Below are 72,089 nucleotides of genomic sequence, written 5' to 3' on the forward strand. Positions count from 1 at the left end.
GCTAAGCTGAATGAGCTAAAGGACTGGAGAATCCTCATTGGGCACTGCTCAGTGAGTGAACTAGGAAATGCCTAATATTTCTCTTCTTTTCTTGAAGTAGAGCTGTGAATGGGGGAATATCTCCTCTAGGAATGCCTATCACAGCCCAAAACTCACATATATTGAAGGATGAAATTCACACTACTTGTAAATATGTGAGCATGCATGTACATGTGCTAAAGAACAGATGAGGGAAAGGCAGGAAGGCCAAGGTGAAAACTACTTTGAAGTGGTCTAGGGTTAGTTGTACCACATGAAACAAACTGGTGGTGCTTCTCTGTAAGAGCATGCTTGAAACAAGAAATTCCACAAAATAAAGTTAAGAAAAGTATGAATTCATAATCAAAATTACTGATGACATTAGAAAACAAATCACCATAAACTTGTTTCAGAAAAAACAGCAAACAATAAACTATAGAATCAGATCCACCAAAAAAAAAAAGTACATTTAATATATTTAAAGAAACAAGAAAGAGGGAATAATGGAACTATCCCAAATGACCAGGAAAGTCTGAGAAAGAACCAGACAACACTTCTGGAAATAAAATATATATACATATAATAAATTAAAAGTTTGATCGATAGGTTCAATAGGTTAGTGACAGTGGGAAGACAGAATTAGTGAACTAACAATTTAAAGAAATTATACAGAATGCCACACATAGAGACAAAGAGATAGAAAATACATGAGGTATGATGGTATGGAGAACAGACTGAGGCAGTAAAACATAAGTCTAATTTGATTCCCTGAAGGAGAAGATAGAATGGGGGAAGTACAATATTCAAAAACATAAATGTTGAGAATTTTTAGATTTCATGAAAGACATTAATTCTCAGGTTCAAGAAGGCCAAATATGAAGAGGATACTAAAAAGATATCCATAAGATAAAGACCCTAAGCATAACTGAAAGAAAAGACAGATATGCTACAAAGGAGTAGCTAATCTGATCACACTGACAACTTTCTTCAGAAGCAACAATGACAGCAAGAAGACATTGGAATAATATTAAATATTAAGAAAAAATACCTGTCAATCACCCAGTTAACTTGCAAGGATAATAAAATGGTAAACTTGTACGTAAATCTAAACAAATATTGACTGCACAATTATTTTTGGAGTTAAACGGAGATAAAAGAAATTCTAGCACTGTAGGTTAAGGGGAGAAAAATCAGACTTTGTTCAAAAGTCTCATGGTTAGAAAGAGAGTAAAATTTTCATGCTATGAAAATTAAATTTCTTAGTAAGAACTAAAAGATAAAAAAAATTTTTATCTTCTAAACTAGTAGAGAAAAAGTAAATGAAAAAAAAAACAACAGAACAATACTTAATCAATCTAGGAAGGCAAAATGAAAAGGAACCCATAAGAGCAGTAAGGAAACAGAAAAAGTGGGACAAAAATCACAATAAGATGGTATAAATAAACCCTAATATGTGTATATTAGTAAGTTCAATAAATGAAGATTGATTATACTATTATGGTAAAGGATAACCAGATAGAAAGAAAAAATTTAAAGCTTTTACGAGGCATATCAACAGGAAGGTCCAACAGAAGGATAAAGAAATATATACCATACAAATACTAACCAGTTGGTGTGGGCTATATATATATTTTTAAGCACAGTTTTTAAGCAATGTAAAATGAAATAAAAACATTATGCCAGGATTATAAATATAAGACTCAATTCTAAACTTGAAAGGTAATTCTAAATTTATATGTACCTAATACCAAAGTTCCAAAATATACAAAACGAAAAATGGACAGAATTAAAAGGAAAAATTAAAAAATAAAAAATTTTAACACAGAATCTAATATCTCAAATAGAAGGAAAAACAACAGTAAAATGGAGAAAATATGAACAACACAATTAACAAGTTTGGCCTACTAGATACTCGAAAAAATGGAAAAAATGCAGACTTTCAATTCAAGAAAGCACACATTTACAAAAATTGACCACATTTTAGGTCATAAGAAAAATCTCAACAAATTTCACCATATCAACTTTATATGGACCTATTCTCTCACCACTATCCAATTAAAGCAGAAATCAATAAGAACAGAATTTACAAATCTACATGCTAGGTAATAAAATTACAGCCACACATATGCAAGTCAAAAAAGAATATAAAAAATAGGAAACACTTAGAACTTAAAAGTATTTCTACAGCACTTAAACATTACTTATCACAAATAATCTTGTATTACACAGAACCCATATTCTCTCTGTTCAACAGCATTAATAGCAAAAATGTAGCAAATTATATAATGACTATGTAAAAAGTTAATTCATAAATATAAAATACATATGAAAAGTGATTTGGAAACTGAGAGATATAACTGACAGTGTTCACTACTAAAATATTAAAAAGAAGGCAAACCAGTTATCTCTTTTAGAAATTGAAGCTAAAGAAAGTATCTTAGATGTTTAATGGTAAAAAGCCCATTTATTCATTTGGTTTAAGAAGGCCCTTAGGTCCTTATATAATACATATAAACTCATAAGGTAAAGTATTTATTATTCATGTGAGATGAACAAGTACGATCAGAAATCCCTGCTGCACAAGTTGAGTAACAGCAATTAAGAGAGTACATTCTTGCTCACACAGTCCTGATTTCTTGATAACAGCATCTGTTCAATGGTGCGTTGGCAATTAATAGCATTCCAAATCTGCCTCTGGTACAAAGGGAATTTTCACTTAAAGTTCCCCTCACTTTTCATGTGTGAGATATTTTTGGAAGTATGTTTTTTTTTTTTTCCAACCACTGAAAGAGAATTAAGAAAATTCCAACATGCCTTAGTGTCAGCAAGTGCTCTTTTTTAGTCCAGGTACCAGAGGATGATTGATGAACTTGTCAAGCCTACAGTAGCGGGCAGAGAAAGTTGGCAGAAGTTCAATGTTATTGAAAGAAATCTCAAATACTTATTTCATCTCCTCTTTAACTTTAATCACATTTTCAACATGCAGCCAAGAATGAAGCTTTGACAGTAAGCCATAAATTTATACAAGCAAGCATTGTTACTTTTCTGTATGAGCAACACTGAGATAACATGAGAGAGCTGGGTATTTTCTTTCTGGGCCTTTCTTTATTGAAGGGCAATAAAAAATATCCATACCTCAAATACATTTGCCATAAATTTCTTAAAATACTGCATTTAATTTTGCTTCATTTATGGCAAATAAAAAATCAACTTAAGTTTCTCAATTTGATTATTAAATGCAGATTTTTAAAGATCACAGTGATGACAGAGTTGGTACACCTGTTTATGAGCACAGGCATTAAACACAAAAAAGATTTATATTTAACACGGATCACCTGACATGTGGGCAAATACTCTCAGTATACGCAGTGCCAGAATTTTGATACGGTTCCAGAGAGACTCCTTGGCAGATTTTGCTGATTATCCATTAAACAGTTGGAACATGTATAGACATTATTGGTCTCACAAAGCTCACACAAAAATGAGGTAAATACTACGGGCAAGATTATGCTCCTTGGAAAGGCTAAAAGTCAACTATAGTATATTTTTGGTAAGCCTTTCCTTCTAAGCATGTTTTAAAAGCTGAAAATATTAAGTGTTGAAAGGCAAAAAAACTTGTCTGTCTTGTCATTAGTAAAACACAGGGCATCATGCTGCACTGCGAAATCTGGAACCTGTCTCAGCAGGCAGTTCAGGCACCAGCACGGCCATCTTTGCCACAGAGGGACTACACTTTACTCTCAGCTCTCAAATGGGAACTCTGTTCCAAGGACAGTTAGTTGTTTTTGTTTACCTTACTCATGGGATAACACTGTATACATTTTTCTTATAGCCTAGGATGCTAAAACAGGCAGCTATTTTATCTGCTTTCTAAGCCACAATAATAAACTAATATGTATATTAATCCTGTATAAGAATGAATTAAATTATTTTTCTAAGAAGTCTATACCTGAGATAATCAATAAAAAAGACCAATTCTGATTAACAAAAAGTAAATTTATAGCTCTGGCCGGATAGCTCAGTTGGTTGGAGCGTTGTCCCAAAGCGCAGAAGTTGATGGTTTGATTCCTCAGTCAGGGCACATACAGGAGCAGCTCGATGTTCCTGTCTCTCTCTCTCTCCCTGCCCCTCTCAAAACAAAGTAATCTTACTCTGCTTTTTCTCCTACTCCTGTCCATTCAAATAATCTTATAAGGGCACTTAAATTGGAAAGATGAAGCACTCTTCATCCATGAAACCTTTAATTAAGACTACAGTAGAAGTTTCTTTTTTCTGATATGAGTGATATTGAATATATTGCTAAGCCTGAAGCAAAGGCTAAATGGTTTGGTGGAAATAGCTCTTTGGGGGAAATCAGTGTTATCTCATTAGTTTGTTATTAGTATGGTTCAAGTCCTTAAAAGGTTGAAAATTTTGCCAAGTCCTTTTCCATCTCAGCATACTGTTCTCTAAGCCTCTCCATAGCTTTTCTGTGCTCTTCGTCCACGTCAGCCTGTTTGCTGTCTTGTTCTTTCATGAACTCTTCCCACTGGGTTATATGCTGGTTTTCACTAGCTATTAAATGGTCATTATGAATCTGAGAAAAGAAAATTTGAAAGTCATATGACGTTTTCCAGATAATTATTTTTTCTATGCAGAAGAGACAAACAAAACTTTACCTCTTGATATTTGGTTACTATAGCAATCAGCTTGAAAGTCACAAGAAAACTGCATTATAGTTTTAATGTCCGACAAGAACATGACATATCAGAAATACCTAAGTATATAGTAAGTTATATACTTATTATAACTGAACATGGAGATTCACATTTCTGAAATTCCAAAAATGCCTCTACTGTTAAATGACAAAATCACACACAATTCAAGTAAATTTTCACACCTCTATTTCTCCACAAATTTAACTGCATATAAGTTTTAAATCAAGTTTAAAAAACATATGCCAAAAATGGTTATTATAAGAAATTAAAATGCATGTCTTACATAAAATATTTTTAGATGCATTAAAAAGAATCACATATGATTAATCACTGGAAGAGAACTCAAGAAATATCTTCCGGTTCAGTTTTATTCCTTAAGTAAACAAACACCAAAAGCATCTGTTGTCAAATATCTAAGATCTTCTCTTGAGATGCTCCTTAAAATTTCTATATGAGGGTAAAATTTTTTTTCTTTTGAGAACCAGAGCAGTAAGGACAAAAATATGTAATTAAAAAAGGTATACATTTAGTAAACTTTCAGATATCTTTGAATACGTACAATAAGTTAAATAGAAAAAGAAGAGTATGAAAAGTAACTTTATATCTCTACCTCAAATATTCTATGTACATGTCATTAGATGGTAAATTTTGATACAAGTTCTATTAAAAAAGCAAAATGTGATAGATGCAAACCATAAAAACGTACAAAGCACCTGAAGTCATTACTAATTCCATCCAGCACTCTAATGTAAACATGACCCCTGGTGTACTTCTATACTGGTAATTCAGGTGCTGGAATGTAGCTACTAGGAGAAAACAACAATTGGGTTTTCACGTGGTCTCAAATGTGCTTGCTGCTCTGCTTCTCTCTTATCTGGGACATGATGAGAAGCAGGATGAAGAGCTAGATAAGCCATTGCTCTCTAAAAGTAACTATAAAATGTCTATTCTGTGAGTTGTTTTGTATCTTATCTACTTCTAATAACCCCTCTTATAAGACGACATTATTCTCATCTTACAGATGAAGAAATGAAGGTGTAAGGACACTAAACTTACCTCTCCACGGTGACTCAGCTATAAAGTTGTACATTCAACTTTAAGTCTTTCTAAAACCTGTGCATTTTCTATCACAAAATGCAAATCAGATCTTTGAGAAGCAAGTTTTATGTAGGTTGATAAGTCTTTCAATAGACCAAATGGGGGGAAAAAGTCTATTGCAAGAGCTTTTTCTATCTATCCTATCTGAACAAAGTTCCCTAGCACAGAAGCCGTTCTAGTGAAAAGAGGTTGAGGGTCTTAAGTTTGAGGAGAGAGGGTTAACGAGGCATTTGCAGATCCAATAAATTTGGGAAGAAGGTTAAGCAAAAATAAAAAAAATTACTTTTTAACTTTTTAGACTCACTGATTGTAATTCTCCAAAAGATGAATAAAACATGAGAAGTTCATTAAACTCTTTCCATGGAACTTTTGCAAAAACTATTATATTCTAAGAGAAAAGCCATCAGACTTAAAAGAAAAATACAAATAAACTCTCTCAAAATAGTATTTTGCTTTAGCTGTAAGTTAATGTTTAATAAAGAATATTAACATCCAAGATCAGATGTGTAACAGAATATTCTTCTCTTTTTAAAATTTTTTTTTATTTTTCTGAAGTGAGAAGTGGGGGCAGCAGACAGACTCCCGCATGCTCTCGACTGGGATCCACCTGGCATGCCCACCAGGGGGCGATGATCTGCCCATCTGGGGCATTGCTCTGTTGCAACTGGAGCCCTTCTAGGGCCTGAGGCAGAGGTCATGGAGTCATCCTCAGTGCCCAGGACAACTTTGCTCCATGGAGTCTTGGCTGTGGGAGGGGAAGAGAGAGATAAAGGAGAGGAAGAAGGGTGGAGAAGTAGATGGGTGCTTCTCCTGTGTGCCCTGGCCAGGAATCGAACCCAGGACTTCTACATGCTGGGCTGATGCTCTACCGCTGACCCAACCGGCCAGGGCTGAGTATTCTTCTCTTTTTAATGGACACAGCATAATTGGCTCAGCTGATCCTGTGATTTGGACCACAAGGTAACAGCCCTGGTTCCATCCCCTCACAGAGCACATTATCCAGTACAGCTCAATGGAGAAAAATGAAGATTTGGGAGGCATATAAACCATGCTTCAAATTCTACTTCACTTATTACCAGTTGTATGACCATGAGCAGATTAGTTTCTTTAACTTTAAAATTAGGAAAATAATATTTTATATTTATAAATTATGTTCATGTCAAGTTCCTAGGTCAGTGCCCATGGTTCTTAATAAAAGCTCATTATTATTATTATGAGTAGTAGTATACAAGATTATAAACAAAGAATCTGGAAGGCACATATCCTCTCCAATTTAAGCTGTTTGTTTTTTATATTTAGTAATTTGATTTTAGCAATAGATCCTTGCAATAATTCAAACAGTAGACACAACTCAAATAAAAGTAATAGTTTCCCTTTTCCATCCCCTTTGCTGATTCCACTATTTATTATTTTGCTATAAGATGTTGCCATAATTATATTCCATCAGATTCATATAAGTCTAATACAAAGTGATAGTCCCCCTTCCCACATACACACCAAATCCTTTCCAAGTATTACCTTATTTTCTAGTATTAATAGTTTGATGGATAACCACAGATTTTTTCCTATGTTTACACAAACATGTTTCTTTACCAACATCAAAATGAAGTCATATTACACACGATCTGCCATTTTCTTTTTTCAATAATGTCACAATCAGTACTAGTGGCATACCAACAGTAGGAGAATGGGAGAGCTCTGCCCTGAGCAAGCAATCAGGGGTGCATTGTCTGTACAGAATTTAAATCAATCATGCAAAAAACTGAAAGACTGCTTTTTATTACCACCAGGTACTGGCAATACTGAGTAATGTCCGTGATAACATATTCCTAAACCAGAAATCTTTCTCTGGTTTTAAACAGTTGCTGAGGTTACTGTTGAATTTTAACAATATATGTTACAAATTGTTTAATGTTTACTAAACTTTGTATTCCACACTGGAGTTAATTTAGAGGACCCTCAGTTACACAGCCAGTCCTGGACAAAGGTGAAGTCAGCTACACATGTTCATTTCAACAGTAAATCCCCAGTAGCCCCAAATCATTTCAGCTTTCTTTGTATGCTCAGCCCCTCCAACTTCTGGGTAATTGAATATTCTTGCATTTAAACAATGACAGCAAAGTGACTGCTGAAATAAAATGCAAATTAGTTCAAATCTATCATTCTACATTACCATTTTTTTCATACATAAATTTGTATATGTTTTTCTTTGTATTTAAATTTTTTATACTGTGGGGACATGGGACCCACTAGAATAGTTTTCCAAGAAACAAAGACAGTATTGCAGTTTCTAGAATTTATTATAAAATGTGATTTTTATGAATCTATTCTGGAGTTATTCCTATGTTTAAAATTTTCCCCAACCATGTGCCTGTTGCTTCATCTAAAAGAACTTTTACAAATTTATAATAAAAAGTATTTTTAATTTTTTTTTTTGTATTTTTTCTGAAGTGAGAAACCAGGAGGCAGAGAGACAAGACTCTCGCATGTGCCCGAACAGGATCCACTAGAGAGTGATGCTCTGACCATCTGGGGCGTTGTCCATTGCAACTGGAGCCATCCTCAGCGCCCGGGCCAGCTGCAAAAGCAGGAGAGAGAGACTGAGAGAAAGGAGCCGGGGGAGAGGGTGGAGAAGCAGATGGGTGCTTCTCCTGTGTGCCCTGGCCAGGAATCGAACCTGGGATATCCATATGCCAGGCCAATGCTCTGCCACTGAGCCAACTGGCCAGGGCATAAAAAGTATTGTCAATTAACTATGGGTCAAGATAGATAAAGCTGACTATTTTAAGCTGAATATGCTAAGATCAAATTTGATAAAATCATTAATAAATCTGCATAAGAATCAAAAGCAAACTATAATATTATTATCATTACAACAGACCAATATGTATCTCGGTATGTTTTTTCATTTTTTTATCAAAAACTGTATTAATGATTAAGGTTAATCTCTTAAAATAATTAATCTCTTTTTCCTTTCGGTATATAGTACTTTTTAAATTTTTAAATATTTTACTGGTATGATTATGTACATTGTTTAAAAATACTATCTTCATTATTTTTCTCATTATTATTCTTTAACATCAAGATAATTATTAATATAATCTTGTCTGGGAGAGATTTAAAAATGATCTATTCTAGATGTCAAATATGATAGGTACAATACCTTTATAGACATCTTTCCATGGTCAAACAGTGAGAAAGGGGTAGAATCAAGAGTAAAATCCAGTTTTCTGCTCTTTTTTTGCTATATAATGTTTAAACCAAATATTATGAGTCTCTCGTGACTGGAAATGTTTGTAAAATGGGAAAAACTATTAAATATTCACATTCCAATTTCAAAAGTAATTAAGAGTTTTGTTTTTTTTTTAAAACCACACATATACACAATGTGAACCAATTAGAAATTAATATGTTGGACTAAAAACAATAGTACTACTAACTTTGGTGTAGTTTTTCTTTATTTCTTCTAGCGCTTGGTAGAAGAAGCATGCGGTATTAAAAATCAGGTCACACAAGAACCAGATGACTTTATTTGTGAATACTACCAAACATTTACAGAATTAGCACTAATCCTCTAATCCTTTCAACTTATTCCAAAAAACTTTAAAAGTAACAAAAGTCTTACTGCATTTTATGAGGCAGTTCTGTGCTAATACCAATTGATACAAAAATCCTCAACATAAGACTAGCAAACTGAATTCAACAACATAGTAAAGGATTATACACCATAATGAAGTGGGATTTGTTCCTGGAAAGCACAGATATTGATAGTTCAACATATGAGAATCAACTGACCAAACACATCACATCAACAGAATGAAGGAAAAAACACATACCATATTTTTTGCTCCATAAGATGCACTTTTCCCCCCCAAAAGTGGAGGGGAAAATGCCCAAGCCTTATGGAGTGAACGCTCATTTTTTTTTAGCTGCTGCAGGTTCCTGGACAACTGGAAGAGTATTTGAACATTAAAGTCTCTTCTCATTTGTTAATAACAGTGTTAATGGTTGTTAATACTGCTGTTGAGTTTACATTGTTGAAATATTACTGCAGTATATTTTATTAAATATTTTAACACACTATTTGGTTCAGAATATTTTTTTTCTTATCTTCCTCCTTAAAACCCTAAGTGCATCTTATGGTCAGGTTCGTCTTATGGAGTGAAAAATACGATAATCATCTCGATTGATGCCAGAACACATTTGCCTAAATTCAATACCCTTATGTGATAAAAACAATCCACAAACTAGTAACAGTAGGAAACTATCTCAACACAATAAAGGCAGTATGTGAAAAACTCACAGCTAACATATTTGATATTGAAAACTGAAAGCTTTCCCTCCAATATCAGGAACAAGACAAGGAGTTTGCTCTTACATCTTCTATCCCACATAGTTTTGGAAGCCCACGCCCGAGCTATTAGGCAAGAAAGAGAAAGGCATGCAAAATGGAAAGAAAGAAGTAAAATTATCTGCACTCACAGACAACATGATCTGTATATCTAAAACCTGTAAGATTCCACAAAACACTACTTGAAATAATAAACATACTGAGCAAATTTTCAAGATACAAAATCAACACTCAAAAATTAGTTGCATTTCTATACACTAACAAAGAACAACCATAACAGGAAATTAAGAAAACAATTGTTTACAATAGCATTAAAAAATAATAAAATATTTACAAATAAATTTAATCAAGGAGGTAAAGACATATACTTAAACCTATAAAATGTTGGAAGAAATTAAAGACACAAATCAATGAAAATACAGCTCATTTTCATGGACTGAAAGATTTATTTTTGTTAAGATGTCAATACTATCCAAAGTGATCTACAGATTTGATTAAATCCTTATTAAAATTCCAATGATTTTTTTTTTTTGCAGAAACAGAAGAATCCATCCTAAAATTTTAAGTGACATCAAGCAGTCAGATCAAAAACAATCTTGAAAAAGAAGAACAAAGTTGGATTTGTCATACAAATTAACCATGCGTTCTACATCTGGGGCCTTGCTGACCCTGGAGAGACTGCCCCTCCCAGAGTTAGCCTATTCCTGGAAATGGTAAACAACTCCCCTGTGAGTGCACCCTTTATATGCAAGCCAACCAATCCGAAATCCATACCCTAACTACAGTCTTTATTGGGCTTGTGTATTCTGGGCCACTAATCACCTAGGGTAGGTACCAGACTTACAGTACCTATGCCCCAAAGCTTAGTGAAATCATTCAAATTAGATAATACTAACCCTGGTTACCCTGTCTCACATTAGTTCCTATGGACACCAAAATAAAAGCTCTTACCCATGTTTCCCCTCTTTCACTCTGCCTGACAAACCCTCATGCTTTCCTCATGGTTCTGTGTGCATGGTGTGTCCCCTCCTATTGGGAACTACGGGTAACAAATGATCTTTCTACGGCAATCATCCCCAATCTGTTGGTCTCATCATATCTAATTAATAATAAAACCTACATTAAAAAGAAAAACCACATTTTCTAATTTCCAGTAGATTCTTTATTTTAATTTAACATTTCCTAATTTCAAAAGATACTACAAAACTACTATAATCAAAAGAGTGTGTGATACTTACATAAAGAACAACATATAGACCAATAGAATAGAACAGAGAGAACATTGAGTTCAGAAATATATCCTTAAATACATGGTCAAATGAATTTTGATAAGGTGCCAAGACCATTCAATAGGGAAAGGACAATATTTTCAACAAATAGTTCTGGGAAAACTAGATATCCACATGCAAAAAAACCAGAAACTGAACTCTTACCTTGTATAATATGCAAAAATCATCCCAAAATGGATCAAAGACCTAAATGTAAGACAAAAACTATAAAATTTTTAGGAGTGGACCTGGCTGGTTAGCTCAGTTGGTTAAGAGCGACATCCAGAAACAACAAAGTTGTGGGTTTGATCTTGGGTCAAGGCACAAATGGGAAGCAACCAATGAATGCACAACTAAGAGGAACAACAAAACAAATGAATACTTCCCTTTGTACTCCCTGCTTAAAAAAAAAAAAAAAAAAAAAAAAAAAAAAAAAAAAAAGCCCTGGTTGGACAGTTAGGTTAGCTGTAGAATCATCCCAGAACATGGAGGTGCTGGTTCAATTCCTCAGTCAGGGCACATACAGGAGCAGCTCGACATTCCTGTCTCTCTCTCCCTGCCTTTCTCTCTCTCTCTCTCTAAAATAAAGAGGACCACAGAAATACAAAGGATTCTAAGAAATTATTATGAAGAACTATATGCCAAAAAATTGGACAACCTTAGCAAAATGGATAAATTCCTAGAAACAATCTTCCAAAATTAAGATTGGTAAAATCAGAAAACCTGAGCAGACCATTGACATAAATGAAATTTTGACAGTTATCAAAAAACTCCCAGCAAACAAAAATTCTGGACTGGATGGCTTCACAAGTGAATTTTACCAAGCACTCAAAGAAGAACTAACATCTATCCTTCTCAAGCTATTCTGAAAAATTCAAGAGAAGGAATGACTTCCAAACTCATTTTATGAGGCATGTATTACTCTAATTCCAAAGCCATGTAAAGACACTACAAAGAAAGAGAAGTATAGCCAATATCCCTCATGAACACAGATGCCAAAATTCCCAACAAAATATTTGCAAACTGGATCCAGCAATACATGAAAAAGATCATACACCACGATGAAGTGGGATTTATTCTGGGAAGGCAAGACTGGTACAATATTTGCAAATCAATAAACATGATTCAACATATAAACAAAATGAAGGATAAAAACCACATGATCGTATCAACTGATGCAGAAAAAGTATTTGATAAAATCCAGCACTCTTTTATCATCAAAATTTTCAGCAAACTGGGAATACAGGGAACATTCCTCAACATAATAAAGGTCATGTACGACAAACCCACAGCAACATCATACTCAATGGGCAAAAGTTAAATGCAATCCCCTTAAGATCAGGAACAAGACAGAGGTGTCCCCTCTCACCACTCTTATTCAACATAGTAATGGAAGTCCTAGCCACAGCAAGCAGACAAGAGAAGAAATAAAAGGCATCCAAATTAGAAAAGAAATAAAACTCATTATTTGCTGATGACATGACACTGAATATAGAAAACCCTAATGTCTCTGCCAAAAACTACTAGACCTGATAAGTGAATTTGGCAAAGTGGCAAGATATAAAATATTCAGAAAACAGTGGTATTTTTATATACCAATAGAAATTAAGGAAACAGTCTCATTTAGTATTGCAACAACAACAACAAAGTAGGAATAAGTTTAATCAAGTAGGTAAAAGACTTGTATTCTGAAAAATATGAGTCACTGAAAAAAGAAATCAAGGAACGTATAACACAAATAGAAGCATATACTGTGTTCATGGATAGGAAGAATTAATATCATTTAATTGTCCATACTACCCAAAGCAGTCTATAGATTCAATGCAGTTAAAATACCAATGGCATATTTCACAGATCTAGAACAAATATTCCAAGAAATTTATATGGAACCAAAAAAAACAAAACAAAACAACAAAAAAACCTGAATAGCCTCAGCAATCTTGAAAATGAAGACAAAGTGGGAGGCATCACACTTGCTAAGATCAAGTTATACTGCAAAGCCATTGTACTCAAAACAGCTTGGTACTGTTATAGGAACAGGTATACAGATCAATGGAACAGAACAGAGAACCTAGATATAAATCCACACCTTTATGGTCAATTAATATTTGACAAAAGAGTATACAATAGAGTAAGAACAGTCTCTTTAATAAATGGTGCTGGGAAAATTGGACAGGTACATGCGAAAAAAAGAAACCAGACCACCAACTTACATCATTCACAAAAATAAACTCAAAAATAGATAAAAACTTAAATGTAGTTGTGAATCCTATAAGAAAACATATGCAGTAAACTCAGACATCTCTCAAAGCAATATTTTTGTCAATATGTCTTCTCAGGCAAGGGAAATAAAGGACAAAATAAAGCAATGGGACTATACCAGACTAAAAAGCTTTTGTATAACAAAGCTTTAACAAAATAAAACAACTCATTCTATAGGAGAACATAGTCACTGATATGTCTGATAAGGGGTTAATAACCAAAATTTATAAAGAATTTCTAAAACTCAACACCAGGGCCCTGGCCAGTTGGCTCAGTGGTAGAGCGTTGGCCTGGCGTGTGGGAGTCCCAAGTTCGATTCCCGGCCAGGGCACACAGGAGAAGCGCCCATCTGCTTCTCCACCCCTCCCCTCTCCTTCCTCTCTGTCTCTCTCTTCCCCTCCCACAGCCAAGGCTCCATTGGAGCAAAGGTGGCCCGGGCGCTGAGGATGGCTCCATGGCCTCTGCCTCAGGTGCTAGAATGGCTCTGGTTGCAACAGAACAATGCCACCTGGTGGGCATGCTGGGTGGGTCCTGGTCGGGAGCATGAGAGAGTCTGTCTGACTGTCTCCCCGTTTCCAACCTCAGAAAAATAAAAAATAAATAAATAAAACAACACCAGGAAGGTAAACAATTCAATTAAAAAATGGGCAAAGGAGCAGAATAGACACTTTTCCAAAGAGGACATACAGATGGCCAACAGGCATATGAAAAAATGCTCAACATCTCTAAAAATGCAAATTAAAACCATAATGAGATACCACCCCACACTTTGTCAGAATGGCTTTCATTAACAAATCAACAAACAATTGCTGGTTAGGGTGTACAGAGAAGGAAACCCTCCTGCACTGCTGGTGGGAATGTAGACTTGGGCAGCCACTGTAGAAAACAGTAAGGTGTTTCCTCAAAAAATTAAAAATGGTAACTACCTTTTGACCCAGCTATCCCATTTCTAGGTATATATTCTAAAACTCTCAAAACAGTAATTCAAAAAAGATACACAGCCTCATGTTCCCTGAAGCACTGTTTGTAATAGCAAAGATCTAGACACAGCCCAAGTGCCCATCAGGGGATGAGTGGATAAAAAAGCTGTGGTACATTTACACAATGGAATACTATGCAGCCATAAAAAAGAAAACCTTTCTTTTTGTGACAGCATGTGTGGACCTGGAGATTATTATGCTAAGTGAAATAAGCCAGGCAGAGAAAAACAAATACCATATGATCTCATTTATATGTAGAATCTAATGAACACAATAAACTGAGGAACAAAATAGAAACAGAGGCAGGGTCACAGGGAACAGATGGACAGCTGTCAGAGGGAAGGGGAAGCGGGGATGGGATCATAGAAAGTGAAGGGGCCCTGGCCGGTTGGCTCAGTGGTAAAGCGTCGGCCTGGCGTGTGGGGGACCTGGGTTCGATTCCCGGCCAGGGCACATAGGAGAAGCACCCATTTGCTTCTCTACCCCCGCCCCCTCCTTCCTCTCTGTCTCTCTCTTCCCCTCCCGCAGCCAAGGCTCCATTGGAGCAAAGATGGCCCGGGCACGGGGGATGGCTCCTTGGCCTCTGCCCGAGGCGCTAGAGTGGCTCTGGTCACGGCAGAGTGACCCCCCAGAGGGGCAGAGCATCGCCCCCTGGTGGGCAGAGCGTCGCCCCTGGTGGGCGTGCCGGGTGGATCCCGGTCGGGCGCATGCGGGAGTCTGTCTGACTGTCTCTCCCAGTTTCCAGCTTCAGAAAAATAAAAAAAAAAAAAAAAAAAAAAAAAAGTGAAGGGATTACCAAAATATATATACTGCTCACAAAAATTCTATTTCAAATGAATATGAAGTGATAAAATATCCCCTAATTTTTGTGAGCAGTGTACATAACACACATATGTAGACAACGGGGTAACTATAGCCAGAGAAAAAGTGGGGGTAGATATAGGGGAAAGGGGCAAAAGAGGGGGGGAAGTGGAGGTAAAAAGAGACTTTGTAAGAGGCATGGGGGCATAATGTGGGGTGTAGACAGTGCTATATTGAGTGAGACATTTGAAACCATGTCATCACAATAAATTAAAAATAAAAACCAAAAAAGGTTTATGTGTAGAAAACAGTGATTCCATATTGATTACTTTTGTATTCAAAACTAATTACCATATTTTTCGCTCCATAAGATGCACTTTTCCCCCAAAAAGTGGAGGGGAAAATGCCCGTGTGTCTTATGAAGCAAAAAATATAATATTTTTAAAAATATTTTAACACACCATTTGGGTCAGAATTTGTTTTTTCTTATTTTTCTCTTTAAAACCCTAAGTGTGTCTTATCGTCAGGTGTGTCTTATGGAGCGAAAAATATGGTAGATAAAAGGTCAAACATAAAAAATACATTTCATAGCAATGTAGTTATTTGCATATTTCAATGAAAATCTATTATTTTTTCCACTAGAATTGGATAAACCAAAATTTGTATTCAGAACTATTCCAGAAATGACACATTCAAAAGTAAATTCATTGGAAAAAATAGATTATAAGTTACCAGGAGCTGAGGGGATAGTGGATTAGAGTTATTGCTTAATATGTACAGCTTTCATTCTGGATGATGAAAAAGTTTTGGAAAGAGGTTAGTGCTCGCTGATGGTTGCACAACATTGTGAATATGATTAATGCCACTGAACTGTACATTCAAAAATGGCTAAAGCTGCAAATGTTTTGTTACATAAATTTTACAACAATATAAACATTTTTAAAAATCACTAAAAATATATACAGGACTATAACTAAATCTAATAAATATCTGTGGGCAAAATGAATCAAAGGATTAATGTTTACTATTACAATCGCTAGTTTGGTTGAAAACAGCTTCAAAGTTGATGCTTGTATATGGATCCTAGTTTTAAACTATTCATACATATTAACAAGATCATCTCCTTTGATGGCATATTTTGAAAAGTCAGTAATTTTTATAAGCCAATTGCATTTTCACTGTACTACTACTACTCTTATTGCCAGCATCCAAATGCAACTTTGTATTAGTGGGTCATTTGCAAGACATGTCAAATAACTGGGGAATGTACATTCATTGTTCTTCTGAATGTACTTTTACATCTCAATTGTGGGAAATGTAATTTGGATGAATGATGTTTATCATAATTTACTTCCCACAAAATTCCACAAATTGTCTTGACATAAAAATATTAATGATTAATGGCAAGAGTCTATTTTATTCCATTACTAACTAGTCTAAGAGAGAGGGACAGATAGGACAGACAGGAAGGGAGAGAGATGAGAAGCATTAATTCTTTGTTATAGCACCTTAGTTATTCATTGATTGCTTTCTCATATGTGACTTGACTGGGGGCGGGGGGTGGGGACTATAGCAGAACGAGTGACCCCTCGCTCAAGCCAGCGACCTTGAGCTTCAAGCCAGAGAGAGACCTTTGGGCTCAAGCCAGCGACCACGGGTCGTATCTATGATCTCATGCTTAAGCCAGCAACCTCAGGGTTTTAAACCTGGGTCTTCCGCGTCCCAGTCCGATGCTTTATCCACTGCACTACCTCCAGGTCAGGCTATTACTTCCATTTTTCTTTGTTCTGAGAGCCAAACACACGAAATGTAGCCAACAGTACATTAGATTGCAAAATTGCTAAGAGCAACATTAGTTTTCAAAATGCAGCTAGAGGTCAATATTGCTTTGTACATATTTGCTAGATGAGAAATTAAACTTTATGTGTCTTTTACATATAAATATAGTCTGAAACCTCTGTTAGGTCAAAGTTTTGGCAAAAGTCAGATATGACAGAAAAATAAAGTCCTTAAAGATACACATTCAAATGTTCTGCTATCTAGATAAACACTGAAGTAGAAATGGTTTACTGCCTTGGAAGAATATAAAATTTTTTTACTTTTCTCTGTCTCAAAAATGCATCTCTTGTGTGACTTTCAGCCGGAAATTGTCTTGAGAAAAGAGAATACTCAGGGTGGCTGGTTATACAGTAGGTTTCAGACTCCACACCAGTTTTTAGTGAAACACACACTTCAGTATAATCTAAAACAGTAACTAATGTGTACTACAAAAAAAAAAAAAGGTTAAGTAACATTCTCTGACATAATACCTACAAGAAATATATTTAAGCTCTGGCCGATTGGCTCAGTGGTAGAGCATCAGCCCTGCATGTGGAAGTCCGGGGTTCGATTCCCGGCCAGGGCACACAGGAGAAGCACCCATCTGCCATCTGCTTCTCCACCCTTCCCCCTCTCCTTTCTCTTTCTTCCCCTCCTGCAGCCAAGGCTCCACTGGAGCAAAAAATTGTCCCGCGTGCTGAGGATGGCTCCATGGCCTCCACCTCAGGTGCTGGAATGGTTCTGGTTAGAACGGAGCAATGCCCCAGATGGGCTGAGCATTCGGGTGCATGCAGGAGTCTTTCTGTCATCTGTCTGCCTCCCCCTTCCCCCTGCTTCTCACTTCAGAAAAATACAAAAAAAAAAAAAAAGAAAGATATTTAAGACTAAAATATTCTAAGGGCTTTATTATTTCTTGAGGCCACTCCTCCCCACCCCAAACCACGGGACAGTATCTTTTAAGAAAATCATGAATGGGCAGGATTTTCAATGGCTTCATCAACTCTGATAGACCCCAGCCTGGCTCTTACCCACGAAGTGACTGTCTGCATCTTACATAAATGATCAAGCCGGCAGGGGAAAAGTGACATTTTATATTTGGAGAGTGATATACACTTTGCAAAATGATTTCTCATAAACTATATATCAGGTAAGCAAAAATCAATCCACCAGGTTAAGCAGAACTGGTATTTATTTTGCAGATGAGAAACTTGAAGCTCAAAGCTCTGTCCAAGGGCATATAGCTAGCTAAGAAAGGGAAAAGTCAGAAATAGAATACACCCAGTATTATTAACCTAATCTAGTCCTTTTCCTACTTAGATATGGGTAATACAACAATTGTTTAAAAAGTTCAAAGTGCCAAGAGGAACCGTTACAATTATAATTTAATTTTAGGTTAATTCTGCTCAAGGATGAAAAGAATCAACATTATATCAGAATCATAACTACTCTGACAATATCTTAGAAAGAAAGACCAATAATGTGTGAGAGCATATTCATATGAATCTGCTTAAAACACACATCCTGCACACAACACCCTTTTTAAATTTTAAAGTCAAGAGAACTGCATATGTTATAGCCAGTAACAGCCAGGATAGCCAGTGTTCTTACAGAAAAAGTCTTTCTGCTTCTCAAATACAGAAATGCTCCCAGTGCCTTCAGCAACAATTGTTTAACACAGCAGTCAAGGTTCTCTACAATCATCTTCAGACATATCCCTTTAGATACTACACATACCAGCTCCAGAGACTACTGATTTCTTACAGCTTTTGTCTTCATTTACATTACACGATATCCCTCACCCTATAATATCTTTCTTCCCATATTCTATCAATTGAATTCCAACTTATCGATCAAGGTTGGGCTCCAATGCTACCATCTTCCTTGTAAATACACCTTTTGACAAGGTCCTACAAAGTTCTTTGTAACTTGACTACAGCTCTATTTTATCTTACATTCTATTAGTGCTGGTGGTTTGGGACCCCTAAACTTTTACCTCTTGAGTGTACAAACTGCATTAAACTTATCAAACAAAAATCTTTCACCTCCCAGTGTCACCTAGCAAAGCAGAGGACTAAAAAAAAAAAAAAATCTGTCCAGCCAGGAATGGCCCATTGAAGCCCCATATCTACCTTTCCACTGCTCTCTAGACACGGTGCAAACACTCTACCTCGACACAGATTTCCCTGCCCAAGGCTTGTCCTTGTCCTTTTATCAACATGCTCCCCAGTGGCCCTGCTTCCCAATCTGGCCTGCTAGAAACACTCCTATTCTTCTAGGGCAGCCTTCCCATCTAGCTTAAAAGTCAAGTCCTTTTAGTAGGCTTGATTCATCAAATGGTTCCATGTTTTAACTTTACATAAATACTTAAAGTGAAGCAGAGGGGGCAGATATTTACACCCTGGCAAGGTTCATTCCACTATATTTTATTTTCATACAGTGTCCCATCTGAACCATTATATAGATTAACAAAAACACATTCCAGAGAAATGAAAACAGGAACACTTGTTGATACATACACATGCAAAAAGGTGTGTATTTCGGAGTGACTCAGTATTTTCAACATTTCTTAAAAAGTGTATCTTTATTAGTTAAAAGCAATAAATAAGTAATACAAATAATTCATGAAAATTATATTTGTAAAGACAAAAATGTCACAGAAACCTAATAATACCACTTTCCTATTTAGGAGAGAATCACTGTCGTGTTTTACAGAAACCTAAATTCTTATGCTATTTTTCTACATCTGTATTTAGTTAAGATATAATTCAAATAAGCAAAGCACTACCCAGCAAGTGATTCACAAGCTCTATGATTATTCATTAATTAACCCATCCACAGGCATGATTGCTTCCTTTTCTAGAAGAAATATACTAACACACTCAATGCTTTCAGTGTGAAAGAAAGATTTATATTTCCAATCTGGTGGGTATTTTTTCTGTTCCATGTAAAAGTCCTATTCTCTTTCCTCTGAAAGACAAATACCACTTTTAAGGAAAAGAGAAATATTGAAAAGGTTTAAAAAAAAAGAAGTCTATATTTGAATTATAAAAATATGGATGGTGCAATCATGTGCTCATACCTTTTCAACACACCTTGAACGAAATAGACATTTTTAAATAACTGCATAAGAAAACAAATTCAGAGAATTTCTTTTTATCAGCAGCAACTGCTAGCAATATGATGATAATAAAAGCTCTGGAGTTATAAGCTCCAATAGCCAAATACTCTACTTTTACCTTTTTTCGTTCCTGTTCCTTCTGTTGGAATCTACAGATTGAGTCAGTAGATGCTTGCACTGAAATAAAACACAGAATTGCTTTTCAGTCAGCAGCCCTTGTTCAAGGAAAGAATCATCTGAAAAAAAAAATACTTGGATTGTTTTAGATCTCAAAACACTATGCAAATAACCCTGCATTTTTTTTGGTTGTGGTGGGGTGGCAAGAAAAAAAGTTCTTTCAATATATTCAGTATGTCATAATTAGAACTATCATTCTTGAACTTTGAGTTGTAAGCCAAAGGCGTTTAAGTACTAATTTCATTGACAAGTTTTCAATGAGTTCAGAATTCTCTAAAAAGATATAAAACACCTTGATAAACTTACCATTACATTTTGATTGATTATGCCTTTACAGTGTCTTTCCTATTCAAGAGCCCCCTCTCCCTTTGTCTCATTCATACTCTTGTAGGCAGTACAGGGGGCCCTCAGGTTATGACAGTCTCGACATAAAATGTTTCAAGCTAATGACACTCACATAAAAACGTAAAGAAACTGAGATGTTAAGTGTTTTTGGCATATGCTGTTAGCATTGTACAGTCTATGTGGGCGAACTAGTTTGGTTGCTCACAGCGGAAGAATATCCAGTAACACGGAATATGAATAAGGGAGTTGGCGCCCCCAGTATGCTTACCTACGCCATTTTGGACTGTTAAAAGCGCAAGTGTTCCATTTGTGTTAGGCTAGGGTGTGTTTCAACTTACACCAAAATTCAGGTTATGTCACTGTCGTAGAAATGGAATTGTGTCCTAACCCAAGGACCCCCTGTACTTGATATCTAGAATGCTCCAACAATTTTCTACTATTATTGTCTCTGCTCTAGTCTTCTGATTCATCCCAGCTCTCAATCAAATTTCTCTGGATTGTTTTCATTGAGTTATTTCCCTTTCTCATGGACCAAAACTTAGTAATAATTATTACAGTTATTTATTGAATATTATTGTGTGCCAAGACCTGTGCTAAGTACTTTCCTTGTATTACTTCTCTTAAAACCACTTTCCTATTTAGGGGAGAATTACTATCACATTTTACCGAGTTTTGGTGTCTGTAAAAGGTGTAAAGAGGTGTCACTCAAAGAGATAATATAACTAATGAGTACAAAAAGCAGGATTTAAAATCAGATCTCTGACTCTAAAAACTTGACTCTTCTCAACATTCTATTCTTCTTACGATTTCATCAATGAAGCTGGTTTTAATCCATTAGTTACTTAAACCTCTTTATATACAGGATCCATTCTATTTATGCAGTCATGTTTTCACTTATGTGGGACAACTGTGTTAGGCTTGCTCAATGGTTTACCAGGTGCAAGCACTTTGCCTGATTGGTGTGTGTATGAATGACTGTGCCATGTGTGTTTGGCCTATGGAAGGCTATGGGTGCTTGCACTCAGGGGGACTGCGGATGGCGAGTTGCCTGCCTGCCACTGTGAGGGGCCATTCTTGCTCTTTCTTTGCCTGAGAAGCGGTTTTCCCTGCCTGTTTGCTCACCTGCCATTGTGAGACTTTATTAAATGGAATGGCACAATGCTTTCCGGCTCCGCAGTTTCTCTACCATCTGCCTGAATCCAATGTGAACCTGCCTGGCCTTGGCCACCAGCATTACAACTTATCTCACTGTTCAGTGTGCAATCTAAGAGTCAGATTTAGTTACATCTAGAGCTGAGTACCTATTGGTCGAATAACTGATCTTGGGCATGTTTACTTATCCATTCATTCATTTGCCAAATATTTACTGAACATTTCCTATATGTTAGTAACTGTTATTGTTACTACTGCTAATTTCACAGCATCTTAGTTCCCCATTTGTAAAATGAATGTAACTAATAAGAGGACCTCAAAATTGACATGAAAATTAAATAACACAGTAAATATTATGCTTAAAATCTTTAAATAATAAGTCACTTAGAGCTGTTCTTCATAGTAAGCAGAGTAATAGATCAGTACATAATATTCTATTTAAAATCCTACTGACAGCTGCTATCCTGACACTTCTCACCAAACACTACTTTTTCATCTGTCTGTATAAAGCATGTGTAGAATTAATGGCATGTGTGATACTGACAGATGTAAGCAGTTAAGAAATAATATTGTTCTATTATCAGAACTATTATTCAATTTACTGTACTAGCCCTACTAAAAGTGTGTTCCTTATTTCTTTCCTCTAATTAAAATGTTTCACTTATTTCAAAAGCCCAGTTTAAGGTTGACTGCCTTCATAACATCCTCCCAGATTAATACTTTTCCTAGAAGAATTTTCTCTTATTTAGTATTAAATATCCTACTGCTTTATCTTGCATTTGCTTAAAGAGAGATTTCCCTATCTGTTTTGCAATTATGCCTTCCTATTTCATGTCAATCTGGCCCCAAAAAGGTCACAAGTTCCATAACAGGGCAGGGACTGTCATTTCTCTTTCAGAAAAATGTTAGGGCCTGTCCTGTAAAAACAGGGTAAAGAGGAGGATTCTACTTTTAAAAGAAGTCATATTTTTATCAGTAACCATTCACTTTAGATATATCAAAGATAATATTTTAGTATTGGAAATCAGGTTCCCAATCGTCATTTGTTCTAACAGAAAAGATGAAAACAAAACAAAATAGGAGTTGATTAAATCTGCCTTCTTTCTGTAGCATATTAATATTATATCATCATTCCTGAGCAGTGGTTTTTATCATTTCCTGGCTTGGTTTTTTTCTGTGTTTTTTTTTAATTGGGTTCTGAACATAACTTTAAAAAATTCTATTCTGTGGTCTTTAGGTGCTTCATTTTTTTCACGTCTTTCTTGGCTTAATCTAACAAGAGGTATAGGACTATGACATTTATTTCAACATTTGTTATAGCCTTTAAAAATTTAATTAGAACACATCTGACAAAGTCACACTTCTGTTCCTTTATCAGGATTGTCTTGGTGCTTAGATAAAATACCCATTTTTAGAAAATTCAGTTCCTTTGGAATAATTTACTTTTCAATTCTTTAGCCACACAAAAGAAAAGAATTTACTTTCTGAATTTAATAAATTGTTTTTCTAAAGTCTAAGAAAATCACCTGACTACAGCAAACATTCCCTGTCTTTACAATTAGACACTCGAAGAGGAAAAGGCCCATTCACCCAACCTTCCTATCACTTCCACAGGACTGACTGGTCAACAGGAAGCAGCTTCCTCTGTTGTCTCAGGGTTTGAGAAGACTATACTGACTTTAAAAAGTCAAGCATTTACCAAATTATTTTCTTTCAACCAAAAAGATTATTCAAGATCAGCATCACATACAGTAATGATGCCATATACAACAGTTAACAATGTCCTGATTGTCTTCATATGAAAAAAAACAAATTCATCCTGCCATGGTGTGTATGTGTAACCCTCAAATACATGAGAAAATAATTCTGGTCTGGTATTAGGAGCAGATGTTGGCTGAATTCTCATTCATTCATTTCAATAAACAAATAATTACTTAGTGGCTACAATGCGCCAGCCACTATACTCCAGGTGCCAGGGAGACTGCAGAGAACAACCACTGTCTCTGAGCTCAGGAAACTACAATATTTTAGCTGGAAAAACAGAAGCATACAGATAAATATTTAGTATGTCAACAAAGCAAGGTAGGGAGGCCACAGAATGCCAGAGTGAGGGGAGATGAATGACAGAGTGGCCAAGTTAGGTCTCACTGTTGACATCTATTTAAAAACAAATGAAATGAGAATGTACTAAATTCTGAGAAAAGAATATTCCAGAGGCAGTAGCAAGTGTAAAGGCGAGGTGGGAGTGTGCTTAGTACATCAGAGGCAGGATAAGGAAGCCCGAGTAGCTAAAACAAAGTGAGAAAAGGGGCTCTGGCCGGGTGGCTCAGTGAATACATTTTTACCCCAGTGCACTAAGGTCATGGGTTAGACCCCTCTAGTCAGGGCATGTACAAGAAGCAATCAATGAGTACAGAACTAAATGGAACAACTAAGTAGAACGAGTTGATGCTTTTTTCTCTCTCAACCTTCCTGTCTCTTTCTCCTTTCTTCTCTCTCAAATCAGTATTTTTTTTAAAGTGAGGAAAAAGGAAAATGGTAAAAACTGAAAGTCACTGAGCCAGAAGGATTTGTGTATAAAATACATGTGAGGGGATAAAAAAGGAAAGAATAAAAAATAGAAGAAGAAAAGAATGGAAGGATGAAAGGAAGAGACATGGCAAGGGAGAAAAGGAGAAGGAGGGGAGGGGAGGAAGGAGAAAAGAAGAGGGAAAAGAGAAGGGAGGAGAAAAGGAGGAGGAGAGGAAGGAGGGGAGGGAAGAAAGAAGGGAAGAGACAGGAGGAGAGCAGATAAGTGGAAGAGAGAAAGCACACCAGAGAGAGAGAGATGGGACAGAAGGGAGAGGAGAGAGAGGAGTTCAAGTTTTTCAGTCTGAGCAGCTAGAATGGTGATGCCATTACTAAAATGGAATAAAATGAAGTAAAAGCAGAACTGAGAAAATAATTCAAGTTGGTTCTGTTATACTAAAACGCTTTTTAGGCATTTTAAGTAGACTGGGTAGTTGGATGTAAAAGTCTAGAATTCTGGAGAAGGGTCTAGGGTAGAAACATAAATGTGGAATTAATGATTGGCACACAGATAATATTGAAAGCTGTGATTCTATGAGATCACCACACAAGGAAGTCTAGACTACAGACAGAAAAGATACGCCGGAGCCAAGGGTTAGGGCACCCCAATGTTCAAAGTCAAGAAAAGATGTGAGAACTAACGAAGTAGAATGAGAAGGAGGAGTTTGAATTGTGGGATAAAATCCAAGAGAAAGTGATGTCTCAGAAGAAAAGGTGAATTTTTCTTATTACCGTCTCAAAGATGCAGAGAAGCAACATCTTGCATTTGGAAGAACTTGAGCTTTGGTGCAGAAGAACTAGGTTTGCATTATAGTTCCTCTAGTTATTATTGGAGAACCATAGATGTTAAATCACTATAAATTTCAGTTTCTATAAAGTGGGAAGGATGATATTTATTTTACAGAGTTTTAATAGTCAATGAAAAAATACAGGTAAAAATTCTAACTAAGTGCTATAAAAATAGTACTTTAAATCATGAGTTATTGGCCCTGGCCGGTTGGCTCAGTGGTAGAGCGTCAGCCTGGCGTGCAGGAGTCCTGGGTTCGATTCCCAGCCAGGGCACATAGAAGCGCCCATCTGCTTCTCCACCCCTCCCACTCTCCTTCCTTTCTGTCTCTCTCTTCCCCTCCCACAGCCAAGGCTCCACTGGAGCAAAGTTTGCCCGAGCACTGAGGATGGCTCTGTGGCCTGTGCCTCAGGCACTAGAATGGCTCTGACTGTGGCAGAGCGACGCCCCCTGGTGGGCGTGCGGGGTGGATCCCGGTCGGGCGCATTCGGGAGTCTGTCTGACTGCCTCCCCGTTTCCAACTTCGGAAAAATACAAAAAAGAAAAAAAAATCATGAGTTATTAAAGATTTTTAGATATAAAGAGGCAGAATGTATCAAAAACAGACAAACTTAAGTCCCTTAAATACCTCACAAAATACATAGAAAGTTAAAAGAGAAAAAAACCTTCATCCTTTACTGAACAAGGAAATGTTAAAATTGCATGCCATAAACTTTGAAAAGTGGTGGCCAAGAATAGAAACACAGATTCTAATAAAGAACTGAGACTCCTAACCTCACCAAAACTACTCCACCCTAAAAGTTAAGAGAAAATGGGTTGACAAAATTCTTAGAACTCGAATATGTTTTCATTTATAGAGAAACAGTATGGGTGGGGGAGGGGGAAGGAACATAACGAGGCAGATGAGAGAGACAAAGCAATCATTCTACAAGAAAACCTAATAAAATTCTCCACTGGTACTTTGTAATACAAAAATGTAATAAATTCAATTTATTGACAGAGATCAAACATACAGCATGAAATGAAAATGAGAATGCAAAGTTAAGGAAACAAACTGAGAACTGTAACAGATCTAATAAATAAACCAGAATAGAAAGGAATTGAATGGTGTACAACTAAGTAAACAATTGGCAGCATTATAACTGCAGAACAGAAAGCAAATACTATAAACACTGCCAAAGCTAAAATACACAAGTGAGAGGTTGGGGAAAAGATGTGAGAGAAAAGGTATAAAAGTCCTAACTCCTCCATCTTTCATGGCATTAATTAATACAGAATCAATAACATCATGCTAACTTAGAATGTCCTTTGAATGAGCTTTTAGTTACTATTATATTTTATAGGTAAAAAAACACATTTATAAAGGTATTTCAGCTTTAAGTCTTTGTTCTGTTAAATTCAAGTAAAATTTAAAATTAATACTTTAACTTAAAAGTTATATGATCCCATTCTTACCAGAAGTTCTCTCTCTCCCTCATGCCTATTCATTCAGCTATCATCCCGCTATCCATCCTTCCATTTGGCTATATACAGAGATGTCTGGAAATATGTCCTCCAAAGTTAAAAAGTAATGATTATCTTTAGATGATTCATTGCTTTCTTCTTTTTCTTATCACTTAACATTATCTTTTATTTAAATATTTTAAAAAAATAGTGACTTTTCAAATAGAGGGAGGCAGGAAAGGAGAAAAAAATGTTTCAATATGGCAATGTTCGTTATATTGAATCAGAAATAACCTAGAGGCTGTCTTTTCTACTTTCTACAATAAAGGGCAAGATCTCTAGATAACAAACTTAGTGAAGTGTATTAAATAATTAATGAATAGAACACATATGCTAGTGTGTTCAGAATGGAAAAAAATAAAGGCTGCATCTTTTTTTTTTAATTTATTTTTATTTTATTTATTCATTTTAGAGAGGAGAGAGAGAGGGAGAGAGAGAGATAGAGAGAGAGGAGAGAGAGACAGGGGTGAGGAGCTGGAAGCATCAACTCCCATATGTGCCTTGACCAGGCAAACCCAGGGTTTTGAACCGGCGACCTCAGCATTTCCAGGTCGACGCTTTATCCACTGCGCCACCACAGGTCAGGCCCAAGGCTGCATCTTGATGACAAGTTTTACTTTATAAGATGCTTTTTGTATCTTCCTAGAGGAGCCATTTTCAACCTGTGTGCTGCAAGCATTTTTAACCCTTTGAGTAGTATGAACATTCATGTACATTCTCATGCCTCCTGACCATCCAGAGTACAACTGTACATGTGTAAGGCAACATTTAAAAAAGGTAAATGTACGTTCTTCTTGTTTCCATAAATGGTTATCAAACAAACCTGATTTTAAGTTAATAAAACTGTAACTGGAACTAATTTCATTTTTTGAAAAAGAAAACTCACTCCCAGGGGTCAGCGAGCATGAATAAAACTCACTACTTAAAGAGCTAACCCATGCACAATACCTAGTCATTTAGTCAGGACACTGATCTCCTTTCCCTTAGAGTGTCAAAAAATGACAACAGCCATTTAAAAAAAAAGCACCTCCAAAAGCCACTGTTGAGTTTCTAAAACCAATAATAAGACCCAAAGCAGTCCACACAGGTTAAAACCTTCATTAACTTTGCATTTTTTTTGTTTTAATTCTTTCTTTCAGGAGAATACATTTGAATGTTGCATTCCATTTTACCAGTTTTCTATTTCATTGTGAAGAGTCTACTTTTAGGAAGCTAGACCTCACATCAGAATTAACTTTAACCCAAGAATGAAGCAAGTCAAAAGAACTGTTGATAGGTTTTTGCTACATTTTACACAATTTATATACATTCAAAGTATAGAAAAGCTATAGCCATAGCTCAAATGCAAATGTAAGCACTGTTATTACTAATTTGAGTTTTATTTTTAGCATAATATCTAGAATGTCAAGGTTAGGAAGTGACAATAGGAAAAACAAGGGCAAGTTTGCAATAAAATGCAAAAGCCTAAGTTAACTTCAGACTTTTTTTATTTTTTTTTATTTTTCTGAAGTTGGAAATGGGGAGGCAGTCAGACAGACTCCCGCATGTGCCCGACTGGGATCCACCGGCATGCCCACCAGGGGGCAATGCTCTGCCCATCTGGGGCGTTGCTCTGTTGCAACCACAGCCATTCTAGCACCTGAGGCAGAGGCCACGAAGCCATCCTCAGCGCCCAGGCCAACTTTGCTCCAACGGAGCCTTGGCTGCGGGAGGGGAAGAGAGAGACAGAGAGGAAGGAGAGGGGGAGGGGTGGAGAAGCAGATGGGCGCCTCTCCTGTGTGCCCTGGCCGGAAATCGAACCTGGGACTCCTGCACACCAGGCCGACACTCTACCACTGAGCCAACCAGCCAGGGCCAACTTCAGACTTTTTGATGTTCCCCTCAATGAAAACAAACATGATCCTAGGGGTTCATCCTCTCCCATCTCCTTTTAGCATTAGAGCACAGACTACCGCACTTGCATGCAAAGACTTACTAGCCAAGGTCTCTCACCTGCTTCCCTTCACCGGCCAGTTTTTTCCTCAGAAAGATATTCCTTTGTATTTTGCACTTCAGTAACCCATCATCATTTACCAGTATTATCTTTGGACAAGCTGAATAGTGTCAATACAGATCCAAGGAGAAACCCTGCATTCTGATACAATTTTAAAATCAGTTACTTAAAACTCCTGCTATGTTATGATTTGACATTTTTAATAAATAATTTTTTTGATCAACTGTGTCTATCAAACTTTTTTAATGGATACATTTTTTTTTAAGATAAAGAATGTTATTACTATCTCATATTGTAAAAAAGATAATCTTGTGCACTGCAGATGCACATATCACATCTCACTCTGGCGACAAACCCTCTTCTCACAAATGATAATACACACTAATCACTGGATAACCACTTTGTCTGTGACGGGGCACCACTCTTACACGCTCTAGTTAATAATTCCCTCTCTCTGCCTGCCACCTGACAGGGCATCTCTCTTCTACATTCTAGTCAAGAATTTCCTCTCTCTGCCTCCTACCAAAATACATAAGGAGATACATTGTGGCAGAGAACTCATTTGAAATAAAGCAGTATAAAAGACTAGCAGGCTTACTTCGCTGGAGAACATGGTGTAAGTTGTCTTGCATGGTTTCTCTACATTTGGGAAGAGCACGTTCATTTGTTTCGTGGATCATATTCTTCAAGTTCTCAAGAACTCTCATTTCTCGAAGACCACGTTTTTCCTATTAAAAGAAAATATGTGACTAGTACATATTGAGTCTGAAATCTTACTAATTACTTTTTGGGATTCCTACTCAGGTTTTGTTGTTATCACTTATTACTGAAATGTACACAGTCTTCTAGTTATTTGGAAATAACTGGGGTCACAATCTGGAGGCATTTTTTTTTATCATGAAATGCTTCAAAAGTAGAAAAGTTGCAATATGAGTAATATTTTTACAGCTATATTTCAAAATGGGCATGAAAAATAATAAAAGAACAAAAGAGAGGCTTAGATGATCGCATATTTCATTTTGCACAGCAAAGAAATTAGATGCTCTTTATTTGTTGAAGAATTTTAGATACAGAGGGAGAGGTGAGGGAGAGAGGGAGGGAGAGGGGAGAAGGGAGAGAGGGGGAGAGGGGGGAGAGGAGGATGAGTAGGGGAAAGAGTGGGAGAGAGGGGGAGAGAGGCAGACAGACATTCATTTGCTGTTCCATTTGGTTGTTCACTCACTGGTTGTTTTCCATATGTGCCCTGATGCCTGATAGAACCTTCACCTTGTTGTTTTGGCATGATGCTCTGACTGAGTCAATGGGCCAAAGCCATCTCACTTTAAATTTCATTTTTTTCTTTCTTACAATATTATTTATACTTTTTAAAAAATCTGATTCCATTTTTCTCAAATAAAAATATGAAGTAAAGGTTATATGCAGATACTTCCCCGTGCAGAAAAGAGGTAACACTGAAAGCCTTAGCTTACTATCCTTAGAAATGCCTGTTTGTAAGACTGGCCTCTGGTCTTTCCACTGATATAAAACTTTCTATAAATGATAAGGCACCTCTTTCCTTTTGGGAATCTGAAATTTGGATACATGCTAGGCAGACACTGCCTACCCGACCAGTTCCTAATAAAAACCTTGGACTCCTAGGCTGAGGCAAGCTTTCCTGGTAGGTAACATTTCACACATGTTGTCACAACTCATGGTGGAGGGACTGAAGCACATATTGTATGACTCTACTGAGAGGACTCTTGGAAGCTTCTGCCTGGTTTCATCCGGACTCCTAACCATGCATTTGTTCCCTTTGATGATTTTGCTCTGCATTCTTGTGCCATAATAACACTTAGCCACCAGAACCACCACACACTAAGTCCTTGAGTTCTTCTAGTGAACCACTCACTGTACCTGGGGGTTAGACTTAGTGACTTGTTCCAAAGAAGAGAGCAGGGAAGGGAAAAATATTAACTTGACAGTGGAAACAATGAAGCTTGACATCATCAGTGATGACATGATGAAGCATCCCTTGATGAGAAGTGCAATTTACATATGTGGTACTCTACCCAAAAACTCACAACCAGTCTAATCTTTAAAAAAAATTCAGAAAAACCCAGACTGGAGAACATTTTACAGGATACTGGCCAGTCCTCAAGACTGTCAGGACCATGGAAAACAAGGAAAGACTAAGAAACTGTCACAGACAAAAGAAGGCTATGGCAATTAAATGCACTGCGGGACCTTGGATTAGACCCTGAAACAGAAAGAGGGCTGTAATGGGAAAACTGGTGAAATACAAATAAAGTCTGGTGTTTCAACAATAGTAACATATTACTATTTACCATACATATTATTATTTAACATATTACTATTAATTACATATTTCAGTAATAGTATCATATTAATGTCAGATTGTTAGTTTTTACCAATGTAACAATGGTAGTATCAGAGAGTAATAATGAAAGTGGGGGAAGGGTATACAAGAAATCTCAGCACTATTTCAGCAATTTAACTGTAAATCTAAAATCAATAAAAAACAAAAATGTTTATTTAAAATAAAGAAAGAGGGTAAGCTTGATTGGAAGGCGATAAGAAGTCATGTCACTGAAGTTTTGTTTTGTTTTGTTTTGAGACATTCTTATCGAGCAGCTGTGGCCAGATTTTTATTTTTCCTAATTTTTCCATAATAAAAAATTTATATAAAAATTGAGAGAATAAAACAATGACTCCTCATGTACCTATCAACAAGCTTCAAAAATTCTCAGGACTGTTTTTGTTCCTCTGTAACACTCCATACATTTCCCTACCCACAATCCTAGATTCTTTTGAAGCAAATCCTAGACAATGTATCATTTCAACTATAAATATTTCAACATCTACCTTTACAAGACAAAATCTCATCTTCAAAAAAGATACAATAAGATCACCTCTTTCTCTCCTCTCCCTCTCTCTCTCTCTCTCACACACACACACCTAACAAATCTTTAGTATCATTAAAAATCAAAGTAGCATTCCCTCAAATAATCCATAAATGTTTTGATCCTTCAATTTGTTTAAAAGAAAACCTAAATTAAGATTCTTGTATTGCAATTGGTTAATATGTTTCTTAAATCTTTTTAAATCTATAGACTGGTCCTTCATTCCTTTATTCCCCTTGCAATTTGTTGAAAAAAAGTGAGTCATTTGTTCTGCAGTTTCCCACAGTCTGTTTTGTTTTTGCTGATGAATCCCCGTAGTGCAATTTAACAAGTTCCTTTGTGTATCCTCTTTCCTGTAAATTAGTAGTTAGAATTAGAGGTTTGATGAGATTCAGGGTTTTATTTTTTATTTATAAAGAACAGTTCATAAGTGGGTTGTGTATTTTCAACAGGATGTTGCTAACACTCTATCTTCATTTATCAGCAGGCTCCAAAATTATATCTGTAAATAATATATATATTCAAAAAAGTCTAGTTTTTGTCCCTACCCTTTTACTTCCTATTTCCTCTATTTATAAATTTTCTATAAAGTCCAACAGATTTATTTACTCTCTTTAGGTAATTAATTAATTTTTTTTATTCTACCAGTTTTAAGTATAAAGATATACATCCACATACACCCATCCACATATGAATACAAACATGTATAAACTGTATATAAACATATGTATAAATGTACATATATTTTTTCAATTCTTTGCTCCTTAAACAAATAGAATATATAGACTTATCTTACTTTATGTAACATTCATAAACACATACATAATGTATATAATCTTTATGTGGTCATGTGGTCTATTTGTTCTAGTATTTAGAAAAGTTGGCATTTTTACTCTATGATTAGGTTTACACTAATAGTTTATAGTCTCCACTTTTTTGGCTATTGTCTACTAGTTGTCTACAATAAGCAATAATAATAGGTATACATTTCTTCTTTCTCTAGCCTTTTCTTCAGGACTCAACTTCAAATAGTATCCTTTTACTCCAAGCTAATATTTATAAGGCAACTGAGGATATTCTACTTTTTATTTACCCTCCCCTCTCCTTCCATTTTTTGACAGACTATATCAACACTGTCAGAACACACAGCTGTAACATGATATATTGTCTCCCCTATAACCATAGTTTAGTCTTACTTATATAAGTAAATATATATAGTTATGCTTACCAATTGTCATTAGGCAGAAGTCTCTCCAATCATTTTGTTTGTCTAAAACTCATTCTGTTGATTATATAATAGAGTCTTCAGGAAAGGCTCATGTGAACAATATTTCCAGAGTCCTTGCATGACCCTAACAGTGTATCTGTGTTCCCTATACCTGGGGGTCACTTTGGCTAGATATAAAACTCCTGGCTGTTACTCCACTGTCTACTGGCATAAGACAGGAACATCTGTTAATAATCAGATTTTCTTCCACTAATAAAGGACTTAGCCATTCTGCTGAGTTGCCTAAAAATTTTTCTATAAAGTCCAACAGATTTATTTAAAAATGTTTCAGTGTTGGCTGTTTTAGGTTAATTTTCCCAGAATGTGGTGCACCCTTTAATAAAATTTAATTACTATTTTTATTTCAGAAAGTTTTCTTGAATTCTAGTTTTTACATTGTTCTATTACATTGCTTTGATTTTCTTCTCTAGGAGTGCATTATCATGCATATATTGGATGTTCTGTATTTACAATCTTTTTCTCTTAAATTCTTTTTATAACTTTAGTCATGTATTTTAAATTTTAAAACTTTCTATTTTCAATTTCACTGTTGGTCAAATAAGTTTGTAAATATGATATATATCAGGGGTCGAGAACCTTTTTGGCTGAGAGAGCCATGAATGCCACATATTTTAAAAGGTAATTCCATGAGAGCCATACATCGATCTATGTACGTTAGGCATTATCCAATAAAAATTTGGTGTTGTCCCGGAGGACAACTGTGATTGGCTCTAGCCACCCGCAACCATAAACATGAGCGGTAGGAAATGAATGGATTGTAATACATGAGAATGTTTTATATTTTTAACGTTATTATTTTTTTATTAAAGATTTGTCTGCAAGCCAGATGCAGCCATCAAAAGAGCCACATCTGGCTCATGAGTCATAGGTTTTCGACCCCTGATAAATATGTTTGCTCGCTTATAGTTTGCATTGGGTGTGGGGGACAGGCTGTAAAGCTGGCTGGGTTGTTATAGCCTAAGGCTTAGTTTTAAGACTAAGCTTTTCCCCATACCCTTGACTGTTGCATGATGTGGGGTGGTGTACTCTTATGAGGAATCCCATTTTGCCTCAGATAAGTGCCTTTGTATCAGAGACTTCCTTGTTTGTACATTGGATTAAAGGTTTTGATTTCTACATTATAAAATGGGACAGAGGAGCCCATGCTGGAGAGCAGAGAAAGGAGAGCAGAGAAAGGCCACGTGGAGGAAAGGAGAAGCAGCCAAGATGGCAGAGTGCTGAAGGAGAAGCCAGTTTGTGCAGAGTTTGTGCAGAGAGAAGGGGATGGGGAACAGAGGTGAATAAGGCTGGTGAGGTAGAAACCTTTGATTCTAGGAAACTCAGATAAATCAGTGGCTTTGGGATCCCTGAATGGAAAGGGAAGTGTTTTCCCACTATAGTGTATATTTTTTTGCCCGCTGAGTGCAAGCTAGGATTAAAGCTAATGACCCACCAGTTCTTGGCTCCGTTGTTTCATTACCGTCTGTCCGAATCGAATGCGAACCTGCATGGGCCAGGCAGCTGTGATGGTGGCCGTGGCTACTGGCTTTACATTCACTTAATCCATTGTATTTATTTACCCTTGTATTCCCTCTAGTTTAGTTCTTATTTATAAAACACATTTTAAAATTTCTTTTTTTTGGTATTTCTCACTTTACCTTTTATTTTCTCTAAATGATTTCTCCAAAATGATTAGATAAAATGGAAATTTTATTTTCTAATTCTAATCTATACCACTCTTTTCTTACTTCTATAATTTCTTACGTATTCTAAGCTCATTTAAAAACATTAGGTTATAGTTTTCATCTTTTTTTTGTGCGGTCTTATCTTTCTTACTTTCATTGATTTAAAGGACATTATTCTGCTCTTTATCCTCTAATAAGTTTGTATGAGATTTGACTCCTGCTTAAAAAATGAAATTAGTGTTCCTCTATCTTTAGAAGAAGGGAGGAGTGGTCAGGACAGCCTTTCTAACTTCAAAGTTCTAAAATTCCCATTTTGCAGTTTTACAAAGTATTCAATTTTCTATAGTTTCTCCAGAGTATAGAACTCTGTTCTGGGAAGGGGTTTCGGCTTGTGAATTTCAAACTGACAGACTGCTTGCTTCAACTCCATGAGACTTGCCTGTGTTTGCCAGTACTCACTAATAAACTGGAGCCTGTGAAGTCCCTTCCCAGTTCCTGCTGCTATGTAAGAGAGGAAATGAGAAACCAATGATTTAAAGTTTTCTTTCAATTACAAAATTGATCAGTCCTCAAAATTTAAAACTATATTGTGTATACATATATTTATTACATGCTGTATGGGGCAGACTTTATATTGATATTTTAATAATTTGACAAGTTCCTCTAATAATCTAACTAAAAATGAGAGTTCAGGATGTCAGGTGAAATTCTAGTTTTTCCTGTCTTTTCAGGGTTTTCTCTTGATCAATTCAACCCACATTCAAACTCATCAACACAATCCCTCTCACATCCTACAACTGTAATACTTATTTGAACACCTTTTTTGCCTCTAATTTTAATCAGCCACCCCCCACCAACACCTGATATTCTTAGCTCCCACATCACTCCCTTTATGAAGTTTCCTCCCAGCTCAGCTGGGAGTTGTTACTCCTTTGTGATCTCAAGTACTCTGCTTATTTTATCATAATAATCCCACCATTAAAACTCTTTGTTTATATTTCTTTTTTCTCCCTAGATTGTAAACTTCCTGGAGGTAGAGACTATTTCTCATTTATTTTTACATACCTAATGTGACAGATAGTTCTGGATCCATTCTCCTCTTCTTTTTAGAAACACCCAAATATTACTGTGCTTATGACAGAGACGGCTAGATGTTTCCTACCTGCTTTCCTTTTTGCTACATGAAATGCAGATGTCAAGGTTGGAGCTCCCAAAAGCCCCCTTGTAAATACAAGGATAAGAGCAACACCTCAGGGAGGTAAAAAGAAAACAATCAGAAAAGAAAAAAGACCGGACATCATAGAGCCACAGCAGCCCTAGGTTCTGGGTATTGTGAAAGAAAAATAAGCACCTGTTAAAGCTTTTATTTTTCAGGTATCTGTTATTAGTAACTAAACACATTCCTTAATGATATACATACCTAGGTTACTCAATAACTATTCAATAAAGCATTTAAAGACCAACTTTGCTAAAAATATAATAAGAAATTTGTGAAGGACCATATACCATATAAGTAAGCACTTTACAATGCAGACACGGTCTGTCCTCTGTTCTGCATGAAAGAGGCCATGACCTCTACTTAAGGCAAGAAAGACAATGGTGCAGAAGAAAATGCCTCTACCTTCTAACACTAGCAAACTGATACACACCGAAAGGGCCCCACTGGGATCTCTGTTCACAATGTTCACTGGAATCCAAGAAATAAAAGATTTCTATAAAGCCACAAGAAAGACCCTCAACTCTCCAGAAATACTAGCCAACACAAAAGGAAACCTTAAAATATTATAATAGTACTTCAATAATTTAAGTAATGCTGCCACCATGTGGCATTTATTCCCTTCTTTTAGAAATAAAATTTTATAAAGAAAAAGATGATTATTACCATGTGCATTAACTTCTTAAAATACATTAAATACAAACAACTTTAGTTTTAAATACTAGTCAGTTTTTCTTAAAGTGAACTACATTTAAGTAGTATAAAGAAGATGAAACTTCTAGAAAGTACTGCAGCTCTGCTTCACCACTCCTCTCTGTCCAGCCACAATAATTCTGGGTGAAAACCACTTGGACTAATTAGAGGATGTTAATTTGGACCAAGATAGAAAAACATTGTAAATAACGCAGATATCCTTTTAACTCTAAAGTCTTCACAAAGCTTTTGGCTTTACTCTTCTAATTTGAGGGGAAATGTCAGAATATGATATACAGAAAAGGTAGCTGACTGAGCCTAATATGTAAAAAAGTGTCCAAGCAACACTAAAACCTCAGGAAGACCAACTGGGGAAGTCACTTGTGAAAAGACTGGATCAGATACATTTCAGGAAAAGGAAGTAGGAAGATAATGGCTCAAACTTAGCTGACAAAATATTTTTGAAAAAAAGCAGGTGTAGCAATACTCATATCGGATAATGCTGACTACAAGACAGGAAAAGTACTCAGAGACAAAAATGGCCATTTCATAATGGCTAAGGGAACACTGAATCAAGAAGACATAACAATTCTTAATATATATGCACCAAACCAAGGAGCACCAAAATATATAAGACAGCTACTTATTGATCTTAAAACAAAAACTGACAAAAATACAATCATACTTGGAGGACCTCAATACACCGCTGACGGCTCTAGATCGGTCATCCAAACAGATAATCAAACAAAGACATAGTGGCCTTTAAACAAAAACACTAGAGCACCTGGATATGATAGACATCACAGGACATTTCATCCCAAAGTGACTGAGCTATACATTCTTCTCCAGTGTACATGGATCATTCTCAAGAATTGACCATATGTTGGGCCACAAAAACAACATCAGCCCAATTCAGAAAATCGAAGTTGTACCAAGCATATTTTCTGATCATAAGCCTTGAAACTAGAATTCAACTGCAAAACAGAGGAAAAAAATCCCACAAAAATGTGACACTAAAACCAACATACTTTTAAAAAATGGAATGGGTCAAAGAAGAAATAAGTGCAGAGATCAAAAGATATATACAGACTAATGAAAATGACAATACGACATATCAGAATCTATGGGATGCAGCAAAAGCAGTGATAAGAGGGAAGTTCATATCACTTCAGGCATATATGAACAAACAAGAGAGAGCCCAAGTGAACCACTTAACTTCCCACCTTAAGGAAATAGAAAAAGAAGAACAAAGACAACCCAAAACCAGCCGAAGAAAGGAGATAATAAAAATTAGAGCAGAAATAAATGAATTAGAGAACAGAAAAACTATAGAAAAAATTAATAGAACAAGGAGCTGGTTCTTTGAAAAGATCAACAAAATTGACAAACCCTTGGCAAGACTTACCAAGGAAAAAAGAGAAAGAACTCATATAAACAAAATCCAAAATGAAAGAGGAGAAAACACCACGGACACCGTAGATATACAAAGAATTATTGTAGAATACTATGAAAAACTTTATGCCACTAAATTCAACAACCTAGAAGAAATGGATAAATTCCTAGAACAATACAACCTTCCTAGACTGAGTCAAGAAGAAGCAGAAAGCCTAAACAGACCTATTAGTAGAGAAGAAATAGAAAAAACCATTAAAAACCTCCCCAAAAATAAAAGTCCCCCCCCCCCCCCACACCCCCCCCCCCCCCCCAAAGGCCCTGACGGCTATACTTGCGAATTTTATCAAACATTCAAAGAAGACTTGGATCCTATTCTACTCAAAGTCTTCCAAAAAATTGAAGAAAAAGCAATACTTCCAAACACATTTTATGAGGCCAACATAACCCTCATACCCAAACCAGGCAAGGATGGCACAAAAAAAAGAAAACTACAGGCCAATATCTCTAATGAATACCGATGCTAAAATACTAAACAAAATACTAGCAAATCGAATACAACAACATATTAAAAAAATAATACATCATGATCAAGTGGGATTCATCCCAGAATCTCAAGGATGGTTCAACATACGTAAAACGGTTAACGTTATACACCATATCAACAAAACAAAGAACAAAAACCCATGATCTTATCAATAGACGCAGAAAAGGCCTTTCAAATAAATACAACACAATTTTATGTTTAAGACTCTCAACAAAATGGGTATAGATGGAAAATATCTCACATGATAAAGGCCATATATGATAAATCATCAGCTACATCATATTAAATGGCACTAAACTGAAGGCTTTTCTCCCTTAAATCAGGAACAAGACAGGGTTGTCCACTCTCTCCACTCTTATTTAATGTGGTACTAGAGGTTATAGCCAGAGCATCAGACAAGACCAAAGAAATAAAAGGCATCCATATCGGAAAAGAAGAAGTAAAGGTATCACTTTTTGCAGATGATATGATCCTATACATCGAAAACCCCAAAGAATCCACAAAAAGACTACTAGAAACAATAAGCCAATACAGTAAGGTCGCAGGATACAAAATTAACATACAGAAGTCAATAGCCTTTCTATATGCCAACAATGAAACAATTGAGAACGAACTCAAAAGAATAATCCCCTTCACGATTGCAACAAAAAAAATAAAATACTTAAGAATAAACATAAGAAAGAATGTAAAGGACTTATATAATGAAAACTATAAACCATTGTTAAGGGAAATCGAAAAAGATATAATGAGATGGAAGAATATACCTTGTTCTTGGCTAGGAAGAATAAATATAATCAAGATGGCTATATTACCCAAAGCAATATACAAATTTAATGCAATTCCCATCAAACTTCCAATGACGTTTTTTAAAGAAATAGAGCAAAAAATCATCAGATTTATATGGAACTATAAAAAAACCCCGAATAGCCAAAGCAATCCTAAAGAAAAAGAATGAAGCTGGGGGCATTACAATACCTGACTTCAAACTATATTATAGGGCCACGACAATCAAAACAGCATGGTATTGGCAGAAAAATAGACACTCAGACCAATGGAACAGAATAGAAAGTCCAGAAAATAAAACCACATATATATAGTCAAATAATTTTTGATAAAGGGGCCAAGAACACACAATGGAGAAAAGAAAGCCTCTTCAATAAATGGTGCTGGGAAAACTGGAAAGCCACATGCAAAAGAATGAAACTGGACTACAGTCTCTCCCCCTGTACAAAAATTTAACCTCAAAATGGATAAAGATCTAAACATAAGACCTGAAAACAATTAAGTACATAGAGAAGACATAGGTACTCAACTCATGGACCTGGGTTTAAAAAGAGCATTTTATGAATTTGACTCCACAGGCAAGAGAAGTGAAGGCAAAATTAATGAATGGGACTACAATCAGACTAAGAAGTTTTTGCTCAGCAAGAGAAACTGATAACAAAATAAACAGAAAGCCAACTAAATGGGAAATGATATTTTCAAACAACAGCTCAGATAAGGGCCTAATATCCAAAATATACAAAGAACTCATAAAACTCAACAACAAACAAACAATCCAATAAAAAAATGGGAAGAGGATATGAATAGACACTTCTCCCAGGAAGAAATACAAATGGCCAACAGATATATGAAAAGATGCTCAGCTTCTTTAGCTATTAGAGAGAAATACAAATCAAAAACGGCAATGAGATACCACCTCACACCTGTTTCGATTAGCTATTATTAGCAAGACAGGTATAGCAAATGTTGGAGAGGCTGTGGAGAAAAAGGAACCCTCATACACTGTTGGTGGGAATGTAAAGTAGTACAACCATTTTGGAAGAAAGTATGGTGGTTCCTCAAAAAATTGAAAATAGAACTACCTTATGACCCAGCAATCCCTCTACTGGGTATATATCCCAAAAACTCAGAAATATTGATACGTAAAGCCCCATGTTTATTGCAGCATTGTTCACAGTGGCCAGGACATGGGAAACAACCAAAAAGCCCATCAATAGATGACTGGATAAAGAAGATGTGGCACATATACACTATGGAATACTACTCAGCCATAAGAAATGATGACATCGGAACATTTACAGCAAAATGGTGGATCTTGATAACATGATACGAAGCGAAATAAGTAAATCAGAAAAAAACAGGAACTGCAATTATTCCATACGTAGGGTGGGACATAAAAGTGAAACTAAGAGACATTGATAAGAGTGTGGTGGTTACGGGGGGGAGGGGGGGAATGGGATAGGGAAAGGGGGGTGGGGAGGGGCACAAAGAAAAGCAAGATAGAAGGTGACAGAGGACAATCTGACTTTGGGTGGTGGGTATGCAACATAATTGAACGACAAGATAACCTGGACTTGTTATCTTTGAATATATGTATCCTGATTTATTGATGTCACCCCATTAAAAAAATAAAATTATTAAAAAAAAATATATTTTTGAGCCCTTCAGAGACCATTCCGCAATGACAATATCTTTGCTTCATTAAGGATGGATAGGTGTCTGTCTTAGTCAACATTATATAGCATTAGTTCCTGACATTCTGTCTCACACAAAAAAAGTGCTTTAAGACATTTATATAATTTTGTATCTATCACACCCAGAGTGAATATTTTATTCTTTAATAAATATATTCCTGTTAATGCTTATGCTACTTGCTTAACAAATTCCCATTTTCTCTAAAGACATTAAAGATGGAACCCAAATTCATAAAAATTATTGCAAATTCTGAACTAATTCATTTTTCTTTGACTGTACTTGCTACCCTTTCTCTTAATAAGTTACCAAAATTTGTCTAATACCTATATACCAGCAACTTTTTAAAATTGATAGTTCATTCACACCTCACAAAACCTCTGCAGGATGTATTACTGCTTCAAATTTTAAAACGAGGAAACTAAGCCTTAGTAAAGCAAGTAACTCTACCTAGTAAGAAGAGTGCCAGGATTTGAACTCAATATGTCAAGGCCCAAGGTCCAATGTTTCTTCTACTCTTCAACACAGCCTCCTCTCCAAAAAGTCCTTGGAGGGCTTAACCATGCACAAAGAGGATACAGTTGTTCCCTGGGTGGGGGGGAGGGGGGGGGGGGACTGGTTCCAGATCCCTCATAGATACTAAAATCCAAGGATGCTCAAGTCCCTTACATGAAATGACATAGTGTTTGCATATAACCTAAGCACATCCTCCCTTATACATTTATATCATCTCTACATATAATACCTACTACAATGTAAGTGCTTTGTAAATAGTTGTTACACTTATATTGTTTAGGGAAGCATGACAAGAAAAAAAATCTGTATGCGTTCAGTATCGACACAACCATCATGGGCCTATGTAATACACACCAAAACCATAATTCTTTCCCTGAATATTTTCAATCTGCAGATGCAGAACCCATGTATACAAAGGGCTGACTATAATCCCTTTCCTTTAAAACACATGTTCCTGGCAACTGTCTTCTAACCTAGTTAAAAGAGGTACTGACTTCAACAGGAGATGAGCTCTTGAATATATCACATTCAGCAGCATAAATGTATTCTTTTGTTTTCCATTAAAGACTCAGTTTTACAGAAAACATCTCCATTATTGAAAGAACACTGATGTAAGTATAATGACAGCTGTACTAAGGGATAACTCGGCCACTAGTTAGTTTACTAACTTTTTACACATTGCTTTCCATCACTGGGCTCAGTTTCTATGAAGTGAGGAAACTGAATTAGAAAATAAACCATTATTCTAAATTTCTACACTTCTTTTAATATGTATAAAGTATATTTTTAAAGGCATATTTAAAATTTTTAAAAATACTATGCAGTATTTCAAATTAACCAGACTGGCAAAAAAGATGACTTATGAAAAAGATGACTCATGACATCACTGAATGTCAAAAACCCAAGTTTTAGCCAAGGTCTGCTGCTTGTTCTTTTAAACCATATTAAGCACCTACAGTGCACCAAACATTGCTTTAGGCATTTGAATACAACAGAAAAGAAAAACGATAAGGACCTACTCTCCTGGTGCCTATATTCTAACAAAGGAAGACAGGTAACAAACAAGCAGGTAACAATAAAACTATAAGATAGCTACTTATAAGAGTTTATGGTAGGCAGAATTCTAAGATGGGCCCAGAGACCCAACCCCTGGTGTACACACACCTTTTCTCAGCTATTCAATCATACCTTAGTCTAGGTGCGACTGTGAAGATACTCTGCAGGTGAATTTTACATACCAAATCAGCTGACTTTAAAAAAAGAGATCATCCTGAGTGGGCCTGACTTAACCAGGTGACCCTTAATAGGGACTAGGCTCTTGTTGGCAAGCATGAGACGGAGACTCCATTTATGGCTTTGAAGATAGAAGGCGCCATGGGGCAAGGCGTGGCCTCTAGGAGATAAGAGGGGCCCCTTACTGACAGCAAGGAAGAAAACGTAGTTCTACCATTGCTAAAAACTGAGTCCTGCCACAATCATGTGATTTAGTAAGAGAACTCAGAGGCTCAAATAAGAACAAAGTCTGGCCAACAATTTGATCTTGGCTTTGTAGAGACCATAAGCAGAGAACACAGCCAGACTTTATTCTCACTACTTTATTCTACTTTAATCTCACTAAGGAACTGGTAATAATCTTTATATAGTATGATAAGGGAATAGAGTCTGGATAGTTTTCTAAGTGTCCCACATTAGTGTTATCCCAGAACAGTAACAATGAGAAAGCTAGCTAACAGCTAATTCCTAGGTACTATATAACATCCCAAAATGCACACATAAAGACACGTGTGTGCACATACACACATCTTTATTTCCAAAACAACCCCTTGAGGTGAATATTATACAGACTGAGTAATAGATTTGTTGAACTCAGCAATGGTCCTGAACACTGCAGCTCTGTCCCTCAATCTTTACTACTCTGTACCAATCTTCTTGAGGTTTGAAATGGTTTATGAAAAGGTTCCCTCCTCTTGGCAGGTTTAGACTTTCTCTTTAGTTGGAGTCTCAGTTGAAGAGAACCCCAATTTACACAGAATCACGTAACACCATTTACCATCTATCCAACAGTAGCTTGAGATGTTATTGTTCACAATGAACCAATTAAACATGTGCAAAACAACAATATATATAATATGAACCAGGATGGCAGTTCCATCAGTATGCTGGAACATAGCATGTAAAGTAGAGTGGCAGAGGTTAAACTAGAAAGGTATGAAACTGGTCACAGAATGATGCTTGGACTGTATCCTGTAGATGGCAAATATTATATTATCCAAGGTTTTTAAAAAGTGAAATAATGTCAGAGCATTCCGGCAGCACTGTAAAGACTGGATCTGGCCAGATTGATAAAGCAGGCATACAGGTCAGAAGGGATAGAGATTTATGAGGTAACATCTAAAAAACGTGATTGTTGAATATGGGTCCTAAAGGGGAGAGAACAGATAAGGGTGAGTCTCATGTTTTAACCTGTGTGCTTTGGACAACTGCTGATGCCCCAACTGAGAAAAAAATATAGAAAATGGGTCTGGAAAACCTAGACCAATCTGTCTTTAAAATCGTTTTTCACTATGATAGATACATGAAATTTACCAGAACTTCCAACTGCCCTTTTGTTGTTCCACCTGGCTGCCTGACCTCACCCTTACTTACTGGACAATCGTCCCGGAAGCAGAAGAGTTCCTGGCCTCAATATAGGCTCGACGATGACTCCCATGGATTCCAACATTAGGTGCCGAAACCCGGGACAGGGTACTAACTGCCTGGACGATCCCTTTTTGCCGTCCAAACTTACAACCAGGGAAGCAATGGGCAGCGGCAGCTCGTTCCGGGTTTATTCCCTGATTCTGTTTGGATGTGTAACTGTAGGTTGATTGGCCGGCGATCTGTCCCTATCCTGAACCCCTGCCGGACCAGAAGGTAAGAAGTTTCCCCTTCTCTCCTCCGGTTGGCTTCATTTCGACCACTTTCACTTTGGATCTATAATCGGGCGGCTTCTCTCTGATGAGCCTCACATTTTGAGGGGTTTGCCATTTTGTCTCAGGAGACAGCACATTCCAAAAGACTAAGTGCTTAGCCAAATCCCTCCACATTTTCTTGGGGCTCCTTCTTGGGTGGTGACTGTAAGGTTGGTGGATAGAGGGATGGTCACGTGGGGAACCCAGGTCCGCGAACTTTGGCTAGGACCGCCCACAGCCAAGCGCGCCAAAAGAAACTTCCTAGGACTCCTTGGAAAAAAAGTGACTGACTTGTCAGCCAGTAAGATTGTACTACGTCATATTAGCCCGACTTCCCTAGAGGGACCCCTTTTTTAAATATACCCACACGGTCTCTCCGTGTGCGATTTTTCCTGACCTCCATCTTACAGACCAGTGAGTCTCGTCCGGGGAAAGCTTTGTACTGAATAAAGCCTTTTGAACTTACCACACTTGGTGGCTCCGAGACCTGTTCCTTCCTTCTCGGTGGGGAAAAATACCTTACAGTGACGACTTCCAAGTAGAACGACTCCCTATCCTCGGAGAAATCTTCTCTGGGATAGTGATTGGAGGTGGGGATGCCCTTTCCTAATCACTACTCCCCACAATGGGCTTCTCAGAGTCAAGGCTGTCCAACTGAACCCCGTTGGGGTGTCTTTTAAAAAAAATCTTACTAGCCCTGGCCGGTTGGCTCAGCGGTAGAGTGTCGGCCTAGCGTGCGGAGGACCCGGGTTCGATTCCCGGCCAGGGCACACAGGGGAAGCGCCCATTTGCTTCTCCACCTCTCCGCCGCGCTTTCCTCTCTGTCTCTCTCTTCCTCTCCCGCAGCCAGGGCTCCATTGAAGCAAAGATGGCCCGGGCACTGGGGATGGTTCTGTGGCCTCTGCCTCAGGCACTAGAGTGGCTCTGGTCGCAACATTGCGACGCCCAGGATGGGCAGAGCATCGCCCCCTGGTGGGCAGAGCATCGGCCCCTGGTGGGCGTGCCGGGTGGATCCCGGTCGGGCGCATGCGGGAGTCTGTCTGACTGTCTCTCCCTGTTTCCAGCTTCAGAAAAATGAAAAAAAAAAAAAAAAATCTTACTAAATTAGGTCTCTCTGACCTCAAGCCAAAGAAACTCATTTTCTTTTGCAACACAGCCTGGCCTCAATATAGGCTCGACAATGACTCCCATGGATTCCAACACACTATATCTCATTGTATACATGAAAAAAAAACCCTGAGACCCACAGACATTAAGTACGCAGAATAGGCAAAAGACCTTGAGCTCAAGTCATCTGCAGCTAGTCTTATGCTTCTTCCACAAATAGGCATAACTCTTAATGACTTTTACTCTGTAGATTTTCTAAACACTTAAACAGAAACTGGAAACTTTAAAACTAGAGAACGTTCCTTCCATATATGAACACACTAACAATTAGGGCAATATTTTTACAAAATAAATTTTAAATACTCACTTCAAATTCTTTCACAAAATAACGGATTTCACCATGAATAACTGGTCTGTGATCTAACAGTCTTGAATGAATTTCTCCAAGATCTATTAAGAAAATAAAATTCAAGGTTAATCCAAGTTAAATAGCATAATCTCTAGCTTGTTCTACCATAAATATATGAAGGTTAAAATCTAGTTTACAAAGTGGATTAAGAGTAAATCTCATCCACTGCCAGTAAACTGATACAAGTACTTTTGAGAGCAACTTGGTGATATATCTAATACAGCTGAGGACATGTTTGCCCAACAATTTCACGCCTATCTATATGCTCTAGAAAAACCCTTACCCAAACAAAAGACACTTATAAATGAGTGTCATATCAAAAGATAAAAGGGACCAACCTAAACATATTCATATGACGGAATACTATCCATCAGCAAGTAAAATGATTACAGCTAGTGCTCGACATACGACCATGATTGGTTCAGACAGACCGGTAGTAACACAATTTGGTCGTAAGTTGAGTAGGCTATATGTACAGTACTGTGAAATGATGTTATAAAAATCTTTAAGTCGGCCCTGGCCGGTTGGCTCAGCAGTAGAGCGTCGGCCTGGTGTGCGGGGGACCCGGGTTCAATTCCCGGCCAGGGCACATAGGAGAAGCGCCCATTTGCTTCTCCACCCCCACCCTCCTTCCTCTCTGTCTCTCTCTTCCCCTCCCGCAGCCGAGGCTCCATTGGAGCAAAGATTGCCCGGGCGCTGGGGATGGCTCCTTGGCCTCTGCCCCAGGCGCTGGAGTGGCTCTGGTCACGGCAGAGCGACGCCCTGGAGGGCGTGCCGGGTGGATCCCGGTCGGGCGCATGCGGGAGTCTGTCTGACTGTCTCTCCCTGTTTCCAGCTTCAGAGAAAATACAAAAAAAAAAAAATCTTTAAGTCATTTTTATCATAATTTTCTTTCATTATTGTTATATATCATAATTTTCTTTGTTTATTTTATGCCATTTGTATCATCTCTACACCATTTTGTTTATTTTTACATTCGCCAGGTTTAAGTAAAACACTGCATTACCAGTACAACTGGTTTAATATTTGCAAAGACAATTTCCTCTTGGTAGACATCTTGGGAGGGGTTTGATGAAAAATATCCAAGACACAAAACACAAATGCTGTACCGAGTCTGGGATAACAGTTGAAATGGTGCACACAGAGATGGTAGTGCTGCCGGAAGCTGGTCCACACTGTCGTTCGCCCAGCTGGGCAACGCTTGTGCTGCCAGACGCCGAGCAGTCGTGGCTAGCGATTGTGGAGGTAAAGTCGAATGGTCGTAAATTGCATAGATTATAAGTTGATCAATATTTGTATACCAGAGTTACATTTATTAATATGGATAAATTCCACAAACAAAAAATGTTTCAGCAGGACAAAGCTATTTATACAAACTTTGAAAAATATGTAAAGTGATATTTCCTTTTGGGATACATATAGAAGCAATAAAGTTAGAAAGAAATGTATGAGAACAATAAATACCAAATTCAACACAGTGGTTACCTTTAGGGGAAGGAGAGCAATGCAATTAGGACAAGATACACATTGGTCTTTTAATGTTTATTTATTAAGATGGATCACGAGTGTTCATTACAAGTCTTTGCTTTTTTGAAAGGTCTGAAAAAGTTATAATTAAAGAATAAAGTTCTGAATATTAACTGTTCTGGATAAGTTATTCTATTTATTCTACTTCATAACAAGTACATAGTTTAAAAAGTAAACCTCAAAATTCCTGGAGAAACTAAATCTCCAAATTAGAGTATGTACCATTCATGTTCCCTCATTGGTATAATCTGTTTCTCAAATTTCTTACTTTCGCAGACATGTAACGGGGCAAATTTCAATCTACTATTTTAATGAGTTTTATTGGGATACATCTTGGGAAGTATGCTAAGTAAACATATAAATAAAAGTAATACTTTTGCTTAAATCCTTCAATGATTCATTACCTAGAACAGTTCTCTGAAAATATAATAGGTGTTCTTTTTTGAAAAATTCTACTTAGTTAAGTTTGAGGAAAAGATAAAATCAAGTTAAACAGCTTATATTAAACAGACACAAATTATGAATTCCCAGTTGAGGGTCTATGCAGAAATTTACAGACCTTGTTTGACAAAAGAACCTATTTGCAAGCAATATCTATTCACACCTCAATAAACACTGGTGTCTGGCTAAGAGACTCAAATCCAAGCAAGCCCCCTTAGAAGCCACTTGAAGGTCTCCATTGTGGGGTGCCAGCCTCATCTCCCCATTGTCAACCTGAAGTCTAGAAATAGCCAGGGCCAGCTGTATTGGGGCTGCCTATAATCATAACAGACAAGGTTAAAATAAAACACCCTGGCTGGTGCTGAAGGAAATCGGGATCCTACAAGGGCTTCAACATTGCAATGAGCTAGGAATGGCATAAGAAATACGGACGGTGAGAAACTGGTCAAGATTTTGCTGCAGGAAACTGGGTTCTTATGAGCTTTGAGATCAAACTAAATTCAGTTTTGTGAGAATCCAGGTTGTAACTGGGTGGTAGCCTTCTCCGCGCTCAAAGCAAACAGGGCAACTGGACATCTGCAGACGTGCCTGGAACTTTCGTGTTTTAAGATGCTTTCACGTTACCTCACTTACTCCTTGGCCTGTGCCAGGAGCAGACAGGAATAAAGCGGGGTCATGCCAACACTTAACCTCACACAACTCCTAGCCGCCTGCCTAGAGGCGCAGGCCTCTCCGACTCCCAGTCTCGTGTTCTGCGCATTCCATGTCAGTGGCAAGGCCAGGTCCACTGGGGCTCTAAGCCCAGGGGTTCCGGGATTGGGCAGGGGGAAGGGAGCGGGCAGGAAGGCTCACTTCCGGGTGCTTTTGCCTTTTTTATTTACTTAAGAGAGATTGAGTTTGTAGTTACTAGAAGGTAGCTGGCACAGAGAAATAGGGGTGCATGGGCACGGCCACGACCCCCAACACACACACCTGACACAAAGAAATGGGGGGTACGGGCACGACCCCCCAACACACACACACACACACACACACACACACACACACCGGCGCACAACCCGAGACCGCCGGGCACGACCCCCCAACACACACACACACACACACACACCGGCGCACAACCCGAGACCGCCGGGCACGACCCCCCAACACACACACACACACACACACCGGCGCACAACCCGAGACCGCCGGGCACGACCCCCCAACACACACACACACACACACACACACACACACACACCGGCGCACAACCCGAGACCGCCGGGCACGACCCCCCAACACACACACACACACACACACACACACACACACACACACACACACACACACACACCGGCGCACAACCCGAGACCGCCGGGAAGCAGGGTGCGGCCTGGGGCACCGCCTCGGGGTCAGAGGGCGCGGCCTGGGAGGTGGGGCTGCCCTGGCATGCACCAGGGCGATATCCCTACCACTCATACCCTTGATGATGAGGTGCGCTGGCGAGCCTGCAGTCCCTGGAGAGTCCCTCTTCTTGTCGCCGCCGCTCCCTAAGGCTTCACAACACACTGGGGTCTCCGTCCCTCCGCCACTCATCTCGACCAGCTCCGCCCACCCGTGGCCGCTCTGCGCCTGCGCAAACTTGCTCTGTTCGCTCTCCAGTCACGGGTTGACGTCATCAAAAGGCGCCGGGAGGTTCCAGCAGACCCTAGACTCAGTGTGAACTTTGATAAGTCGATGCCGCCATGCTGGAGTTGGGCAGAGGCTGCCCGAATGGGAAGGTCCCTGAAAGTTAAACTCTATTATTCTGCCCAAACTTGCTGGAATTTACTGTGATTTAGAGGGGTTGTGGGAGAGGTGGTACAGTAGCCGAATAATATTAAAAATAATTCTATAACTACATTATTACCTTCCACCAATATTTTATAGAGTTATTGAGGTACTTGCATTGCCACATTTGGTCAGGATAGCAATTTGGAGGTACAGTTTTAGTATTTCTTTCCAACAAATTATGAAACAGAATTAGAGGTTAAATAATTTGCGCAAATCACTTAGGGTTCATTCGTGCCCATGTCAAGAAAAAAAAAATTGTTCTTCTGTATTTACAAAATTTCAACCAGTTGTTACATGGGCTAAGATAAAATGCGTGTAGTTATAGAAGGGGCCAGTTTGCTAGGCTGTTTGATTTTTCTGGTCGTGAAGAGACATCTATATAGCTGCCATTTATCAAACCGCTACCATTTGGTAAACGTAAAGCTCATCTTGTATTCTCAACAAGTCCTCATGCTTGTTCAAAATACGAACACTACGACTTTGCAGTGGCTCCTTCACCTCCTCTGTTCATCCAGTGGTTCAAAGACCCATCTTTCGCTCTTTTTTTTTAATTGATTTTTTTTAGTGACAGGAAGGGAGAGGGGGAGAGAGAGAGAGAGAGAGAGAGAGAGAGAGGCAGGAACATCAAACTGTTTTCTGTATGTGCTCTGAACAGGGATGGAACCTGGCAATCTCTGCTCTTCAAGACAATGCTCCAGCCAACCAAGCTGTCTGGCCAGGGCTAAGTCCTACCTTCTTAATCTCTGCTTTCCTTCCTCCACTCTTCCTACACAGTCCTTACCCTTGAGGGTCTCTGGTAGTGCCAGAAAAGGAACAAAAGCCAACATTTACATTATAGGGCCTATAAATTATAGGATGGAGGAAGGTGCAGCACACATGTGGGACACGTGAGGGTGAGAGGTGGCCAGAAAGCGCTTTTCAGGGGAGGCACACTTTTGCCCTCAGACCTGAAATAAAGAGATGTTAGTTAAATTGGGTGGGGTGAAGATGGAACTTCGGGTTTTCTAGCAGAGGTGATTTTAAGCCAGGCCAAAGGCAAAAAGGCAAAAAAGAAAATAGATGAATTAATAAGTAAAATGTAAATTTGGTTAACTGCAAGTTTTGGGGTCTAACATTTCTAGTCTTTTATTTCCCAGCTTTAGATCAACCTCTAGAAAAAATAAGTATTTTTAAAGCCCTTTGTTATTCTCCCCACTTTTATTACTCATTTTTTTCTGCACATGCAACCCTAAATTTCTTCTAAGCTGGTCTTCTTAAGTGTCTTTGAATTACTGAAAAACCTTAGAAGGCTTATGATATACAATACATCAAGATTGAATGCTTCTTCCACATTAACGTGGCCATTAGAAATGCAGATTCTGAGTTCTGCCTTCAAAAATTGTTTCAGTAGGTCAGAATAGCTGCTACTTCCCCTTGCCCAATTGCTGATTAATTATGATACAGTAATAAAGGAACGCTGGGTATAGTAGTTAACACTTTGGAACCAAACAGAATTGGGTTCAAATTCTGGCCCTGCCACTATCCTGAAGTTCCTTTTCTGTAAAATGGCAATGAAATATGCATTTTTAAGGTTGTTGTGATAATTTAAAAAAGATAATACCTGTAAAGCATCTAGTACAATGACTGGCATGTAGTAAATGCTCAATAAATATTATTATTACAATAAACTCCTCTCTCTCCTTTTACAGTCCTATACAATCTGCTCTCATTCTTTCAACCTGCCTTCATTGCTTACCACTGTCGTATATTGTACTTGTTTAGTACTTTACAATTTATAAATTGCTATCACATATCATATATCGTATCTCTTCATCTCATTAATCTAGTTGAAGTAGATAATGAAATATTTCATTTTCAGATCAGTAAACTGGGAGACAGAGAATATGGAAGAGCTTCTGAAGATGGCTGCAATGATTCTTCCCCTCCCTGTACATGCAACATGCTGCTGCTCCCATCAAAAGAATATAGTTTGTTTCCCCTCCCCTTGATTTTGGATTAGTCTTGTGATTTGCTTTGACCAATAGAACATGATGGAAAAGTCGCTGTGCCTTAACACACCTGACAGTTACTGTCCTTGCTCTCTTGTCAGGAAGTTCAGGCCATCCTGCTGTAGTGAGGTCACGTTTAGAGAAGCACTAGAAGATGCGATATAACCTGTAGAAAATGGGTTTAGGCACTGTAGTTGTCAGCTCCAAAGCCCCCATGTGTCTATGTGTTGCAGGTCAGGAAAAGGGGGCAGTGGAGGAAGGATAACCCGTATTACATGAAGAGACCAGCTCATGGACTGCACCAAAGAAACTTTAGAATTTGCAATTGAATGACTGGAAGTTTGTGGTCTTCGTTAAAGCAAGCCTGTGGCCTTATTGTTTAGAAGTATGTCTTGTCAAATTATATAGTTGTGTGGTTACTGTATTTCAAGCTTAACTTGGACAGACAGGCCTGCCAGGCACAAATTTCTCAAGCAGATGATATTGGGGAGGACAAAAATTATCCATTGCAAGACTGTGAGGACAGATGACACCCAGCAGGAATGGCAAACCCAAACTGCAGAATTCCTAATACAATTGGCTAGCCCTAAGGGCCCAGCCTCTTTGAAGTGGAAGAGACAGCACTAATGAGCCATCAAATCAACTCACCAGGCTGGAAAAGATGCAAAGCTTTCACTCTCCCCACAAAGAAGGAAAGTTTAAAAGATTAAAATATTCCTAAAGAATTGTGCTAATGGGAGCAGAAATCCTTGAGACATAATAGCAAAATAATAAACTCCTGACTTCCTGTCTCTCTTTTTTCGGCCTCATAAGTGAAAGATGAGTTTTGCTAGATTAGGTAGCAGTTGGAATGAGTTTTGTTCACCAGCAGTATGGGGAATAAAGGCAGAGCCTGCAGGAATGTGGACTCCAGCAACAAGTAATCATTATTGCAAAACCAAATTCCCCATCTCATCTCTGATATGCCTGTATGTAACCCCAGCACTGGGCTTCACAGTGTTATAAATTGAGCATACAAGACGTGGAGCAATGGCAGATAGAGCCCCTTGTGTACCTAAAAGCTCTGCCTGGTAACAGATACATACGATGACAACTTTCTCCCCCACCCAGAGCTCCAGGAGTTGGGAATATAATTCAGCTTCCATAAATCAAGACTAAAATTAAGATGGCCAGATATGTAGCAGCCTGCTCAAGTGTATGGAGAATTTGAAATTTAGTGCCATGGTAATGGATAGGAATAGGTTATCTAATTATGAAGAGAAGGAAGAAATATTGCTTTCTGGGGTAAAACACTAAATGTCCTAACCCATTGAAATACCACATCTCTGCCTAAGCTTAATTTTAAAGTCCATGTAACATCTAAATTTTTTAAAGGAGTAAAGTCAAATGAATGTTAGCAAAAATACATGAAATAACTTTACTTAACAATGATTCTAATTTGGCTTCTCAATTAACACTTATAGAATTAGTATGTTAGCACAATTTACAATTCTAATTTGACTACTTTTAGATAAATTAACAATAAACAAATTCATTGTCTTTAACCTTTTGGTGGGATATACATGTATGTACCTGATTATAATACAGTTTTATTCTTTCCTCACAATATCTGCTTAAATTTTTATGAATACATCTTGAAGCTATTCCAGAAGGACTTTCAGCAGGACTTTCAAATGATGCACTGGTTAGGGGTGCTCTTATCATATATTCCATCCCTACCTTCCTGCCTCACCCTGCAGGAAAACTAACATGCCTATTTACTGGCTTCAGGTATAATTGAGTGGAACCATTCCAGGATCCATGCTTAACAGGAAGTAAAAATGAGAATGATCGCATATCTGTGAAAAATTTCAGTGCAAGAATCTTATGGCTGAATCTGTATGGAGATGAGGTAGTTTAACTGGTCATAGGTGGATGATTATGTCATTCTTGAAGTTATGTCACTTTTTTTACTGTATTGTGACAGCACTTGAAATTTACAACTACAAAATTCCACAAAATACTTTGACATCTTGATGCATTGGGTGTAACTGCTTAGACAATGACCTTTTGACAGTGCCTTCAGTTCTATTACTTCTATTTGTTTTCAAACCAGTATTTATTTTAAGTAAGGAAAAATTCGTGGATCTTTTCTTCTCTGGAATTATTTTGTCCATTCTTAAAAATTGCATGTGGAATAGGGATATAAGGCCAAATATCTAGTCAAGGCAGTCAGATCAACCCTAGTACTTAACAGGGTGACAGATGATGTCCTCTATGATATTGTACTATTCCCATTACTAAACCCACAATCTGAGATGTTGGCTAGCATGTGAGTTAGTCTCTGCTTCCTCCCTGGCTCCTAAATTAATATGAGATACTGTAAATTGTGCAAAAGTCTGGAATAGAGCCCAGAACATAGTACTCAGTAAATGGCATCTAATTACTTTTTTTTTTTTTTTTTTTTTTTTACAGAGACAGAGAGAGAGTCAGAGAGAGGGATAGACAGGGACAGACAGGAACGAAGAGATGAGAAGCATCAATCATTAGTTTTTCATTGCGCATTGCAACACCTTAATTGTTCATTGATTGCCTTCTCATATGTGCCTTGACCGTGGGCCTTCAGCAGACCAAGTAACCCCGAGTGACCTTGGGCTCAAGCTGGTGAGCTTTTGCTCAAATCAGATGAGCCCTCGCTCAAGCTGGCAACCTTGGGGCCTCGAAACTGGGTCCTCTGCATCCCAGTCCAACACTCTATCCAGTGCGCCACTGCCCGGTCAGGCTGATTATTTACTTTTTAATAATGGTGAGCAGCTGGCAATCTCCCAAAGAATGCCTACATGCCATTTCAAAAATTCTTGTCCACAGACCACAGGATTGTAAACTCTACAAGGGCAAAGATGTAATTGCCTTATCCCCAGAGCCTAACAGTGTCTGATAAATTGTAGGTGCTAAATAAATACTTTAGGTATTACTGATGAGTGCTGCAGGCTTCTGGGAGTTACAAAAAGAAAATGATTGGAAAAGAGCATTTACTGTGTAGAAGGAATAACATGGACAAAGATGGCCCCACTTTGTTTTAGATAAGTCTCATTGATATTTTAGAAAAAAGAAAAGAAAAATAGTAGGGTCCATTTTCTAAGAGCTTGAAAGTGTGAGGACCAGAGATTTTTTTTCCAGAGATTTTTAACGTGTTAAACAATTTGATGAATTCCTGTTTTACCGAAAAATCACAAAATGCTGTCAATTTGTCTTATTGTACATAGGCTTACATTGAGCAGGTGCCTCAGGGATGGCAGGTGAATAAAAGACTAAAGAATTAGTTTAAGAATTTGACCTAAAAACATTGATTCTTTACTGATCATTTTCTGTGTACTAGGCATTGTACTAGACAATGTTTATACATTGTCATTGCAAATTAAAAAACCATGAGATCAGTAATCTTTGTCTCTAGTTCATAAGAGGAATTTTATGTGCAGTGATTTATCCAAGGTTTCATAATTAATACATAATGAGAATGATGTATTTGACTCCTTTTTAAAAACACTGCTTTTGTGCTGTAATTCATATATTATAAAATTTACCCATTTAAAGTATACAAGTCAGTGGGTTTTAAGTACAGTTATATAACCATCTCATTTATTGTTGAAGCACACATACACACACACACAGTCTTATTTAGTGTCTAGGGCAGCATTTTTCTAAGGTTAGTTAAACACTAACTTCACAAATTGCTTATGCAGAACTTTACTAACAACTAATAAAGTGGTTTACAGGTTAAATTGAGCCAGACACTTGTCTGAATCCCAACACCTTGATACTGGTTGTGTGACCTTCAGCAAATTTCATTATCTGCAAAAAGGGGATAAAAATTAAAGTGAATTCACTTAAATCACTCAAAATGCTGCCTGATACATACTAAATGCCCAGTCAACATTAGTACTGTTGTTTTAAAGTGCACACTAACAGCTCCTCCTGGTAACTGAGCATCACAACATCTTGATATAGCTTGAGTTGTGAAAATTGAAGTCAGTGAAAAGTATTTCTTTTATTATATTCTAATTCTTTGCAAATTGGTGATCCATGAATGTCAGTAATTTACTAGTAAAAATTATTTTACAAATAATTCAGCATTCAGAAGGCATTCTCCCACTTAAACTTACTATCACAGAGCCAGCTAGCTGCCTCCCAGTTGGCTACCAAGTATCCTTTTTATTTCCTTCTTCCTCAGTGACAGTACAGACTTCATTCTGGATGGCAATGTGCAGGGTAAAGGACAACAATTCTGGACTCTGTCCCAAGCGAGATTTCAGAGATGTGAATAGATATTGCTGAATAGGATTTAGGACTCAGTTGAGAGAGGTCTTTTTGCTCTTCCTCTCTCCTCTTTCTCTGGGTCTTGATCATGGACTTGATGTCTGGAGCTCTGATAGCCATCTTGGACAATAAATTGTACTTGAAAAAGAAAACTACTTGTTCAGTATGAAGAAGAAAGGTGGGAACTTGGTGTGTAATACCCACCATGAGCTGTCTTATCTTTTTTACATGAGAGAAAAACAACTTGCTTTAACGTTATTTGGTTTTGCGCTACGTACAGCTGTACCTAATTTCAGTTCACTTTCACTTTTCTTGGTCAGCTCAAAATGGACTTAAAAGAATACTACATTTCTTCAACAAGCACACATTAAGTATTTGTGTTGTGTGCTCCAGTAGTTGTTTTGTGGGCTGGATATGCAAGGAAAGAGAGAATCTCTGCTCTTAGGAAATAAAGTTTGGTGGAAGAGACATATAATAAAAAAATAGTGTAGTCATCAGTGCCAGAAACAAGGCTCGGGAGAGTCCATGTCGGTCTGGACAGACTTGATTTTCAGGAGGCTGGATACTGAAGAGCCAATCAAGTGAAAAGCAAAGGGCATTTCAGGCAGAGAAATACCTGACAGAAATGTCCCATGATGCACAGCAGGTCTTTGTGGAATGATTTGTTTCGATTCAGATACAGGACTACAGGGACATTATCTAGCCTTTGCCAGAAGGAGCCAGGCCTTTATATTTATGCTATCCCCCCACCCAGGAAGATCTAAGTTGACAGAGGGAAGACTTGGCACATAGTAACCTCAGGTAACATCTGCTGAAGCAATGCTGTGCACCTCAATAAAGAACTGGCCAACAGGTTTAAGGATTCAGAGGGTTAAGAAGTGGAAAGAGTAGACATTTGGCAAAGAGGTATCCTTGTACCCCTTTCCTCACAGCAGACCTAAACTGAAGAAAGAAAAAAAAAAAAGAAAGGTTGGGATGGGAAGGCTGCAGTCCAAGGGGGAAGACAGGTGTGAGGACAAGGACTAATTGGCAGCAGTGAAACATAACGTGGAATGCTTAGAGAAGACTCGAGCTGGGGTATGTGAAGTCATAGACAGGGCCTGACTCTAGTGCACACTTACTCTCAAGAGTAGCTTGGGCTCCTTTAGCCTCTGAAAATGCAAATACACGTTTACAGTTTCTAATTTAAAGGCCCTGTTATAAAATTAAAAATGCAACCAAGGGCAATGAATTGTGAAATCCAATCCTGTAAAAATTGTCTTGACCTATTACAGTATACTTAGACACTTGGCCTAGTAAATCTCTTGACTCAATAACATAAAGGACAAAAATAGGGCACTCTTTACCAAGAGAAAAATTTACTGATAACCATGGGTTATATGTTAGATATTTTCATTTTCATGTATATTCGCTCCTTTAATCCTCATAACTTAGTTACCTTTAGTTTTACATTTTAATTTTATTTTTACAAATTATGTAAATATGGTTAATTGATTTGTTTCAGCTCACATAGCTGGTAAATGAGGAAAGCAAAACTCAACCAAGGGGCTACATCCTATCTCCGCTCTTTCTACTTGACCTCTGAGTTATGTACTAATACTTAGATTCAACTTCAGCTTCAGCACCAAAATATTAAATAGCATTAAACAGTAAAGGGCTAGAAGACTCTATTTTTCTTATTATTTGGAAATATAAAGTTCTTTAACTTGCAATAATTGCTTACTATTTACTTAACCAGTAAGAGTTATACATTGTATAGATTTAAATAAAGTGTCTCTTTGCTCTTTATATACTGCTTCTATGTAAAGCAGTCTTTCTATGAGAGTTGGCTTTTAATTTAGAAACATCAAGTCCAAAATTAGTGAGAAAGCAAGAATTTCCCATCTGTATTTATCTACTGCATATTCTACTAAGCCCAACAGTAAGAACAAAAAACCACTAACTTAAAGAGAATGTATCTTATTCTGGTTCCATCTAGGCCAGGGGTTGGGAACCTTTTTGGCTGAGAGAGCCATGAATGTCACATATTTTAAAATGTAATTCCGTGAAAGCCATACAATATGTTTAACACTAAATACAAGTAAATGTGTGCATTTTATGTAAGACCAACACTTTTAAAATACAATAAGTCTCTGAATTCTTTTTAATAACGTTGTTATGCCGTTGCTAACCAATGATGAATAAAGAACTTCTTAGCATTAATGCGACTTCTAGTGCTGCATGGTTTTGCTGATGGCTTTGTAGTCTGGTTGATACATGGTGAGGTAGGTTAAGCTTCATGCAGGCGTTGAGACTTCCGTTAAACGTGATCATAGGTTGGTCTTAACGTTCTTTAGATGTGAGAAAGACTGCTCACATGCATACATAGAGCCAAACATTGTCAGTACAGCAATACTCACATGCTGCAGTGTGTGGTGTGTGACAGGAAGCGCATTCCAAGTTTTGATAATCAGCTGGTCTGTGGGATGGTTTTTTCATTTCTCCCCACTTGTGTTTGCTCACCAACTCTGCTTGCTGTCATGCAAGTCTTTCCAAATCTTCACTCAGTGACTTGAACTTATTCACCCACATGTCTGAGGCCTTCAGGTCAGCAGCTTGTAGCTCAAAATCTGACAGAGACACCAGGGATGTAACTCAGGTCAGCCCTGTCCACTGCACACTCATGTGGATGGGTGATGAACTTAAAAAGACGAGTGCGCTCACAAAATTCTCCAAAGCATGCTTTGAATGACTGCAGGAGATTAGATGTGAAGCCTGCTAGCTGCTGGAGATCAAGATGTTGAGTAGGGTCACTTGCGGTGCATGCATCTTTCAACTCTCCCAGTTTTTCAAAGTGTAGTAAACGACCTGTTTCAATGTCCGTGATGAAGAGTTCCAGCTTGTTTTCAAATGCAAACACTGCCTGTTGAAGGGATAAGACTGTATTTCCAAGGCCTTGCATTTTCACATTGAGCTGGTTCAGATGTTCAGTCATGTCCACGAGATAGTAGAACTTCAGGAGCCACTCAGTGTTAGCTAACTCAGGATGCTTGATGTTTTTCATTTCAAGAAAAGTCTGGATTTCGCTCAGAGAAGCTGTGAAACGGCTGAGCACCTTCCCTCTTGACAACCAACACACATTGCTGTGCCAAAGCAGACCAGGATAATTATTCCCAACTTCATCCAGCAGTGTTTTAAACTGGCGATCATTTAAAGCTCAGGGAACAATATAGTTGACCACCTGAATGACCAGCGGCATCACCTCACCAAGGTGCTCGCCACACATCCTGAGCACAAAGCGCCTCCTGATGGAGGATGCAGTGAAAACTTAGGATGGGTCTTTTCATGTTCACAAAGAAGCGCTACGAATTCTCTTTTTTTCCCTACCATGTACGGAGCACCATCAGTACACACTGAAATAAGTTTATCCATTGGTAGATTTTTTTCTTTAGCGAACTCAGTGAAAGACTTGAATAAATCCTCCCCTCTTGTTGTCTCTTTCATAGGCAAAACAGCCAAGACTTTCCTCACTTAGTTTGTCACCAACAGCATACCTTTCAATCACGCTGAACTGGGATAAATGGCTTATGTCTGTTGACTCATCCAAAGCGAGAGAAAAGAATGGTGCTGCATTTATGTCCTTCACTTGTGTTGCCTCAATTTGATTTGCCATGATGATATGATCGTGAACAGTTTTGTTGTTTTTTTTTTCTATTTTTCTGCAGCTGGAAACGGGGAGAGACAGTCAGACAGACTCCCGCATGTGCCCGACCGGGATCCACCCGGCGTGCCCACCAGGGGCGACGCTCTACCCACCAGGGGCGACGCTCTACCCACCAGGGGCGACGCTCTACCCACCAGGGGCGATGCTCTGCCCCTCCGGGGCGTCGCTCTGCTGCAACCAGAGCCACTCTAGCGCCTGGGGCAGAGGCCAAGGAGCCATCCCCAGCGCCCGGGCCATCTTTGCTCCAATGGAGCCTTGGCTGCGGGAGGGGAAGAGAGAGAGAGGAAGGAGGGGGCGGGGGTGGAGAAGCAAATGGGCGCTTCTCCTGTGTGCCCTGGCCGGGAATTGAACCTGGGTGCCCCCGCACGCCAGGCCGACGCTCTACCACTGAGCCAACCGGCCAGGGCCTCGTGAAGTTTTTGCCAACAGAAGCATGCCTTTAATTCATTTGATTATCTTGTCTTTATCCGAAAAGTTGTCAAAAAGTTCACTGGTAACATCAAGCATGAATGTTTTGGCATACTCCCCATCTGTGAATGGCTTTCTGTTTCTCACAATTGCTAAAGCACCAGCAAAGCTAGCCGAATTCCAGTCACCTGGTTGGGTCCAAACACGGAGTTGCTGCTGACTAGCTTGCACTCTGCACAGTAGCTCTTGACACACTTTATTCCTGCTGGCCCCCGCTGGATATTTCAATGCAAACGTAGTACGGTGTGTGTCGAAGTGCAGCTTTTTATATTTGACCATTTCATTAATGCAATTTTATCATTGCATATTAGACACACTGTAGAACCTGCTCTTCTCCACAAAGGCAAATTCCTCTATCCATTCCTGCTGAAAAGTACAATACTCCTCATCTTTTTTTCTTTTAGCCACCTTCTTTGTCAAAAGGGTTTCTGCAATTAGCTAGCTGACTACTTGATTAAAAGGAGGCAAGTTTACTTCCTGACCTCACAACAACCCATGTACATTACGCATTATCCAATAAAACTCTGGTGTTGTCCCGGAGGACAGCTGTGATTGGCTCCAGCCACCCACAACCATGAATGAACGGTAGGAAATAAATGGATTGTAATACATGAGAATGTTTTATATTTTTAACATTATTTCTTTTATTAAAGATTTGTCTTCAAGCCAGATGCAGCCATCAAAAGAGCCACATCTGGCTCGCGAGCCATAGGTTCCCAACCCCTGATCTAGGCAATGCAGTAGTTAGATTCACTTCAATGAATACTGACTACAGGAAAGAAAGAAACAAACAAAAAAAGATTCTTTTAAGTCACATTTACTGGTTCACATAAATATCTGAAAACAAATACATCTGTCATCCCTTTCCCTATCCTTGGCACATATTACTATAGATCTTAATACAAACTACTATAAATATTCACAAGGGAAAAATGAATTTAAAAACATGAAAACAAGGACAATAAATAGCCAAATAGGGCGACCATTAAAAGGACTGTTTTTTTTTTTTTAAATAAGCCACCGATTCACAACTTTTATTAAAATATTTTATATTTTATAACCTGATCTTATCTCGTTTTGACAGCAGCTGAATTAAAAAATTGCAAAATTTCAACTAAACAAAACATTCAGACACAAGTTTATACTTCAAAAATTCTATCAACTTCAGCAAGTAAAGAATAACTGCATATGAATTTACATTAGTCCTCTGGTCCAGAATACGCTTTCCATTTAAAATATTTGTAATCACTCTTCTGTATGGCATGGGTAGCTTCTAGTGGGAATTAGTATACAGTCTGTTCTTGATGAACACGACAGTAGACAGTTGTTGCCTGATGCCTGGATGATGCTGAATGTGGCAAAACCAGCGAGACAAATTAAGATATTTCTCCTTTTCTTGAACTGTTAGGTCAACCTAAGTAGAGATTAAAAACACAAACAACACAGACATTACATAAGCACAGCTATTAATATCATTGGAGTGGGAGATAGATATTGGGGAAGAAAAAACCTAGTTCTCAAAGCCAACATGTTCAGATAAGAGTGAAAAATTTCAGCCACTTGGAAGAGCTACCGATTTATTTAAGGCTTTTATGTTCAGTTCAAAACCAGGTGTGCTTTCTAGGGAAATCTGGCATTTTTAACAAATGTCAGTTTTACATTAACCCAGGATCTGGATGCCCAAAGAGTTCGTTTTTTACTTTATTGGAAAAGAAAACAGGAGTAAGAGAATAGCTTCCAAAACAGTAAGATATGGTTCTTACTCTAATATCTTCCAGCAAACCTAAAAAAAGAAAGGTTTATTGGCCTCTAAAATACTTAAGGGAATACTTTGTAAACTCTTATACATACATATGTATGTACAGCTATTTATAGATGGCCGGTGTGTGTGTGTGTGTGTGTGTGTGTGTGTGTGTGTGTGTGTGTGTGGACTACTGCTTCCTTTCTATTGAACTCTGGGGAAAAACTCCACTCAAAAAGACAATGACCCTTTTAATTTTAAGTGATTATTGCTTAGTACATAAAGGGCTATTTCCAGCGGCAAATGCCTCAGGTGAACAATAGACTTAAATTCTGTGCAATAAAGCTGGACTCTATCTTCAATAGATGTAACACTTCACAGAATTTACTATCAAGATACAAGAATGCCCAGAGATCTGACTGGAGAAAGCTCCAGTAAAAGCAGTTGGTGCCAATCATTTCACTGGGCTCAAAATCCAAAGACTTTTCTCTGAAAGACAAATCTTAGATTGGAACCATGAAGAGCTGGCAGGGAAAGAGAAAGCCAGAAGACAGTAACTCACAACCGTGACCCGTGAAAAGCAGCCCAGTTCCTTTTCCAGTTGTTAATTCAATATTTATTTAGTGGATATTGCAAGATAAACAATAAAAAGGTAGACATACAGTATTTTCTCAATAAGTATTTAAGTGCTCTCCTATAGTCATTTTATATTTACTACGAGTCAATTTAAAACGAAGACCTGAAGCAAGTTATCCTGCCTTCCTTTTCGCCTTCATGATATCAGGATACTACTATTTCCGTACATATTTGATCTTTTAACATTATCTTTGGTGGTCTCAACTACTTCTGTTGGCCATGTTTGCTTAAATTATTAGCAGTGATGGTCTCATTGGTTCTGCATAAAAATTTAAGTTTTGGGTTTAAGCACATACGAGCTGCTATAGTAAATTATAAAATATACTCATCTTGTTTAAGGGGATGTCAGGTTGCACCTACTTAACAGACAGATGCGACTATAAGTGTTCCACCTACAAAATAAGTCTATAGCACGGAGATGAAAAAAAATTAACATATTTGTCAAAAAATTGGTCAAGAATGTCTTTTTTATGCAAAACAGACTTTTTATTAAATGAGAATTCATGGTTTCACACGTAAAGAATTGTTATTCCTGTCTGATGGGCATACACAGGAGGCACTTAAACTATTATTGTGGAATAAACTAAACATCAGTCTACATTTCTAAAAGTAAAACATATTTTATAAAAGAGCTTTTTGGTTCTTTTTTTAAATCTTTACCATATGTGAAATCCACCACTGATATCAAAAGAAAATATAGATTTTTAAAAAAAGCTCAACCACTAGTTAACATAGCTGCAAATCTGATAGAAAATGGGGGTGAGTTCACTAAAATAAATAAATAAAATTCAAAACCACTTCAGCAAATCTCTTTAGTAGTAGTTAAAGCAAACAGAAAAACAAGTTTTACTGCAGCTTCATCTCATGATCATTTGAATCTGCCCACTCTTTTGCAATTTACTCTCCAGAACTCTCTTTTAAAATGTCTCCATCCAGCCATTTTGTGAGCTATTATTTTTCAGAATAAACTAAAACGCACTGCAAAGAAGACATTTCCAAACACTAGAGTGCTGATGTTTGTCTGATCTACGTTTAAGTTGCTCACTCAGGGCCCTGGCCGGTTGGCTCAGTGGTACAGCATCAGCCCAGTGTGTGGATGTCCCAGGTTCAATTCCTGGCCAGGGCACACAGGAGAGGCAACCATCTGCTTCTCCACCCCTCTCCCTCTCCCTTCTCTTTCTCTGTCTCTTTCTTCGCCTCTTACAGCCATGGCTCGGTTGGAGCAAGTTGGCTCCAGGCACTGAGGATGGCTCCATGGCCTCATCTAGGTACTTAAATAACTTAGTTGCTGAGCAACGGCCCCAGAAGGGCAGAGCATCGCCTCGTAGTGGGCTGCTCAGTGGATCCTGGTCAGGGTGCATGTGGAAGTCTGTTTCTCTGCCTCCTTACTTCTCACGGAAAAAAAAAAAAGTTGCTCACTCAGATTTTGAAACAGGGTAAAAGAGCAATGCATACTTCCTATTCACATTTCAGAACAGTGTTTTTTATTAGAGGATGAGCATATGCTGCTTCCAGGCTTTTTATTTAAAATTACAACAAAATATGACACACAGAAGAATCAATATTCTTCAACTCAAAATTTTCAAATTTAAAGTCTCTAGTGTAAGAATTATAACAGACCCACAGTATAAAAAAATTTCATTCCAAGACCTTTTTAAACTTTGCCTAACATTTCCCAATTTATTATTTATTTAATAATTTATTAAATAATTTTTAACTAGATGATCTGTTTTAGAAAATGCAAAGTTGTTCATTTGCCCTCAGAAAACTTGGCTAGAAATACACAAAGCTTTTCCAAAATGATCAAGTCACCACTTAACCTTCCTTTAGTTTCAACTTTGGACTTGTCCCTTGAGTCTAAGAAAATTATGACTGACCTCTATTTGTTAACTTTGCTACTTTTTGGTAGACAATCTATTTCTGAATTTACAGTAAACAACAAGAGTTTTCTCCGCATCAAGCTTTCTGGATGGGATCATATGGATTAACATTGGTTTTCCTTCATCCCTTTTAGTAGACTAGTTTGGCTCCCCTCCCCTCCTTTGTATGACAGGAAACACAATGCAATTGTTCTAGTTACTACTTCCTGCTTCTTACTGGTCTACATGCCAGTGTCTACTTAACCATTCCTTTTTTATATCTATTGGCACTCAATAACTAGTTTGAACTTTAAAGCCAAACAGATAATATTCTGAGTCACTACTTTTCCACGAAGACATGTGAGAAATACTTGAAGGGATCTATTCCAGAGAATGATGAAATGCTGGTCTGCTACCCTTACTACTGGCACCACGCTGCCTCTGGGATATGCTCTCTGGCCAGCCATCCTGGCCAGCCATCCTGGCCAGCTCTACAGCTATTTCTTTCCATTTTTCCTTTCTTCCTAAAAGAATGACATATCTCCATCTGTGTTCTGAACTTCAAACAAACAGATTTCAGTTGATAACAATCTGATACTCAAGCAGCACATAATGTTACGAAGGATTTTAATAATCTTGAGTAACAGTCTGTTCATACGGACTGCTATCTACTAGTGAAATCAGTTTAAGAAAGCAATGAGTCACTGGTGTGATAATAAACAGCCACACTAACTGGCAGTGTATCAAAGGAAGAACAACATAATATTCCTCAAAGGGAATTTAATTTAGATCAGGGGTCTCAAACTCGCGGCCCACGGGCCGCATGCGGCTCACCGAACAATTTTGTGCGGCCCGCAGACTAATCCACGAAGTTCAAAATATTTTGGATAAAATTAAGTAAGCCTAGGGGCCTACTTGTATTTTTCATTTCTCTAGCATCCTAGCTAGATATTAGCTTAGTTAAACAGCAGTTGTGATGCGAACTACAGTTTCTGGTCATTTTGTGACACTGAGTAAACTGCATGTACGATTGTGCTTGTTGTAATGATTTTTTTTTTGTTTTCAACTGCAGTGAGAAAAGTGTTGCGTAACAGTTGCCTTTTGTAGACCTAGTGCGGCCCGCCAATCGGCTGTGATCTTGCTCTGCGGCCCACATGCTGAGTTGAGTTTGAGACTCCTGATTTAGATAGACCAGATCTTACAATTAGAGTATGTTGGCCACAACTAAAATTGGGCTTACACTGAAATAAAATACAGCAGGATTATTTAATGACTTGAAGATTCCATGACTGCTGCTTTGTATATTGCACTGATTACATTTTAAGTATTTAATAACATGAACAAATAAATGAAAAATGAGGGCAAACATAAATATACCAAAGTAAACAGAGCATGGGAAACTGTCTGATAAATATGAGCAGGTAGCCAATCAGAAGTTCATATCTACTGTGCTTGAATTTAATACCTAGTAATCATTTCTTTCTCATCTGGGTAGTTTTACACCAAACTCAACAGGGATGTCATTTAAAACCACAGTACAGTTCTGTAACATTTAGTCTGCAAGGCCTGTTCCTTGATAAAGTATTTATTTCTCCCATGTACTTTGCCTGAACTTGGACCAAGGTAGAAGAGATGCTTTGGCTATAAACTCACTTTATGAAGCCAAGAGGATAGTTAACTTACATAGTATTCCACTCAGTTATGTTTTTTAAAAAGATAAGCATAATATCCTTAATCATAACATCCTACTCACTACATATAAAGAGGATATACATCTCAAATTAGGAACTATAAATAGCTACAGGTAATTAAATATTGTTAATGTAACCCTAGTTTTAACATGTACCATTGAATGAAACAGTTCCAAGCTGCTTGAAAACCAAACATCCTGGAAGGCATCAGGTATCATCATTTAACTTTACGGCTGTTATATTTTGCATTATGGAATTACGACCTTGTTTACTCTGCTGGCAAAGAAATTCCACACAAGCTCCCTCCTTCTCAGAGTATTCTCTGCAGTAGCATGACCTGCATAAGCCAGGGGACAGAAAAATGAAAATACCGGCATACACTTGGTTTGCAAGAGTTATACTTCATTTTCATCCTTTTTTCTTTTTTTAAATTAGAGGAGAGAAATGTTCTCCTGTTTAACAACAGCTTGATGCTCAATGAAGCCAGACCTTGAGAGGGTCATTCATTAGCCTGCTGAGAGGTATTGCGCGCAGGATTACAGATGACAATTCTCTAATATTAACTTCAAAATTAAGTAATGCCACAAGACACAAGGTGCAAAAAAGACCTCATTGATTGAATGTGTGAGGTACAGAATACAGAAAAATGGAGAACTCCTTTTTTTTTCCACAAGGGGGATATGGGTGTTGGAAGATTTCAGGGAGAGAGATGTAAGAAATTACAAACTCTGCGCCAAACTGCCTGGTTTTCAGACATGGTTTTGCCAGTTACTCAGGTGATCTCAAAGAAGACATCTCACCTCTCTATGCTTCAGCTACTTTGTCTGTAAAATGGAGATAATAGTACTCGCCTCACATGGCTGTTAAAGGATGTAATGAGTTAACATTTATAAAGCATACAGAACAGTGCCTTTATAGTTAGTGCCAAATAATTATTTGTAAATAAACTTAAGATAAAAACAATTTAAAGAGACTGACCAGAGATACAAACATTGAAGATATGAGAAAAAAAGAATATAAAGTTTGGGACAAGATCCAGAAAGGGGGCAGAAGGTAGAGGGGGAAGTGAGGTAAGACACCAGAGGAATGGATCAGCTTAGGAAAAAGCAAGCTGATTCTCTCTGAGGCCCCAAGAAGGAGACAAGATGAAGGAGGAGACAAGACATAGGCAGGGCTGGAAGGTGAGTGTGTTCAAAGTCTAGCCTCCATTTTCTGGCTGAATAAAGGAAGAAGGCTCTGTGATAATGACTGAAGATAAAGGGGGAGACAGAAAAGTGAAGCTTGAGCAAAGTGCTAAAAGTCTGGAATTGTTCCCAGGAGGAGTAAAAGAGCTGATCAGTGTGGCCCAGCTGAAGTTGAAAAGTGTAAATTTACTGTGGTGCCAATCTTCAGTGTTGTAACATCTCCAACAGAACTCAGCCTAGACATAGCATTGAACGCATTTATTTAGACTAACCAAGAGTCGGGGATTTACAGGAAAGGGTGCTGAATATTCTGTACAGCAGAACAAAGAAAATGAAGATACCACAATAAAAGGATGAAGTTGAAATTACACTAAAGGGAATCTAGGTTGGATGGGGGAGAAAGTATGTAGGTTAGAAAAAAGGGAAGGGGTTACTTTAGATAATGATGGGGCTTAGGGAGTAAGAGATTAAGAGCTAAGGAGAAGATGAGGTACTAGAATGAAGATGGAGAGGTGGGATCCAAGTGATGATGACAATCAAGTCCAAAGGGTGGCAAGAGAAGCAGTTGCAAGAAGAGCAGAATGACAGGAATCCAGCAGATCAAGGAATAGGAAGCAACTATGTGTGATGTGCACACAGAAGGAATATTTACATATATTTGCATAAGGTACCTGTATAAAAATCGCTCCTTTCATTTTTACTTGATAAACTGAAAACTGAAACTTGATTTAAATTCAAGACAAATAAATCATCTGAACATTACAGAAAAAAACAATGCAAAACAGTAACTATTCAAATACTTACAATGAAGCGATGGAGGCCATAGTATAACAGGATATCTGCTAAGGTAAAGTTGTATCCTGTAAGGTAGACTTTATCTTCAAGATATGAATTAAGATCCTAGAAAAAAAACAAAAATTTATTTAAAAGACAGTAATACTAAAGTTAACTACCATTATCATTTGACTTTAAAACATTTAGAAGGCTATTAGGAAACTGAACACTGACATCTAGTTTAATAAATTGTCTTTGACATTAATAGATTCATTCAAAATTACAAGTCATATACTAGTCATCTCATTTTAAAAAATAGGGCAAACATCATTAGTCTTATTTTAAAGAAATAAGAAAACATTAAAAATTATATTCAAAGCGATCATTTCAGATTCTCAATTTTTTGGGGGGAGAAAACATTTTATAAATCATGCTCATGTGAGATTTATTTTTTCCATTAAAACATAAAAAGCTCCTCAACAATATTTAACTCTTAAGAGAATTATAATTTATTGGTTTGTTGCCCTATTATATATGTACATTTTTAAATTTTTAATTGTGCTACAATACCTGTAACATAAGATTTACCATTTTAACCATTTTTTAAAAATTTTATTTATTCATTTTTAGAGAGAGTAGAGACAGAGAGAGAGAGAGAAGGGGGGAGGAGCAAGAAGCATCAACTCCCATATGTGCCTTGACCAGGCAAGCCTGGGGTTTTGAACTGGCGACCTCAGCATTCCAGCTCTATGCTTTATCTACTGCGCCACCGCAAGTCAGGCACATTTTAACCATTTTTTTAATTATATAATTCAGTAAGTGTTATGGGTATTTACACTGTTGTGCAACCAGTTTCAGAATTTTTTCATCTTGTAAAACTAAAACTCTATTCAACAACTCCCCATTTCCCTCTCACCCCAGGCCCTGGCAACTACCACTCTGCTGTGTCTATGAATTTGACCACTTTGGATACTGTATATATATGGAATCCTAAGAGTATTAGTCATATGTAACTAACTTATTTCACTTACCATAATATTTTCTTTAAGGTTCACCCATATTGTAGCATGTATCAGAATTCCCTTTCTTTTCACGCTAGAAAATATTGCATTGTATACGTATATACCACATTTTATTTATTCACTCACCTGTCAATGGACACTTGGGTACTTTCCACAACTCAGCAGCTATTGTGAATAATATTGCTATAACCATTGGGTGTACACACACCTGTTTGAGACCCAGTTTGGGTATATATTTGTAAGTGCAATTACTGGATCATATGGTGATTCCATTTTTAATCTTCTGAGGAATCACTATACTTTTTTCACAGCAGCTTTACCTTTTTACATTCCCATGAAAGCACAGGGTTTCCCATTTCTCATCAACATTGTTATTTTCTGTTTCTTTGGTAGTAGCAAACCTAATAGAGGTGAGGTGATTATCTCATTGTGATTTTGATTGATATTTACCTAATGATTATTAATGCTGAGCATCTTTTAATATACTTATTAGCTTTGCATATCTTCTGAATGTCTACCCAGGTCCTTTGTTCATTTTCAGTTGGATTCTTAGATTTTTCTTGGTTGAGTTTAGGAGCTCTTTATATACTGCTCAAAAAATTGGGGAGTATTTTATAGCTTCATATTCATTTTGAAATATCCCCTAATTTTTGTGAGCAGTATGTATTCTGGATATTAACCCTTTCTCAGATATGTAATTTGTAAATATTTTCTTCCATTCCATGGGCTGCATCTTCATTCTGTCAATTGTGTCTGGTGATGAACAAGTTTTAAATTTTGATATAGTCTAAAATGTTTGCTATTGTTGCCTATGTTTTTGGTATCATATCCAATAAATCACTGTCAAATCAAATGATGTGATTTTTTTCTCGTTTCCTTCTAAGAGTTTTATATATAGTTTTAGGTCTATGCTTAGGACTTTCCCATTTTGAATTAAATACCATGCAAAGTAGGGGTCCAACTTCATTCTTTTATAATTGGGTAGTATCTAGTTTTTCTAACATCTTAAAGACTCTAGTTTTAAACACCATATAAGGCTACAAAAAGTCCTGTCATTTGTTCTCTAATTACCATCAATTTTTAAAAGATTATTTTAAATATATACAAAGTTAGTTCCTTTAAAATCATTACAAAAAAAAAATGCTAACTATTGAACTTCCTAAATAGCCACTAGGTACTTCTGAAGAAAAAAATATTTAAAGAACATGTTAAAAAAGTGATATAAAAATATTTAAAAGGCCCTAATTTAAATTTGACATATTGTCTGACAGACCAGCATGAACAAATCAATTAAGTTCCTGAGAAAAGATAAAAATCTGGATAAAAATATTATATGAATACTTTTGGTCCCTCTCAAATTTAACATATAATTTAACAGCACAGGAATTTATATTAAATTACCTTTAAATTAAATAAGACAAAATATTTGTTTAACCTTTAAAAAAAGGTTTATACATAGGTTATATGAAGTATTATCAGATATTCTCACAGGCTTCTCTAAAGACTAGTTATAAAGCACTGCACAGTTGTCAATAGCATTAATTCTGGAAAAATTCTTTTTTTTTTTTTTGTGACAGAGTCAGACAGAGGGACAGACAGACAGGAAGGGAGAGAGATGAGAAGCTTCAATTCTTCGTTGTGACACCTTAGTTGTTCATTGATTGCTTTCTCATATATGCCTTGACCGGGGGGCTACAGCAGACCGAGTGACTTCTTGCTCGAGCCAGTGACCTTGGGTCCAAGCTGGTGAGCTTTGTTCAAACCAGATGAGCCCGTGCTCAAGCTGGTGACCTCGGGGTCTTGAACCTGGATCCTCCGCATCCCAGTCTGACGCTCTATCCTGGTCAGGCCTGGAAAAATTCTTAAACAGTAGAGACAGCATTTTGTTTTCTTAAATCACATTCCAAATACCTGCTACGTGGTAGATCACAAATCAGTAAATGCTCGTGGAGTTGAACTTAATCTTTCTAAGTTTGCCTATGCCTTTATTTAAAGACAGTGATTTTCAAAGTTTAAGGATATGGATTATTAGAGGTGATATAAATGAGGGCACAAAGGAATGTGGACATAAATGAGGAGATAAATTCAGAAGAATGAAAGTAAAATTTGGGTAGGAAGGGTAAAATATATTAGAACTACCACTTAAATTCTAGTAATCAATTGAATGGAGATAGTTTTTCTCCAAACATATTTAAATGAAATAACTTTGATAAAGTATGAAAATAAAGGTATCTTCATTTAATTTAAAGAAGCATTTTAAAATAAGCATTTTAATAACAGTCCTTAATATATAGTGTATATATTCTTTCATTTTTTGTGACAGAGAGACAGACAGAGGGACAGAGAGACAGGAGAGAGATGAGAAGCATCAATTCTTTGTTGCAGCCCCTTAGTTGTTCACTGATTGCTCTCTCATATGTGCCTTGACCAGGGGACTACAGCAGACCGAGTGACCCCTTGCTCAAACCAGTGACCTTGGGTTCAAGCTGGTGAGCTGTGCTCAAAAGGAATGAGCCCGCACTTAAGTCGGACCTTGGGGTTTCGAACCTTGGGGCCCCCTGCATCCCAGTCTGATGTTCTATCCACTGCGTCACCGCCTAGGTCAGGCTATAGTGTATATGTATATATTCTTAAAACAGAATCTATATCTACGTTTTAGTTATACAGATTCTTAAGGTTAGAATCTTAAACTTTTTTTTTTTTTTTGGTATTTTCTGAAGTGAAAAGCAGGGAGGTAGAGAGACAGACTCCCACATGAGCCTGACCAGAATCCACCCAGAAAGCCCACTAGGGGACGATGCTCTGCCCATCTGGGGCATTGCTCCATTGCAAATAGAGCCATTCTAGTGCCTG

The 72,089-nt window shown here is 37.5% G+C and overlaps 2 protein-coding genes across 4 annotated transcripts in view; both read right to left on the reverse strand.

Annotated features, from left to right (window-relative positions):
* Positions 1-3,962: 3,962 nt before the first annotated feature.
* Positions 3,963-49,660, reverse strand: BLOC1S5 (biogenesis of lysosomal organelles complex 1 subunit 5). 2 transcript variants are annotated; one of them, XM_066377000.1, is made up of 5 exons: positions 49,523-49,660; positions 46,053-46,135; positions 29,535-29,664; positions 20,530-20,588; positions 3,963-4,594 (listed from the first exon to the last, which is right to left on the reverse strand). In XM_066377000.1, exons 1-5 carry the CDS (start codon positions 49,635-49,637, stop codon positions 4,415-4,417), a joined length of 567 nt encoding a protein of 188 aa, XP_066233097.1. In that variant the 5' UTR covers positions 49,638-49,660; the 3' UTR covers positions 3,963-4,414. The 2 variants fall into 2 exon arrangements, with proteins under 2 accessions (XP_066233097.1, XP_066233098.1); XM_066377001.1 differs by having other exon boundaries at positions 4,445-4,594; positions 20,530-20,647.
* An 11,296-nt stretch (positions 49,661-60,956) lies between these two features.
* EEF1E1 (eukaryotic translation elongation factor 1 epsilon 1) overlaps positions 60,957-72,089 on the reverse strand; it is a 16,250-nt gene continuing 5,117 nt past the window's right edge. The window contains exons 3-5 of one of the 2 annotated variants that reach the window (XR_010749915.1): positions 68,245-68,340; positions 61,528-61,743; positions 60,957-61,098 (exon numbers count right to left, since the gene is read on the reverse strand). Coding sequence is in view for 1 of the 2 variants with exons in the window: in XM_066372241.1 (XP_066228338.1) it covers positions 61,603-61,743; positions 68,245-68,340 (237 nt within the window). In the remaining variant the exon portion in view is untranslated. The other variant, XM_066372241.1, reaches the window with a different exon arrangement.

Source organism: Saccopteryx leptura, chromosome 3 (genome assembly GCF_036850995.1).
Source record: "Saccopteryx leptura isolate mSacLep1 chromosome 3, mSacLep1_pri_phased_curated, whole genome shotgun sequence".
Taxonomy (NCBI): domain Eukaryota; kingdom Metazoa; phylum Chordata; class Mammalia; order Chiroptera; family Emballonuridae; genus Saccopteryx; species Saccopteryx leptura.

Excerpts from the sequence above, each read along its gene's own strand:
- BLOC1S5 (XM_066377000.1), bottom strand. The coding sequence starts at position 49,637 with ATGAGTGGCGGAGGGACGGAGACCCCAGTGTGTTGTGAAGCCTTAGGG. Across the intron at positions 20,589-29,534 it reads ACACCATGTTCTCCAGCGAA|TGCAAGCATCTACTGACTCA; the intron begins GTAAGCCTGCTA and ends GTTTTATTTCAG. Across the intron at positions 4,595-20,529 it reads AGGAACAGGAACGAAAAAAG|ATTCATAATGACCATTTAAT; the intron begins GTAAAAGTAGAG and ends TTCTTTTCTCAG.